This window comes from Vidua chalybeata, chromosome 1, assembly GCF_026979565.1.
Source record: "Vidua chalybeata isolate OUT-0048 chromosome 1, bVidCha1 merged haplotype, whole genome shotgun sequence".
NCBI classification, from domain to species: domain Eukaryota; kingdom Metazoa; phylum Chordata; class Aves; order Passeriformes; family Viduidae; genus Vidua; species Vidua chalybeata.
This window is the reverse complement of record NC_071530.1, coordinates 20,294,882-20,362,234: the sequence shown is the minus strand read 5'-3', so window position 1 is coordinate 20,362,234 and position 67,353 is coordinate 20,294,882. Positions and strand designations below refer to the sequence as shown.

The window sequence follows — 67,353 nt, the reverse complement described above, 5'->3', positions numbered from 1 at the left end:
TCAAGTATGCTGCATGTCCTCTATCTTTTGGTAAATATAGTATGGGTATTTTAAAGGGATTTTAAAGAACAAATGAAAACAACTGTGTCTGTACTGCCTAATGTATCTATTTGGTTACAGATGAATAAGCAGATTCTATGGTAGCTTGACAGTTCGTTCCATTTGTGATGACAGCAACACAAAGTAGTGTAGAACCTGGTGTGTTGATTGATGTGAAATGTCTTGAAGATCAGGCTAAAACGTGGTTTATGAATCTTAAAATGCTGTCAGAATTGAAGCTTAATAGACTTGACAGCTGTATGCTGTGTTCTTAAAACAATGTTAAGCATAAATTTCTTGCTTAAACCGGTGTAGACAGCATGGGACTTTGGGAGCCACGGGCAGCACTATCAGTTTGGCCTCTTCCCAAAAGAAGTAGGGTCTCTTCCCAAAAATGTGAGCCAAACCCCTTAGGACAAGAGGTTATGTGGATTGTGGGTTAGTTCAGTAGGATAATTTGTGTCTTTCAAGAGAATGTGTATTCAGCTGACAGAATTAAAAGTTCTTCAGATTGCGTAGAAATGAAACTTGTTCTGTTTTGGAACAGGGAGGGACAATTTAGGTTGAGTTTGCTTTAGTGCCTTTTAGATAGAAAGCATTTATGTTGAGATGCCTATGATAAAAATAGATTTTGAGAGTTTGTTTCATAGTATTTAAAGTTTATTGTAAAATCTGTTGCCATGAACCTGGGCAAGAGGTAAATGAGTCTGTATTTAAGGCGCTGGAACCAGCTCTTGAACTTTTGAAGAACTGGTTCATATGTAATCTCTCTTCATAGCACTCCCTTCATATCACATTTATGAAGCTGGAGACCTTAATGAATTGTCTTATTACTCTAACTAGTTTTTGAAATCTTATTCTACTCTGTTGAAGGATAAAATTTTTCTCTCTCACAATATTTTTAAATTTAAATTTCTAGATTATTTTAAGTCCAGTCTGTTTTTGTTGATACTGATTGTGACCTATGTTTTAAGTAAGAAATGAGAATTAAGCTATTATGAAAGAAACTGTGAGAGAACTTCCGCTGATTAAGGCTGATTTGTACTTTTTAAAATTCACATCAACTCTGGGTGTGTACATGGGCAACACACACTAATGTATATAATCATATAGGGCTAAAAAAGACAAATGTATTTGGAGTTAAAGGTTTAGAGCATTTTTAGCATACATTCTTCTGATATAATATATATGGAATGTGGTGATTGTGATACCTAATATTTTGCTTTAAGTCCCCCTATCCAGCATGGGGTTTGAGTCCTGCATAGCACCTTTGATTGCTAGCAAACAGTGCAGCTTGGTGCCTGCACCCCACGTTCCCTTGTTGGTGACATCTCCACTGCCTTAGCAGCTGTGCTTCGGAGCCTCGCAGAGGAGCAGAGCCCAGCAGGAAGGTGAAGGGTGCTTGGCAGAGCCCATCATCATTGGGACACTGCTCAGTAGCACAAACTGGCTGGTCAGTGTCTCTGTTTATCACTTTCTGACTACAGGAAGCATACATATCAGGGAATGGAAGCCTTCAATACATACGTACCTGGACCACTCATGGTTTTGAAGCTTGATTTAATAATGATACTCTGCTACTGAAATCACACTGGAATCTATTTCTGGCCTGTTGTGATGGCTCACCCCTGTTGACTCATGCATCCTCAGGTATGTGTGGATTATGCAGATGTGTTTTATTTTGCAGTCTGTGTCAGACTGTGTCAGACTGTCCCAAGTTACTGTGCTTCTTAAAGGAGTGTGAACATTTAGTTCTCTTGGTTTTAATGGCTTTTAGACTTGTGAAAATTTCCTGAAATTAGTCTTTTTCTTTGCCTTGTGAAACGCTGTTATAGCTGATGCTGAAGAATGGTTAGGCAAATCCTTCAGCAAAAATCATATGGCCTGATGATTTATAGGTAATGCAATGATTTTTCATAAAAATATGTTGGTTTACGTAAGAACAAATGGAAGTCTCCAGAGAGTGGCAGAGAAGTCACAGTTCTCTGAACCTGAGTTTGAATGCAGGGTCAGGAGCAAACACCTCACTGAAATGTGCTATTGAAACTTTCAAATAAATTGGATGTTTTTGTTTTTTTTTTTAAGAGAAATCATGGGTGGTGTCTACAAAGCTCTTATTATAGGTGTGTTTGTTCAGAGAACTCTCTTTCCTCCTGGTGGGGTGAGGCAAAACAATTAGTGAGGAATGTTTTGCTTTATTCAAGTCCACAATCTCACTTTTTAGTTTGTTTTTTGCAGTTTCTCTGGAGTCATGATTTATATTATCTGATTGTGTGGCTAATGACACTCCATTATATCCACTAGGATATAGCAGTAGTAGTTTTTAAAGCTCTTCCTGCTCACTTAAGTATAAAGTAGGTGATTTTAATTTAGTTGTTTATTTTAGTAAGCTTGGTCTCTCAAAACAGACATGATTTCTACTCTTGAGCACTTCTTATCTTCTGGATAATCAAGGCCTTCTGTAAATGTTAGCTGTTCCTCCCAAGGTTTCAGAGTCCCACTGATCACTTCAGGGGGCAGCTATGTGTCCTACTTACTCAGACCAGTTCCTAATTTCCTCTTACAAGAACTAGACTCCTTGAATTTGTCCATCCATGAGGCTCAATTTGACACCAAATTTGTTCCTAGGCTTTCTTTATTCAAGACAGACAGTAGGCAGTATGAAACAATTTTGTATATCTGTGAACAGCACTGAGATGAGCAGCATTCAGTGGGATCCTGTACTGCAGCAGCAATGCAGAAAGTCCAAATCCTAGCTCTCCTCTATATATATTCAATCAGTTTCATGTAGTATATGTATTTCCTAATGGTTATCTCCTTTCATATGCTTTCTCATACTTGATCCTTACAGCAAGCATGCCCAGAAATACTAATGATTAATCATAAATCGAATTAATTTCTAATTATACACATACATGCAACCTTTCTCTCTTTCTCTCTCTCTGGATATTTCCAGTCTGCAGATTGTCCTTCCACTTAATGCAGGTGTCTTATGGAGCCTTTTACCTTGTTTTCTGAAATGCAGACAGTCCTGATCTTTAACCTCTGAAGTACTGTGTCCCTCATCACTGGTTCAATCATACAATTGTAACTGGGCTTTGTATTTTTCATGTTTCTGCAATATCCCTTTGGCCTGTTGGATATCCTTTACGCAGCACCTTGCCATTAATTTGGGATCACTGATTTCTTACTATATTTTCTCTTCATCAGTGGTGCAGTTTCACCAAGGGAATTGGCCAGATTTCGACCCAGGAAAGAAGCACCTCTATTCTAAGGGATCAAAGTTTGGTTCCAAGTTGTTTAATGCTGATAGCTCCATCCTACTTGCTAATTTTATTCATTGCAGGATTCAGAAACACAAATACTGTATTATGAGTGCCAAGTCCATCATAACATTTTATGAGTAGTTTGCCATACACTGTGTGCTCCTTTCAAGATTCACAAAATCATAGAATGGTCTGTGTTGGAAGGGACCTTAAAGATTATCTAGTTCCAAACCTCCTGTTATGGACAGAGACGCCTTCCACTTTCTCAGAACCACATTCTGCCTGACCTTGAACACTTTCAGTCATGGGGCATCCACAACTTCCCTGGACAACCTGTTCTTAACTGTTAAGAACTGTTGTTATTACATTGCAATACAGTTTTACATGTAGGCAGCAGCCAGGTAAAAACAGTGTTGACCTCCTACATGTTCAGTTTTATTTTTATAATGTTCTACTGCTGTATTAAGGAATATGATCTCCTGGCTCATCACTCCCAGTTTTTATCAGCAACCCTACTGCATGTTCCACAACAGTAAATCCTGTAGGCTTAAAAATCTTTCCTATCAACAAAGTCAGAAAAAAGCCTCCCTTTCATGATTCCCTCTTAAAATCTGGGATCCTTCAGGACAGCTGTAGCATTGTCTACACATTCACAGAATATTTAAGCCTGCCTTGTACATGGAGTTTACTAGAATATAAAAAATTGTCTCTATTTTTTTTTTCCACTGATGTTACAAAGTCCTTTGGAAAATAAAGGACTCGCCCCCTGAGGTACAGTAGTCTTGGGTTAATTTCTATTAAGAATAATAATCAGTTCTGCATAAGATCAGTATCTGCAGTACAAGATTAAAGAGATTGTATTTAATTTGAGAAAATTGATAAGAAAGGAGCTTTGTCCTCTTTGATAGGAGAATGCTGTATTCATGTATTGATACAGATGTCACCTTTTGGCATATGCTTTGCATGGATAGTAATCTTTTCCTCACTGATTTTTCAATCTTTCAGTGATTGTGACTCCCAATGCAAAACTGTAAGGGATGTTGTGCTGTTAAGTGGATCTTGACTACAGATTCAGTCTGTCATGATTACCCAGAAATACTTTGTCTGAATTTCTCAGCTAAACTTGACTTGACAGGCTAGCCATAGCTTGTTACAGGTTTTCAGCCAGTTTTTTTTTTAATATTTGTCTTGCAGAATGGAACAGAAGAGGCAGCTGTTGAAGGTATCTCTGGCAAAACATGGAATGTAGCAGTCAATATTTTTGGGTAATGTTCTACTTTGGAATAGCAATGACAAGCAAGAGATCATAATGAAATGTTGTTAGTCCCTATTCTTAGTGCTTTACTGCCAAATGTGGCTTCACTTTGATTGAGCATGACATGTGGGGCAGGGTCTCAAGGAACCGATAAAGGTGAAGAGATTGAAAGAAAAAAAAGCACGAGAGAACTTGAGGTGAATGATACAATTAGGAGAGACAAAGAAGGAGGAAACTTCGTGCAAATAAATGAATCTTTAATAATAAAGCTTGGTTTCTAGGAGGACACATGTGCTTTGTATAGAGAGGATTCATCCATAGAAACCTTCAATTTCTGTAAACCAAGCAGTATTTTAAGTCTGTGTCAAAAGTATATCAAGCCTCTGAGTGAAATCAGAGTTCTGAATGGCATATTCTGTAATTTCAAGAGCTTTACAGAAGTTTTCTGCTTTGGGTGCATTAGTTAAACATCTCACCCAGAAGAATTATTAAAACAAACAAAATTTAAGGATGTTTAAGGCAAGCCTTTTTGGACCATGTTTTGACTCCAATGGCATGCAATATCTTGAGCACTTAATGTTCACCTTCAGTTGTTTACATTTACACTGAGTAGTTTGTAGGGAGAATCAGATTTTAAGATTTATGAAGCTCTTCAGCTTTCTTTCCCCCTATACCTATGTTTGCTGTTTGCCACTTGGGTCTCAGCTATAAAAGTGTGAAGAAAGCTCAGGATGTATATGTGGAGCATGGTTTACTATATCCTGCTTTGCTGCCCGTGCAACATTTGCTGATTTGGTTTCCTGTGAAAACTGATGGATCAGCTCACTTCTGGTCATAGATAACAGGCAGGAAGAGCTGCCAGGACTCCTAAGAAGAATAGTCCATTAAAATCCTGCATGCAGAACAGAGTTGAAGTGAGTATTTTTATTTTAGGAAGAAAAAGCAAATATCATGTTTTGATACTGCAGAAGGAAGCTGTTCTCAGAAAATATAGATATTTTGAGTGGTTCATGATTTCAAACCCATTACTCTACAGAAAGCTTAGATAAGGTGACAATGTCAGAATGAAACCCAGAGAGATTGAAGCTGTTGTCTCGTTGCTGTCTGGGTTGCTTGGCAGGCTGCCACAGTGGGGTTGCCTGAGCAGCTACACACTGTACTGGGGGAAATAACAAATGGCACGATTGCTGCTGTACCTTCAGAAACAGACTCTGAGATTCTCTTGTACTGAACTGAATGTTGCAGATATCTAATTTCTGGTGGAGGCAACCTAGCTTGGGCTTACATGCAGATAGCACAGCTGTCTACTAGTCAGTGAAAAATCGGTTTGTTTTATCTAGGGGCTCTTGCAGTGCTTGAAATAACAGAAGTAACTTGAAATATTTAAAAGTTTCTTATATTATATAGTGGAGATGGAAAATTGTAGAAAAGATATTGAAAAAATAAGTCTCGAAAAATTAACCTACCCTATCAGGAAACTATTCTTAACCTATCAGAGTAATTATTTCCATTTGATTTTTTTTAACTGCCATTTAATCAGTCTTGCAACTTCACATTCAGGATTAAACTGACATCTAGGTTTCCTATTTTCAAAGTTATTATGCCTAGTTCCCACTGAAATGAGGCATCAAAATAAATTTGCCACAACTGTGTCTGATCTCTTGCTATTAGCCAAGGCACCAGAAAAGGCAGATACCAAATCCAAACTCTGTCTGGTTTAGGATTCTTTCTATGGAAATATCAACAGAAATTGGAGTCTAGCCCACCCATAGACAACCTGTATCTGTATGAAAACAGGAGATGAAGCTCTCCTGGTAACAGAACTGCTGCTTTTGGTCAAGGAGGTGGTACAGGGCTATTTTGTAGGAGAGATGGGGAGATTGTATGGGGTTCCTCATCCCTGTAGTGCTGTCAATATCCACATGCGTGAGGACTGTTCTTCACTGCTGGTGAAAAAAGGGATATAATAATCACAGAAAATACTGTGAAAGTACTGTATCCTGAATAGTTTTATTGGACAGGACATTTTCCAAGCAGGACTCAGGTGCTGCTGCCTTCTGTTTTGTCTTTGATCTGGTTTTCAGACCCACCTGGCTTCCTGCTCTTCTGAGGGAAGCTTTCATGATTGTACTTAATTGCTCCATGTGCAAACAAGTTTTATCATGATGTAACCATCTCACCCAGGAGTCGCCATCATCCTGCAAGTATTGCTAGACCTACACAGGACGCTACATCAGCATGTCTTAAACTGGAGAAATGAGGCATGTGGTGACTGCCACGTACCATGAACATGCAGAAAAATGGAATCTGGCTCCCTTACTCAGGTGCTTCTGGCCTGAGTCATTTCAGTACTGGTTCACCTAGCACTTTTCAGGTGGCAGGTTTTTCAAAGTGGTGTAGTGCTTACGTGTATTTAACATATTGCTACATTTTTTATTAACTTTGGAGCTAAAAAAAAATTCAAGGCAAGACTGATGAATTTCACAGAAATTATCTCCAGACTTAAACTCACCCCTTCTATGATATCAAAACTTTGTAAGAAGAATAGACCAACTTAAACTTCTGTTTTCTCTTTATCTTGTCCCACTAAGCCTTGTACAGGAGACACTACATCAAGAAGAAGTGCTAAACTCTGTATCTCTTGGAGACACACTGCCCTGAAGTTCAGTTACAGAGGAGTAGATGGAGGAAAAGTGAAAAGGCTCATTATTGCAACTTCAGTAGGCTCCTGAGACCCAGGGGAGGAGTAAGCCCCAAAATATGCTTTTGCACCTGTCCCAGCTTCGTGTTTCAGCGTGTGCCTTCTCACAGCAGCACCACAGATCCTCCTCACCTCCAGCAGCTCTGCTCCTTCTACCAGAGCTTTTCTCACACACCAGGTGGTACCAGCCTCCTTCCCTCTAGCCCTGTCTCACAGGTCACCCTCCTTCACACATAGCTCTTTAGGCTACAATCTACAGGTTTTTTACATGGCCTTTATTTCACTGGAAGTAGGCTGGGGGAGAACAGTTTTGAGATTATCTCACCTACTTATGTAGTTTCATTATATTGAGTAGTCAATATACATTTCACCCCATATGCTTCTCTAGTAAGTGGAGGGAGGTAGTAACTGTGCCATTTGAAGGATGAGTTAAACATGGGATCACGAGGCTGGGTACCTGGAATGGGCTTTATGCTCAGCTGTGGGTGTTCATTGGGGCTGGTGATGTTCCTGGGTGACGCTGCAGTGACAGGACTCATGCTGCAGGTCTGAAATGCGTTCTGGGAGGCACCCCTGGCTCTGCACAGACCTACTGCAGCCTGCCCTGGTCTAGGGTTGTTGCATTATGTTTTTATCTCTTTGTAACAGTCCTGTAATGGTTTGCCCCTTCACCCCCCATTGTCTCCCAATGGTTACACCCCGAGCTTTCCCGCCCTTCCCCCAGCGCCAATCTCCCTGAAAATGCTCAGTCACACCCCTGTCCCCTCCCTGGTACCTTGTCCATCACTCAGCTCTCCCAAAATCTTCCACCTTGGGTATCGAGTGAATGGACGAGGGCCATTGGTTTGTGTGTCTGTCTGTCCTTTTGTCTTCCACCCACCCTGAATTCCCCCATTGGGTGGTGGGCGTCCCTTCCCCCTTGTCACCGCCCCAGTACTTAAGATGGTTGTGAGAACCTCGGGGCCACTTTTGGCTGCTGGGACGATGGCGTTCAGAGTTCCCCGGAGCTTGCATTAAACCTCAGACTTTTTCCCCGGCCTTGAGTCGACTCCCTCATTACCTCCTCGGGCGCTGCCTCTCCTCCTAACAAAGCAAACAGCGAAGCGCTTTGTCTTAGCTGCTCCCCGAATCTCCTCGAGAATCAGGGGAGTGTCCCCCGCTGCTGACCGTGCCTCGGCCGGGCAGGCAAAGCCGGGGAGCTTCAGGGCAGGCACGGCGGCATAGGGTGTCAGCCCTGCTTGTGAAGCCGGTATGACAACCACTCTTCAAACAAATTCAATGAGCTGCTTCTGAATGCATAAACAATTTTGGACTAAACAAAGTGACATTATTTGGTGACTAAACAATGTCAAATAAAAACATCATTGTCAGTCTTGGTCATTGGAGAGACAAACCCAGCACGTTTATGAGTAAAGCAGAAGGTGAACTGTAGTGGGACAGGGGCCATCTCATGGTGCTGGAGCTGGCCTAAAGGGAAGTCACTGAGTGGGATGCTCAGTCTGTTCTGACACAGGCAGCACTGAGGCGTGGAAATTCTATTCTGTTCTGCAGGCGATATTGCCAAAATAAAAAATGCTGTTGTTGAAATTAGAATGAAGTATAAACATGATCTGTGAAATAAAATTTAATTTCCCCTCCTACTATGCTGAAGCTTCAATAATGTATACTCAAGTGACTGTTCAGTTTACATAATAATTCATAATATTTCAGTCTTTGCTAAATTTCTGGAAAAAAAATAATTCTGCAAAAAATTATAACATGCAGACAGCATAAGCAAAAAGAATTCTTGAATCAGACAGGTTTGAACATTAAATCATGTATGAAACTGCAGCTCTCAGTGCATTTACTGAAATTAGGTATATTTCCATTTAAAAATGTGATATTCTGCCTATGGGTAAATCTTATACGATGGGTAGCATTTCATAAATTTGGGGCTAGCAGCAATTTGTAAAAATTATCTGACTGACATTAGGGATAGTATAATCTATTTTAAAAATACATGCTTTTAAAAATTCATATTATTGTTTAATTCCATAGTTCTTTGGGAAATTGCACTGAAACCTATTTCCTTTCTTCTAAGTCAGGTGTGTGGTATTTTGCTACTGTAACCATCCTGAATGAGGATGGCATAGACTTACTGGCATACGGATCATGGTTGTAGACTATTATTGATAGTACAGGGCAAAACATTGCTCAACAACAGATCAATAGAAGATTTGTCAAAATAATGATTTAAAGATTTCTTGGTATCCTCTTAATACTTACAGGGATGACAGAGTATTCCTATTCTAGTGAGACAGGATCAAATCCATGGTTAAGGAATGTGGCATATGATTTAATCCAAAATTTGGTTATTTGAAGTGAAAAAGCCCAAGTAAACAAACCCCTAAATAACCCTTTTCTCTGCAAAGAAGGCCCAGACTCTCTACCTGTTGATCCCTTAACCTCCCTCTTGGAAGTTTCTTCTCTAAATGCTTCTCCTACTGCTTTATTTCTCTCCCAAAGGTTCTTGAAGGACCTCTGTACTCATGTCATGGCTCTATTTTGAGTTGATAATAGCAGTAGATATGAAGACTTTTTCTGAATTAAACTGTGTTTTCTTTGGCATAGGTATTGTGAGATGGTAAATAGAAAATACAAATCAGCTCTGGATCTTTTCCTATCATCTGATACTTTTTCCTATCATATATCATCTTTTGCCATTCATTTCTAAAAATAACTATTCATTTTCATGCTTTAGAAAACACTGTTTCATATATTTACTGCAACACCTCTCCTACATCTCCTTTTAACCATGATAAATAACTGGAAATGAACATACAACTCAAGGCAGTAGCTGTTATAAGTAGGTTATGGCATTATTCTAATTTCAAGTGTGTCCTGCTATACTCCCACTGAGTTCCAAATTTTAGATATTAGATTTTTTTTTCCCCTGGAAGAGTGGTTAGACATTGGTATAATTGGCCAAGGATGTGGTGAACTCTTCCACTGTCTCTGGAAGAATTCAAGAGATATCTGGATTTGGAGATTTGGTTTAGGGGAAATTGTAGTGGTGTTACTTTGATGGTTGGACATGATAATCTTTAAGGTCTCTTCCAAACTTAATGATTCTCTGTGATTATGATGCTTGGAGAAATCTTATAGACCACTGGTGGACTCCCAAAGTTATGACCAGGATTAAAGATGTCTTTTCATTTTGTTTAGAGAAGTGGTCTTATCAGAAGGCTTATTGTACCTGACGAAAAAGAAATGGCAGTCCAGTATTTGTCTCTTGTGTGGATAGGTCCCACTGCTCTGAGTGTGTACTGCTCTCCAACATGTAGAACACTGTAATTAAAGAAAAATTCCCACAGTGATAGTTAGGAGTGACTTATTACTACAGAATGAGAAAGAAAGTGGAATAGGCTGTGAAGATCAACAAATGCTTCTACAGTAGAATTCCCTTTCTGCCTTCTGGCTGCAGGGGATTTGTAGTATGGATTTCATGTAATTAAAAAAAAGGTATTTTTAAAAAAGGAAGACACGTAGGATTTCACAATAAAGGCTTGAGGTGTTGTCTTGAGGAAAAAAAAGTAATTCTGATTTAATATTTATTCTTTTGTACTACTTAGCCCAATGATGCATCTATCCTGTTCAGGGATATAGGCTCAGGCTCAAGTTAGGTAAGACCAAGCATAACAGTAAGACATCTAAATTGGTCCTTTATTTATTGCTCCTCCTTTGCTCCATGCACTGACAGCAAAGGGAGTTTAGGATGACTGTACTGCAGTTTTAGGACGTACAGGAGCTGAATATATTTGTGTATTTTCTTTTTTTTTTTTTTTTTTTTTTTTTGGTTTTTCTTTTGGTGGGATTTAAAAAGATTACAATGAATATTGTAGATAGCAATGAATTTGATTTCTTGGCAGGGTATTACTGCATTATTTTTCTTTTTTTTTTTTTTCTCACCAGCAGTCACAATTTGTTGTTAAGACAATGGTATTGTAAAACCAGTGCTGTACTGGATCCTACTTATGTGTTGTTTTGTTCATTGTTCCTATTAGCTGTGTTGTGTGCTTGCAGAAGTCAACAAGATGAGCTTAAGCCTTGCAAAGCAAGAAATTAGATGGAAAATTTCTCAAAGTGTTCATAAGTCTTCCTTCTACTAGCTCCTGTATGGAGGAAATGTGTCTGATTCAGCTTTAGCTACACTTGAAATCAACTGTGGTGACTGTTGATCCACACCCAGCACTCACAGGTTTGTGTCCTGGCTCTGTTAGTTTATACACAACACTGTATGACCTAAGCAATTTTACCTCAGCTTGATAGATACATTTAGTTTGACTGTCACTGAAAATTCTTTGAGACAATTCAAGATTTCTGTCCATTTTCTGTGATTTTCTGCCGGAGTCTTCCCCGGATTTGGGTGACTCCGGATGGTGGTAAAGTCTCTCCTCCAACCCGTGCCTTCAAAGAAAGACTCAGTAGTCTTCAGTCGTCCGGTCTCAAGGCAGTTTATTGCATATTATCTCAATGCACACAGACTCCCTGACATTGTCCCCGTCTCTGTCTGTCCCCGTCTCTGTCTGTCCCCGTCTCTGGCTGTCCCCGTCTCTGGCTGTCCCCGTCTCTCCTCCCCGAGGGGCTGGTGCCATCTTTTATATCACACATTACGTATTAGGTGTTTATAGTTTTTTCCCAATGCCTACTACCTATGTTGAACAGTGACTTTCTACTCTAAACCAATCTGTGAGTGCCAACACCACCAAGAACATGGAGAATAGGAAGAAGAAAGAAGGAGGACAGGGCACGCCCAAATCCCTCCATCTTAGAACCTCTGACCCCCGTGTACAAAACTCAGACCCCCCTGTACAAGGTCTAAAACCCCCCTGTACAGCACTCAAAAATCCTACCTTTCACTTTGTGACTACTTCTATTATAATATCTAAACTTTTGTGATTTCTTGTTCTTCCTGCAAGGTTGGTAAATTGTTCCATGGGTCAAGCTCAAGACCACAGGGGTCCCTGGCCGCCTGCCAGGGTCTCAGAGGCTTCTGCCCTGGGCCCAGAACATCCAAGAGTGTCTGAGGGACACCTTGGGTTCTGACAATTTTCCTCTTAGCTTTTAACTCCTTTTAATCTTGAAATATTCTGGTTTAAATGAAAAACAAAAAATCTCTCACTCCTAAATACTAATTAGAATGTATAGAATAGTAAAGTTATTGAAACCATCTTAATAAATAATGTTTTAATCTGTGTCTGTTGTAGTTTTATCCCAGCTGGCAGCTGAACCCCACACAGCTGCTTGCTCACTCTCCTGCAGCAGGATGGGAGAGAGAACAGAAGGGTGAAAGTGAGAAAACTCGTAGGTTGAGATAAAGATATTTTAATAGGGAAAGCAAAAAGCTACATGAACAAAACCAAAAAAAAAAAAAAAAAAAAAAAAAAGGATTTTTTTCCACTACATTCCAGTGGCAGACAGGTGTCCAGCTACTTCCCAAGGAAATCAGGGCCTTGGGAAGACAGACACCACAATTCTGAATGTCCCTGCTTCCTTCTTATTCCCTCAGCTTTTATGGCTGAGCGTGACATCATATAGTGTGGAATATCTCTTTGGTCCACCGGGATCAACTGTCCTGGCTGTGTCCTCTCCCAGCTTCTGCCCACCCTAGCCTGCTCTCTGGTGGGGTAGCATGAGAAGCAAAAAAGGCATTCAGGCTGTTCAAAACTGTTCAGTAATAACTAAAACATCTCTGTGTTATCAGCACTGTTTTGGTCATAAACCCAAAACATATCACCATCTGAGCTGCTACAAAGAAAATTAACTCCATCCCAGTCAAAACCAGTATAGCATCTAATTTTAATTATCTTCTTACAACAGTACAATCTTCTAGAAAACTCTCTCTCCCAAATAATTCAGTAGTGTGAGAATGTTGTTTAAATACTCTAAGATGACTAATTAAATACAAAAATGGTTTTAGGCTTCCATTGCAAGTAACCCACTGCAGCACCCATGCAAATATTAATAATGTGTAGGTAACTATTGAATACTGTCTGATAGATACAAGTTGCCACAGGAAACATCAAAAAACATCTTGGATGCAAATGTAAAAGCATGGATGATAATCCCCTTGTTTTTCTTCCACACATACAATTATTCCACACATATTATGTTTCAAGTCTGGATATGATTTCATTTAGGACTGAACTTTCCATTTTTCAGTCTGCTATAAAAGCCAAGGGCCACTGTGGCTTCAGGATTTCAACGTATTTTGCCAGGAAGAATGACCAGTTGCAAGAACTGGATGTGCCACAAGAAGAGAGGGTCTGACCTCTCTCAGAGGAATGCAAGCCTTTCTAGTCTGTGTAATTGTCAGCTGGCTTCCTACCCACGGGAAAGATGAAAACATATGTCTATCTAGGACATGTACCCTGTCATTAGTTATTTAGCAGATTGAGCTTTTGGTAACTTTTTGCCTTCAAATTACTACAGCCTGAGACTTTGCTGAATACTTTTGTCTTAGAAGAGAGAAAATCTTTCTTGTTGACTATATCAGATCAGAATATATGATTCATAATGAAAGAGGGAGCCAGATACAGATATAAGTACTGATGAATGTGCTGCAGATGAGACAAAAAGGCTACGTGGATAAGCTCATCAAGACCTGTGCTGCTCTAGACAGGGGGAATGTGTAGACATATATATACACACATAAACATGTAAGTGTGTATCAAATATGTCTGTGTGAAAATGGCTTTGAACTGGTAATACCTCCAGTATATATATCCAGTGAGTGTAAGGGACAATGAGAAAAAGGCAGTTTTCAGATCAGGAAGGGAGGCTGCAATACTTCATTTGGAAGTAGCTCTTCTGAAGTCTCATTTTGGTTGGAAGAGACCTTGGGAGGTCATCTAGCATGACCTCCTCTCTAATGAATGGCTGACTTGGATCAGGTTCCTCATCATCTTGTTCAGTTCAGTTTTGAGAAACTCCAAGAATAACCTGAAACAGTTTCTTCTCTCACTTCAGAGAATAGCTCTATCTTCATACAGCCACTGACAACCAAAGAAGTATCACTATTCCTCTACTTAATTCCCTTTTTCTGCCTATTTGTGCAACACATATATTCACTTAAGTTACGTGCACCCTTTGTTGCACATAACCATGTAAAGACTTTGGTGGCAGTCTAATTTTTTTTGCATTGGGACTGAATTTCACATAGCATCTCCCTTCTCTGTTTATCTTGAGCCAAAAGAATACCACAAATACCCAAGCTTTCAGTGATAGTCTTAGAAATAGCAGTGTTCTATTAGGGCAGCAGCATTTTTCTGAGTCTTCTGACTTGTTCCTTTTATCACTAGATTTTTTTTGGGCTTTTGGGTTTTGCAAATAATTAGGGAAAAATAAATATCTCCCATACACTACAGCAAGAGATTAAGCTTCCCACATGACAATTCATCAAGACAACAATACAGAACATTGCTGATTGTGGCTGAAATACTTCCCACCTCCTGTCCCTGGGCCAGGCTGTTCCTGACCTTTTTGTGGTTCTACAGATGTTAAGAGAAATTATGAACCACTTCCTCTTTACTCCCCTCACGTAGCCCACAAGAGGACCCAGCACAGCTGAAATGCCTGGCTGGAATCCTTTCCAATGTTAACAGGAGTTTCATTGACTTCAAATAAGCTTGTTTTTTATCTCCACTGTTTCTTCTCCTCTTATAATAATGTCAAAATACCTTACTCTGCTCTGCCTCTTTCCACACTAATCTCATATTGGTGTTTCCCTGGATGTACTTACTTTCCCACCCAGAACTTCCATCAAGGAGGATTTGGCTATTTTAATACTTATCAGAGTTTTCCAAGTGCATGACACCACAGGGGTACAGCCTGCTGCACAGCAGGCTTTATACATATGGTAGGTTTGATGCCTTACAGGTTCACAGAATCATAGAATTTTTAAGGTTGGAAATGACCTCTAAGATCATCGAGTCCAAACATTAATCCAGCTCTTCCAAGCCCACCAATAGATCATGCCTCTAAGCAGCACATCTCCACGGTTTAAACACTTCCAGGGATGGTTATTCACCATTTTCCTGGACAGCCTGTTGCAGTGTTTGACCACTCTCTCAGTAAACAATATTTTCCTAATATCCAGTCAAAACCTCCCCTGGTTCATCTTCAGGTCATTTCCTCTTGTCCTGTCACTTGTCACCTGGGAGAAGAGACCAACCTCCACCGCACTAAGCCCTTCTTTCCAGGAGTTGTAGAGAGCAGTAAGGTGCTCCCTGAGCCTCATCTATGCCCCATCAAAACACCCAGTAAGCCCCATATGTTACAAAAGCCTCTCTATGTAAAACAACAGTAAGACTGATGTTTTCAATCCATTTGGGACTCTTCAGACTGCATATTGGTGGTGATCTCGAAGAAATAGCATGCTGCTCTGTATCCAGCACAGCAAGAAACTGTAAAATCACCAAGGCGGACTGTGCTCTAAAGGCACCTTTTCAGAAAGATAATTTAATTCCAGGCAGGTGCTTCAGCTTGCGAAACCCAGCTAGCAGGTAAGATTTTGTCTTTCCCACATTGATTCACGAGCAAGATTTGAGTCCTGCTAACAGCAGATAGTGCCATCACTGTCGGTAGAATAAATAAACAAACAAACAAATCGGCTGAAGTTCATTTATTGGACTTCAGAAAATGCCTCTTCCGGTCCTTAAGCCTCCTCGTCCCCTTCGTCCCCCCCTTGGCAGCCCAGAGCCCCGGCCGCGCCCCGCTCCCGGCGGAGCGACCTGCTGGCGCCCGGGGGAGGAGTGATGGGGACGGGGGCGCAGCCCAGATCCCGGGCTCCCAAAAGTAGGTCTCTGCTCCTCCTGCAGTCCTCCATCTGAGGAGCAACCCAGGCGTTCCAGCAGGGGTTTTCTTTGAGACTTGAGCTTCTTACCCCTTATCCTTCTCCTTTCCTTACCCCAGAAGAAAAGGAGAGGGATATCCTTCTCCCTCCGAGCGGGGCTGGCTAATTGTCTTGGAAGACAAACCACTGACCCAGATGCAACGCTGTCAGAGTGGCAAAGGGGATAAAAGAAAAAAAAAAAAAAAAAAAAAACAAACCAACAAATGCCACACACGACGGCAACAACAAAAAAAGCAGCGGTCCTCTCAGCTATCACCGCTTTATCACCTGCACATGCCTGGAAGGAGGCTCTTTCCTCCGCTAAGGGAAAAAAATCAGCTTAGGAAAGCAAAGTTTGAACAGCGAATTCCTGTTATTTCAAAACGCCCCATGTGACAGGATATTTCCTTATCATTTGGAGCCCAGAGTTTTCCCCTGATCCACCAGCCCTTCACAAGTGCGGCGGACCTGCCCGGCGGGACGCCCTCTCCTCTCAGCCGCGGGGCGCCACGGGCGGAGCCGCGGCGATGGCTCCCTCCCTGCTCCTGCTGCTCCTCGGACTTCTCCCGCGGGCTTCTCCGCTGCTGGGTAAGTGCCCGCAGGGGCTGTGCGGGCCAGGCGAGCCGAAAAATGAGGGGCCACCGCGGGCACAGAGCCGAACCTGACCTGGGGTTTGCGGCGGGCTTAGGGATGGAGCGTCCGCGCAGGTGAAGCCCACGATCATTTTAAGCCTCTCTGCGGCGGGCGGGCGGCTGATGGAGGCGGCCTCCCCTGGGGACCCCTTCCTCGCCCGCATCCAGAGGTGCCCGGCGGGGCGGACTTTTGGATGCCCATGGCGCTGTGGACACCGAACAGGGCTGTCACCGGCGCTGCCTCAGTTTCCCCCACCGTTCCGATCAGTCCCTGATAGATTTAACAGCATCACCCAGCTTTCCCTCACAGACCTGCTCACCGCAGAGGTTTGCAGAACTGCCCGGTACTGGGGCTCTGCCTGTCCTCCAGCCCTCTTGGATGGGCCCTGCTTTTGACAAATGGCTTTCATAGGGGAATATTAGGGTAGCTGAGGTGCTGGGATAGATAGAGGTGAGAGAACAGGGGGAAATTGTGTTGCTTGGTGATAGCTGGAGTTTGTACCCGTTTACTCTGAGATTTGCCATGATTTCCAGTTCACAGCTACTTTTCAGTGAAAGTTTTGCACCTGCCCTTTCTGAAAACCTTTCAGTGTCCTCTACTTTCCAGACTGAGATCTAGCGATGCAAATCTTTGTAGCTCTGCCTTGTAACCTTTCTTCCTTTGTGTAACTAGCAGCAATCAGTTTAGGCCATCTGGTAGGCAAGAGCCTGTGTAGAGAAGACAATCGTCCTACCTGCATCTGCCTCCTTGCTCTCTCCTCTTTTGCTTCTGGCTTTGGGTCTGTCTGTTCTTCTGGTGCTCTCCATTAGTGTTTAACACTGATAGTACTTCACTGGCTTCACAAATTACTTCCTTTTTTACTCTCACGTAGTCTGTGATGGTTTGGAAATGCTGCAGAGTGTGAAGTCAGTTTGGCATTCTGGAAATCTCTACTGTGGAAATGAGTGAGATTCTGCAGTGCTTGCCACAATTCTTAAGATACAACTTGGGGCCAGAGACAGATAGACAAATTGTCGCAGTGTGGTGAGTAAAGAAAAATGAAAGCCTGTCAGAAAAATTCTTTTGGGATCTGGTTGGGACATTTGAGGGAAAAGATGCTAGATCTCCTTGAATGGTTGGTTGTGCACTGGTAATGGTGAAGTTGTTTCCTAAGCCTGGCATGTTCTTATGCATTTTAAAGACCTTCCTTCCAGGAGTATGTTTCAAAATATGAATTACTGTTAGAAATAGGTTTAATTCAAAGTACTAACATTGTGGTATTCATGAGCACACCGTGGTGGACCTTAAAGTGTTCCACCCACGGTTCATCTGTAGTGAAGAGCTGCACCTGTTACAGAGCTCTATAACAAATGTTGCTGCAAAACAGTGAAACACAGCTAATGGTGCTATGTGTGATTCTGCTCAGTCCATCTGTACAGTATCTGTACAGATACAGCTTGTCATGTTGGCAAGAGTGGTATCAAGTGTTTACAGAGAGGACTTGGCAGGGCAGAGGAAGTGCTGCACAAATACCTGGCTTGTTTCTTCTAGACTATCTAATTACGCACACAGATACTGTTATATGGGAATCCCCTTCAGTGAGCAAGATGGCAAAATAAACAGAAATAAAGCTGTAAACTTGAGCAATACAGCACTAAGTTACAAGTCTGCTGGATGGCCATGGACTAGAGAGGAGCACCACTGAGGGAAAGGAAATCCTGCAATTACAGCCTCAGTCACAGTTGCTCCAGCATCCTGCTACCTCTTGTTCCATTCTCCTGTTTTGGTGTCAGCTTATTTTTGATGCCTCCTTGGCTGTGTTGGCCTTTTAGGTGCTTGCATATGTACTACTCCCTGCATTGGGAATATGCCCTTGTATAAGCAGGTGTGTTGGGTTTACACCCTTCTAATGCTTTGTAAAGGCACTGTTGGAATTGTAGAGGGCCTAAGTTTTGTCTCCCTCTCCATCCCCACTGGCCAGACTGCTTTGTTCAGCTCTTTAACTTCATTTCTGAAGCCAAAACTCTGCACCCTCTCACACTTAGATGCAGCAATCCAGGCTTTTTACTTAGGGATAATTTTTTCATGTGAATAGCATCTTCTCTTTAAGAACAAGAACAAGAAAATAAGGACTGTTATTTTAGGCCACAGATACAATTTTAGCAGTTTGAAAAATCAGGTAGTGTTTTATACACATGTGAAGTTGTTTGACATCTCTTTTATCCAGAAACTTTAAACATGATTTCAGGAAAAGGAGAGTTGCAAGCACTGCATATATTAGTTTACAATAACATTGTGCTAAATGCTAGTAGAAAAGCAGAATAAAAAAAAGTTGTCACCAGCAGTGATAATTATACATTTCCTTGTATTGTCTGTGAGCAAAACAGATTGGCAAAAGACAACAATTTCTGCCTCCAGTGCTCATCAGTTTTACATTACTTCCCAGTGAGCTGGAAGCCAAAGGACAAGAGAAGGAAGCTGAACTATAGATGAGATACGTCTAGGTCAGCTCTTTCTCTGAGAGAGAGGTTATTTGTTCCCAGATTGTTCTTCTGCAGAAAAATGTGATAATTTCCACATTAAAACCTCAGCAGAGAAGGGAAGTCTTTCTGTGATTAACCTGTTTTCCCCTTAACTATTTCTCCATTATAGAATTTGTTTAGTTTGGTAATCATACACTAAAATAAATAGTATTTTAAATAGCTTCAATCCCCAGAGTCACATAAATTAATATTTCTCCTTCCTATCTCATACCCCAGTTAAAATACAGCTTTAAAATGTTGTGCATCCTGTTACCTTATGTGAAAGAGCGTGATAAAGATACTGTGCTAAAATGTATCTCAGGTGGATCAGAGAGGAGAAATGTTCAGTCTTTCAGCAGGACTGGCTCAGAAATGTTACACTCCTAGCACATCCAAGTGCAAAAGATGTTAAAGCTTTTCAAGCAGTTACAATTTTGAAATCACCCTTGAATATGTGAAAATGCATGCTATGAAGCACTGTTTAGTAAGAGGGAGAAATAACCTGGGAAGCTATGAAGAGTTTGTATATTTTCATAAGTCATGAAGACGCATAACTGGTGATGGCAAATCCCACTGCTGTTGGTATTTCATTCATAATGGAGAGATACAAGAAAGAAGTCACTGATGACTGAATTGAAAAATAAATATGTTCTACAAGAAGCTTGAGTATAAAGCTTAAAAACATATCCTTCTCCTCAGTTAATACTTTAAAGATTTTAGCTGGGCTTTTGAGAACAGAGCTCCCTGCTGTGAGGAAATGGAGCCTGAAGAACTTAGTGACTGTTGTCATCTCCCCACGCCTAGGAGCCAGTGCTGCTGGAGAGCTCAGTGTCAGGATCTGCTCTCTACAGTGTCCATGCTCCCTCATTGCAGTAATTCCCATGGGTGCAGCTTGGATTAACACCATGAGTGTGTTTTCTCTCTTCAGTTTAACCCATGCTTTAAACCTACAGGAGACACTAGGTCTACACCTCTGCTGCCTTGTACTTTTGTGTGTAGATGCTTTCACTGACACAAAACAGTTGAAATGTCCTCACATCTGAACTAGTTGCATCCTACAGCCACTTCAACAGGTGAAGTCCACACCTTCTTTTGCTAAACAGATGATGAGATTTTCACACCAAGAGGAGTGTCCAGATTCATGTTTCATTTAGATAGCAAGTAAGGTTACTTCAAACCAAATAATTCCAGTGTTTTTTTTCCTTACAGATACTAGCATCTTCTTAATATATAATGAAGATCACAAGCGCTGTGTACTGGCTCTAAGTTCTAATTCAGTGACTACTGCTCCTTGTGTTCAAGAAAATGAGTCACAAAAATTCAGGTGGGTCTCAGATCACCAGCTTATGAGCATAGCATTCAAATTGTGCTTGGGAGTGCCTTCGAAGAAAGACTGGGTTCCGATCACTCTGTATCCTTGTGACAAGGCTAGTGAACTTCAGCGATGGGAATGCAGAAATGAGACTCTCTTTGCAATCCAAGGGGAAGATTTGTTTTTCAACTATGGAAACAAACAGGAAAGGAATATTATGCTGTACAAGGGATCTGGTTTATGGAGTAGGTGGAAAGTCTATGGAACCACAGACGATCTGTGTTCTCGAGGCTATGAAGGTAAAGTTCTATAAATTAATTTCTGTATTTTCAAACTCATGTTTAGGTGTAGATAATTAAAATATTTTATATGTGTAGAAGAATTTCCTTAATCTTATTAATGATCGGTGAGTGTGAATTCAGGTGAAATTAACAATACTTGAGTGGATGCGCTTTTTGTTTTTAGAGTAGTTCAGTTTGTTTTTTGTCAAACTTGTCAAAATGCTGATAGATGATTAACCATGCATGGTAGCGATTCATTTAGAGAGAATAAAAAATTCTGTGGTTATTCAAAACATGTGTATAACTATTACACAGCAGTTGATGATAGCTTTTACTATTTACTACATGTGTACAGAAAGATGTAGTGCAAGTGTCCAGTCTGTTGATTATATTTTTTTCCCTTGGAGTGCAAATATTGACTGGCATTAAGATATTAGTTCACTCTTGATATCTTTATTTCCACTGTATTGCAGATATCTTCCTAGGTGTTTGAAGGGAGTCTCAGAGTTGGTGCTAAAATGTTCGACAAAGAAATAAGATAGTTTAAATAGTTAAATTTGAATAAGATCTTTTAAATAGTTAAATTTGAAAAAGTTATGCATAATACATCTTTATAAATATTCATTCATCTCTATATATATTCCTGATAAGTATCTGGAAAAGCATTTGACTTCCCATTTAGTATTCTTTGATAAACAGAAATGGTCACAGAGGGAGGTATGGATGCAGTTTCTGTGGTTTACACTATGGCTGATTGCAGTACTAGTCCTCGTCCAGAAGCCAGAATAGAAGAACCCTAGCAAAGCAAATGATGTGAAAGAAGGCAGGGGAGAGATGTAATAAAGTCCTGCTATTCCTTCCTCCTCTGTTTTCTAGCAGCTCTGTGAGACAATGACCCTGGTATGCCACCTCACCAAAAATCCTTGTTAAGTCCAGTTCCCCTGTATGTCCTTCCATCACTGAATGTACATTACATGTGCACACACAGAAAGCTGCTTTAGTTACTTTCATAAGTTCCCTTGAGTCAGGTTTCTGATAAAACAAAAAGTATCTTTAGATGCAAATATAAAATTTATTTGGGCATAATGTATTGGAGTCACTTTATGGCATATATCTTTCAAGTTTACATGGACATGCTCTTCTATGTCCAAAATGATCAGCAGTTGACTGGGTTATTGACAGAACACTCAACAGTCTTTTTTGCTTTAACAAATGGCATAACTGTGTGTGTTTTATACTTTTGATTGTTATGCATGGGAAATTTAGCATGGGTATGTACTTGTATTAGCTCAGTCAGTTGTGGTCTGTTGTCATCTCCCCTAGCAACAAAAATTTGTCTCACTGTGAATGTGGGTATCAGCTTAGACCTAGAGTAAAATGATCAATGTTCTAATTCTAGTACAGTTGTATTCTAAGCTGGCAAGCTTTCCTTGCTATAATATTTTTAATAGGATCATAAAGATGAACTCCTATATATCCCATGCTTATTAATTTTTATACATTTTTGCATTGTTGTGTCTCCTTAGATACCTACACAGTGAAAGGAAATGACAATGGAGCCCCTTGTGTATTTCCTTTTAAGTTTGGTGGTAAATGGTATGCTGACTGCACAGATGCTGGCAGATCAGATGGCTGGTTCTGGTGTGGAACCACTTCGGACTATGATGTTGACAGGAAGTATGGATTTTGCCCAATGAAATGTAAGCTTTTTACATTCACAAAATGTGCTGTTACTCAGTTGCCTGGAAATATGTTCATAACATGTGCTTTACAGTTTGAAATGTCTCTGTTTAGCCTGCTTTCCTTTTAAGAGCAACATAAATATCCAAATATAAGACCCAGCATAAAAAAACATTGCCCAATTATTTTTGGATGAAAGTATGTTAATTGTATTCTGTAATCTCTACGTACACAGTTTACTTAAATAGAAAGTAAATTAGACGCTTACATTTGCATAAGTAGTATATATAAAAGGTCAAAAAGTAGAAATCTGTGAAGTGGAACTGAAAGCTAGAATACAGTTTAATTGAAAATTAAAATTACGTTGGAGAATGAGTTGCCTTTAGACATGAAGGAGCTTTCATGAACTCTTTAGTACATCCCAGTGTTTCCCAAATCTGTGTACTGTATTTCAGTTCTGTCTTTTAACTCAATTAGAAGTATTTGTATTCTAAGGTCCCTGGTTTGAGTATACTCGGTGTTTAAAATGCAGTATTATCAAAATGCAGAACTTTATTTAGAAATGTTGATTTTCCTTTAAGTAAATGGGAGTAATTTATGCCTGCATGTATTTGAATTCTTTTAAATTTTAATGAATTTTCTCTGGACCTCTGTAAAATATGTACTAAACATTTTGTCCACAAGCTGCTTCTTCTATCATGATGAGAAGGGTAGCACTTTTCCCTCCTTTCTTCTTTATTATTGTGTTTTGCTATAAAGCTCAAGCTGATTGCAAGAAGAGCTAAGGTGAAAAATACACCTTTTTTTCTGATGTGAAGAAAACCGTTTGGGTTGATCTTAACTGGTTTGATGACAAAATACTGGTGTCCTTGCCTGATTTCCATGAATGTTGCATTCAGTATTTCAGCAAATAAAAAACTGCACTTTTTTTTTTCTCCTATGCCAGTATAATTTTCAAGACAATAAAAACATGCTGGGAATATCAATCCCATTAATAAAGCACATGCAAAGTTGACTTAAGAATACTCCCTGCTTAGTATTATTTGAGTACAACAAATAGGAGGCATCATTAAAATTTTGTTTAATTCTTTGGCATAATTCAAGGAAATCCATTCAGATGGCAGTGACTGTTTGTGGAAAAAGCTGCTTTATGCTGACTGCCTGCATGTTTCCTTCCTGATTCTTCAGTACTAGCTATAAAATATTCAAGTTTGGGTCATATATTTTAGTGAGAGACAGGCCATGGTAGCAGAAGTTTTAGTCATCCCTATGAAAGAGAAATGAATGAGATATGAGGGTGTGATAAGTTAATAAACTTCAACAACACCTTTAAAATAGAATGTTTAAGTCTGTGTGTGTTAAAGTTTATTTACTAAGAATAAAGTGTTGTTTCCTAAACTGTCTTCTTAAATGGACCAAGGGTGCAAGCATGAAAACATGTGATGCAAACTCTTGCAGCTGCTCATACTGGGGCCAGGACCTTCAGTGAAATGTCTGTGGCTGACCCAGTCACTTCTCATTGTGACCAAAACCACCTCAGATGTTCTCCAAAATGAAGAGGGCATGAGACTGTACTTGTGGCAGTTATTGTAATCAATGGAGGTAGAGAAATTTTATCAGTGGAGGTGACATAATTGTGATTATGACCCTTTATTTGGTGATTTAGAAAGAGATGCCGAGACAGTAACAGCAGAAGCTTAAACCCCAAGGAAAGGAACCGAGCAGTGTTGCTACAGCAAACAATTTTTAGTAGCCTAGGAGGTGCTGCTTCTTTATAGGTTACAGCAAGTCTTTTTGAACTCTATGCTGCACTTCAAAGAAAGGGTTGGGGAAGAAAACAAGTTGCACAGTGTAAGACCATCAGGAGAGTGACTTAACGTGTACCTATGGCTCTGTTCCAGTGGGAAAAAGTCATTCGAGGCCTCTCTTGATGGATGAAAGAGCAGTATATTTAGTGAAAGATTCAGAAACCCTTCTAAGCAATGCATAAAAATACAGGTGACTAGGACAGAAACAAAACCTGTAGAAAATAAATGCATGCTGAATTCATCTGTGTAGGGGTAGAGTTCAGATTTTTATTAATTTTCTACATATGTACTGAGGACAGGTGTGATTTAACATTAATTTAGTTTAGGTGCTAAAATATATTATTCTGGGAAAGTGTTTCATCTTTTTGTTTCTCTGGGCAACTAAGCTTTAAACAATAGCATATAGCTTTTCCAAAATCCTGCTCTGCAAAGACATTTGAACTCTTAAATGTCTTAAAAGCAAATTTTCCAAGATTTAGAAATGAGTTTGATTTTTATGAAAGGCCAAAATTCTACAAGAGGGCACCATATGGAACTCAGCTATAAATTATGAGACTGGGGAACTGAGGTGGAAGGTTGGATGAATGCCCAAGACTTGTTTACCTCTTCTCTGTAATAATTGCACAAGATTTATAAACCCCTGACTATCAAGTCAGAGCCAGTTTTCTTTACTGAATTATAGATTTTACTATTTTTTCAATATTAATTTTATCCCAAGCTTGTGCACAGGGATTTATGGTCTTTTAGAACATAATGTAGCAAAGAAGTTTTGATTCTGATAGTTATAAAATATTTTTGACAGAAGCTGATTTGTGGATAATGATAATTAGATAAAAGTTCTCATTTTTACGGAAATGTCATTATTACAGTAGGTTATATTTGATTTCTTTTTAAAATAAAGATAATGTGAAAAGAGGCACTTTTTGTTACCTATAGATAATCAGATTTAATACAGGAAAACGTGGAACTGGTACATGACCTCCTGGTATTTAACATGTATCATGCTTTGTTTTGAGTTTTGTTTATTGTACTGTTTCCCTCTATTTGCAGACTGAAGTATTCTGAGCACTCTGAATTTAGATAAGACCTCTTTCTCTCAATTTTTTCAGATTGCAACTTGAGAAGCTGATAAAGGCTTCAGGAATTCAGTTGTTTTCTCCTTGTTGGCAGACATGCAGTGATCTCTGCTGTGTTCTGCTTTAGTCATGCAACTTTATTCCCTTTATGTGATATTTAGCTCAGTACTGGGAACTCACGTAGGTTCCATTTTTGGCAGATCAAGATCACACTGTTTTCTGTTGCTTGTTTGTGGAGAAACAATTGAGATGAGGCAGGAGAGACTGCAGCAGTGTAAAGAGTGTGGTACCTTCTGGGGCAACTTCTGATGTTGGGTTCTTTTGGATGATGCTTTCACTGGCATTGCCTTAAAATGCCAAGTTCAGGTACTCAAGGTTCAGGTTCACTGGCATTGCCTTAAAGTGCCAAGTTCAGGTAATCAGGCTATGTGGCAGAGGAGAAAGTCATGCTATGTCAGACACATGCTTAAGAAATCAGGAATTTCAGGGAAATGTGAGATGGATGCTGACCATATCAGCTTTGCATTCAGCACTTGGATCTGATTACCATAATCACAGTAAGAAAATCCATAGTCACTCTACATAGTGAACCAAATTAATAAAAAAATTGGGGTTTAAAATTTTGGGGTTTAAAGGTCAGCTTTATATACACCTTAGCTAGCATCAGCCTGGAAGTTTTTAGCCTTTTTCTCCACATTCACAAATCAACTCTTTTAGCACATTTTTAGCCACTTATTGATTACCTTAAACAGCAGATTCTTTTGCACCAGAGAAAACGGTGACCTTGTTTAATTCCCTGTCTACTGTCCTGGATCTACTATTACATTAGAGAACCTCAGGTTTCCTTTCAAACCATTTGTCTATAGCAGTGCTCAGACATTTTGTGACTTTTGCTATACAATTTTTTGGTATATTTTATCTGGCTATGTCTTCGTGATGAGTTACAGCATTTTCATTTCTCTCTATAGTTACTAGTAATGATTTGTGGAACACAGACCCTTTAACAAATGTCCAGTACCAGATAAACTCTGAGACAGCTCTGAAATGGCATCAGGCAAGAAAAAGTTGTCAGCAGCAGAAGGCAGAGCTATTAAGCATCACAGAGTTACACGAACAAACATACCTGACAGGTAGGTTAATATTATCCATCATTGCCTTAAAAAAGTGTATTATTGCAACAGTGACACTAATATGGGATGTTCCATCGTGAAGATTATATTTGTTCAATTCTCGTAATTAGTAAATTGAAATCGTTATATTGAATGATTCATCTGAAAATATAGGACAAATAATATTTATTTTATAATGATTAAATATTGCCATAAACTAATAGTGACATAAAAATACAACAATTAAGTAATGCAGGCAATAAAGAATGAATGTTGGAATGCATAAAAATGCAAAGTAGTTTGTAAACTAAAGATATAGATACCAAGATTGCATCCTTTTTGCACTCTTCTTGTAGTGTGTATTAGTCATCAGTTTTGCTTACTTCACTAAAGCCATTGTATCTTCAGTATATCCTAAAATATGAAAAGAAAAAGAACTAATAAACAAAAGGACTCATAAATATTCTCTTTTAGTTTCAATCTCCTTCAATGTTTTTGGAAAGATTTTCCTCACTTCTCCTATGAGAAAATTCTTAAATTTTACTTGAATATATTTACATTCTACATTGAGAAAGTCCTCTTTATTACCTTCTCAGCCTGTGTACAAACATGAAATAGTTCACTGATCCATCTATTAAATAGATTAGAGAATATTTTGAATATGGTACATCAGTTGAAAGATAAAATATTCTATACCATGAGCTATATGTTGTACTCTCTAAATTTGTAGAATAAGAGGATTAGAGAATGGTTTGGGTAGAAAGGAACATTTAAAAATCATTTATTCCAGCTTCTCTGCCATGTTATGTGACATCATGGATTTGACTAGGTTGCTCAAAGTACCATCTAACCTTACCTTGAACACTTTCAATGATGAGGATCAACAATTTCTCAGGGCAACCTGTTCCATCAACATTGTAAAAAATGCCTTCATTATATCCAATCTAAATCTATCCTCTTCCATTTTTAAACTATTATCCCTTGTCGTGTCACTACAAGCCCTGGTAAAAAGTCTTCCTCCAAATTTCTTAGAAGTCCTTTTAATTTATTGAAAAGCCATGATAAGGTCTCTTCTCCTCTCCAGGCTAAACAAACCCAGCTCTGTCAGCCATTCTTCACAGGAGGGATGTTTCAGGCCTCTGATGAATTTTCTTGCCTCCTCTGGACTTGCTCCATGCTTTTCTTGTGCTGGGGACCCCACAGCTGAATGCAGCACTCTGAGCATTCTCCCCAGAGAAGGACTGAGGGTCAGAATCCCTTCCCTCGTCCTGAAGGCCACACTGCTTTGGAGGCAGCCCAGGACACATTTGGCTTTCTGGGCTGTGAGTGCACATGGCCAGGTCATGTCCAGTTTGTCACCCATGAAGTCCTTCTCTGCCGTGCTGCTCTCAATCCATTCATCCCCTAGTCCATATTGATATTGTGAATTTCCATGACTCAGGGATAGGACCTTTGCTTGGCCTTGTTGAACTTCATGTAAGCTGGCGTGGGCCCACTCCTCAAGCCAGTCAGATGCCCTCTGGTTGCCATTGCTTCCCTCAAGTGAGCCAAACGCACCTCTCAGCTGGGTGTCATCTGCAAACTTGCTGAGGGTGCACCCAATCCCCCTATGTGACTGATGTAGATATTGATAATATTGGTCCCAATACAGACCCTAGAGGGACACCACTTGTTACTGGTTTCCATTTGGAGTCTAAGCCATTGACTGTAGCTTTTTAGATGCAGACATCCAGCCAATTTCTTATCCATCTAGTAGTCCATCAATCAAATCCATATTTCTCCACTTTAGAGGAGTGAGAAATGTATTTTTAATGCTATGATCAATTTGTTCTGTCTAATTTTCTGTTTTCAATTTAAAGATTTGATCAAAACATGGGTTTGTTTTTTAAATGACTGAGAAAATTATTGTTGAAATTAGTGCTCAAGGGAGCAAACTGGTGCTGACACAGAAGGTAGTTATTGCAATAATGTTTTAATTGCAAACTGATAGATATGGCTGCTAAATGTAGGTGAAGATCGTTTCTTCATTACACAGCTACCCCGGCACTACTAGGATTTCCTGTCATGCTTGGCTCTCAGTTCTCCTGACCATAAATTGTTTGTCCAGGAGAAGTAATAGGGCATGTTAATGTGTTGGTGAAAAACCAGGTCTGAGATTCCAATTCTTTCCAGTCAACTACCTCTCCTTTTAAGTTTGCCATGCTTCAAGTGCTGCCCCTCGTTGTGGTGTCAAAGGCAGCTAAACTGCAACATCTTGGCATGATGCCATCAGTAGAAACAGAAACAAATTATGCATATTGCACAATGATTTTCTGTGAACTATGCAGAAACACACTTAAATTAAAAAAATCAGCAGGCATCCAGCTGCGCTTCTAAGTGTTATACTAAGGGCAGAGATAGACAATTGATTAGTACTGACTATGAATAATGTTCAGCAGGGCCATATATAAGCATGATATTTCTAAGTGCTTTTCAGAGCTAGAGGAATAAATTTGAACTGGTTTTTTTTTGAAGTCTGACTTAACATTGGCTAAAGATCTGAAATCAGATCAGTCTGAAAAATGCACAAGATATTCTGTTAAAAAGATGGTGTTTGCAATGATTGCATTTTAATGTATTTTGATAAATGAGAACAGGTTTTTTACACTGTAAAATTCACACTTGTTAATTTTATGGAAGAGAAAATACACACTGGGAAACCGTATCTTTCATTTTAGAAAGCTGATTTTTGGTTTTGTGACTTTTTCTGCAACTTTATCCATTTAATATTTTATAATTCTGAAAAACCAAGTTTCATGTTTGCTTTCAATGGTAGCAGAGTCTTTTTGTTTTCTGTTGTAATAAAATTCTCCAAACCTAAATATGTCAAAACTCTAAAACTAAACTGACCAATGTAAGATCTGTTTATCAGGTTTAGCATAACCACCTTAACTAGAATGCTAAAAATTGTTAAAACTTATACTAGGAAAAAGGAGAAAGCTTAACAAGAATTCAGCTCTCAAGTTTTGAGGAGTGTTTTCTCTTGCTGTGAACTTCCAATGTCTCTCTCTGTCTCCGTTACCTAGGTCTGACTCGCACACTGAGTTCAGCTCTCTGGTTTGGTCTCAACAGTTTGAATTTCAACAGTGGATGGCAATGGGTTGGTGGTGCTCCTTTTCGGTACTTAAACTGGGTTCCAGGTAAGGTTAAATGCATTGCTACTCAGGTCAAGAAGCAAAAATTTGGTCATTGTGTAACAAATATATTTTCTAGCACTCTATTCTCCTGCAATTATTGAGCTTGTTTTGACACTGAAAGATTCTGATTGTGGTTATGAACACTGAGAGTAATGGCCCTTATGCTAAAGATATGCCCCAGGCCTAATTTATTATTCATAATGGAAATGGTAGGCTCAAAATCCATAGGAAAGTTTTAAGTCATCTGTTGACACTTCATTTGCATATCTTCCTAATTTATTTTATTTCTGAATACAGAAGAAGTGTTGTAAAAGTTTTCATCTGTGAGATTAGAGTGATCAGTGGTGGGGTGTTTTTGTTTTTGGTTTTTTTTTTGCTTTTTCCTTTTCTTCAAATTCCTTTCCAATTTGTTTTTGTTCTATTTTTTATTTGCTTCAAGAATACCTTTTCATTTTCATTTGGGATTAACCTACCCTCAACAGTAACACATATCAAACCAAACATCTGAGGCTAGACTACTTTGACAAAAGCCCAGCTACTCCACAGCTCTGGCTGCAGTGTTGAACTCTGGTGCCGTCATTAAAAAGTTTCTGTGCCATTTGTGCACATGGTGAAGGGCTGCATCTCTAGTTGACTATTCAGAGTGCCTGTGTAATAGTGTTTTTTGCAGGACCCTTGCCTTGTTCCTACTGGCTATTCAGGGAGCTTTTGGAGCCTAATTTAAAGCAGGTGTCTGAAGTTCTGCAGTGTAAATGCTCTTTATCTTCACTGAGCATTTAATCATCAGTAACTATAAGTGCATGCTGCAGTATATAATCCAGGGCCTTCCTTGTGTAGATAAGGCCAAAAGCACATTTTAGGTGGACAAACTTCTTGAGCAGGCAAGCTCTGAAGAATGAATTGAACTACTTTATAAATAGCTCTCCAGTGGAGTGAGCACACAGGCAAACAGATGAACTGCAAGTTGCTGTGGAGATATTTATAGGTCTGTTGTCTGAGTGCACTGATGAGAATCTGCATGCAAGGAGGAATGGGGGAAACACAGTTGTGAGATGGAGCCAAAGCAGCAAGAGGAGCTGTTTATGGTTGTTAGAACTGCAGACAGCTCTCAGTTGTACTGTAAAGAATTAAATAGTTAAGATGGGTTTTGATGTAACAAAATGGACTCCATTCATCCTTAACTCCTTACATTCCTTAATTTCATTCAAAGATAATACTCTACTCTTATGTCCACATAACATACTTTATACTTGTGCTATCTCCTTCTTGACTTTATATTGGCTCAGCCTCCTCTGGCTCATCCCCATTACAGTGAATGTTTAAGAACTCTCTGTTTTCCCATTAACACATTTTAAGGGAATTTGTGAAAACTTCATGTTCTTCCATCTCACTAGCCCTAAATAAATAAAAAAAAAAAAATTGAACTGTTATCAATGTTTAATCTAAACGGATTTTGCTTAGACATTTTTGTGATCTAGCTGCCAATAGCTGAACTTTGTGCAATGAAACAATTTAAAATTGTATTTTTGAAGTAAGCATATCTATTTCTCCTATGGGAAGAAGTTAGAACATGACTGCAAATATAAGACTATATTTAATCTAAAGTAATGAAATCATAATAATATAAGAAAATTTCAGTGAACAATCTTGGACTCTAAAAATATTGTTCTGTTGTGTTTGTTATGTGTAGTACCAATGATCATTATGTAGTATAGTGGTGTATGGCCAGAAATTAAAGAAAAAACATGATAAGTTTAATAATGCTACATAGGTCTTGAAAAGTTCACCTGGTTCATTGCTGAAATTTCTTCTGTTCTACAGGTTCTACTTTTCTTCTAGGTGTTTTTGTTACTGTTAATGCTAACCAACTGTAACAAAAAATATACAAATATTCTGATGTTGTCATGTTGTTTAGACAAATGAGCAGGAAGTCCACATCAGCAAAATAATTACTTATTATTTTTCTTATACTGAGTACAGAATTTGACTAGCTTACAGAACAGGTTTTTTTACCTAAAGACTGTCCTCTGGAGCTTAGACATTCTTCATTTAGAAAAGGAAAAATCCCAAAGAAAATAAACACATACACTGCAATACCTTCTACCAGGACTTGGGACATGTAAAGAGGCTGTTAAATTATGAATTTGCAACTTGTGGATGCTGTGGAAAAATTATCTCTTAAGGGAATGAACTTCCCCCTTCAGGCTAAAGGACTGTCGAGTACCACAGTTGTCTGTGTGTTGATGCATTTTAAGGTTGAAGCATGAACCAGAAGGGAATGTAAGAGTTGGGAGGGTAACCATGTTGTGCTTATAGTCTGTTGTTGATGAGATTTGTGGTGGAAGTTTTTTGTTTTGTTGGTTTTTTTGTTTTTTAAGGCCATCCTTCTCCAGAACCTGGAAAAATCTGTGGTGCATTGAATCCTGGCAAAGGTGCTAAGTGGGAGAACTGGGAATGTGATAAGAAACTTGGCTATATTTGTAAACGAGGAAATGCTACTTTAGAATCTTTCATTATTCCTAAAGGTAGGTGTGGTAATAAACCCTCGACAAATTCTTAATGACCAATGTTTTTTATCTGTAACTGGAATAGGTGTTATTGCATGTGGTAAAACCAAGCAAAGGACTCTGTAGACTGTGCTTTGACCAAGATTCCCTCTAAAAGTAAACAGTGTGTACTTCCTTTTTGCTCTGGCCTCCTTACTTCCTGTGTAATAATCTTCAGTCTTCTTGAGAACACCACAATTTTGCAATTTAACTCTTTTCAAAACCAAGCAGAACTGTAAGATTCTGATTATAAAATAATAAAAAAGGAACTTAATGCTTTTAAAATGATGTAATTGTCTGAAGCCCCATGTTCACAATGAAACTAATCCACTTCTTCCTGTAATTTTTACTAGTTATGAGTTGGTGCAAGTCAATAGTGGAATAGAAGAATGTTTTAAAATTCTTTTGAATTCGATATTTTTAATGTATCTATGCATCTTATAAATATAGAAATATAAAAATATGTATTTGTATACATATTAAAGCATATACAATTCTTTATGAAGTTATTTAAATTATATATGTACATACACTTTTAGAAGAAACGTAACTCTGGAACTTGCCTCATGTACTTAAAAAAGACAGAAGAGGGATAAGATTTATTTTGACCTCTTTCCTAATTATCTCTCTGTGTACTATAAACATCTTGTAACTTACTGCTTTGTTTCATCACTCCTTCTTCCTGTTCTTTCTGGGTTCCTTTCTTTTTCTATGTCATAACTGTATGTCTTAAATCCACTGATATTATTTTGTATAGGCTTTAGAAGCAAAAGGCTAAACTGGAACTAGATTTCCAGTTCATTTAGTAATATGTATCACTACTTGCAAAGCAGGTGTTTTGGAAAATCAGTGTTTGATATTTGGCTTAAAAACAGTTGATGCTTTTTAATATTTTTCTGCTTTTGCCAATATAGAATCAGTCCTGTTAAAAACATGTAGGACAGAGAGTTCTGCCTCATTTTTTTTGCTTTGTTGCTAAGAGAAAAAAACACAAGAATGAGCTAGTGTCCTGATAATTAGATATTGAAATACATATTAATTAATTTAATTGGTGATTTGGTATTGAAATCAAGTACATTCATTGCCTTAGCTGAGAAAGATTTCAATGCATGTTAAAATTATTTCTTAATTTAAGGTGTAAAATTTTGTTAATATTTGTATACAGGTGATACCCATATAGTTTAATTTACATAGGTTGTTTTAGGTTGTTTTGCTGGCTACTGCTCAGCTTTTCAGATTTCATACATCAGCTCTGAAACACTGATGCCTATAAATATACTATCAGTTTAAGACTGGCTGCTATATTATTTATATTTAAATTCAGGGGTTTTGTTTGGAGGGAGGTGTGTGTCTAATGGTCATTAGTCTCTTTTGCATTTGGCTTTTGTTCCTAACCCCCACCTCCACCCTCCAGTTTACCAGCAATTTGAAGGAAGAGAAAAAAGTTTTCAATTAAACAGAAATTGCTGAGTAAACACTGTGACAGATAAACCAGAGATTGGCAGCAGTTCACTTAATATTTTCCAAAATGTCCCACAGGGGTAAGTAATAAAAGTCATGCAAGGTTTTAGGTGCCCTCAGCTTCTAAAGGTGTAAAGGAAAACTCATGGCAGATTATGTGTTCCTGAGTTAAGAAATAAATTAATTGCAGCTTCATACATGCACTTAGTTGTTCACCTGACATGAAACACAAAGAAAAGCCTTTGAAATTTTAACCCTAGAAGTTATAATTGTGTCTAACAGAGCAGTATGTGAGACAGAGGAACATTTTACAACAGAATGTAATCATGCTTGTGTTCAAAACAACGTGGGGAAAAATCTTTACAGACTATTTGTTTTTATTACAGATGGATTTTCACAAAGCAACCATCTGCAGGATTGTTTTGGGTTTTTGTTTTATGCTTCTTGTAACAAAATATTTTTTTCCAGCAGGGGGCCACATCATGTTGTACATAAAAGTATCTGGACTACAGAACATTTGTTCTGTAACCCAACAAAGTATATTAATATAAATGTATTAATTTCAAATTCAAAATACTGAAAGGAAAGGCTGTTTATCTACCTTCACAAAGTGACTGCCAAAGTAGATTTCATCCCAAGCCAACAAAGTGTGGTGATCCTAAAGTACTGTTTACAAATGTTTCTTTAAATATTCAGTTAGGAAAAATAAATGCTCTTACTGTTATTGCTGTGTATCTCTGTCTTATCAGGCCATATAGGATAGGTCTAAGAGAGGAATTTGAATGTCTAAATCATGAGACTGACTTCAGCTAGTGCTTTCACCCCTTTAGGCACACAAGTCAAGCAGTGTGAGATTTTTCAGACTTCAGAAATTCAAGCTTACAAGAAAGTCGGCTTCACAAGAGTACTTGCTCTCTGAGGAATAACTATTCTACAATTACAGGCCAATAAATTTATCAGCTTGACATTTGGAATAATATTGTTTGAATGTTAATGTAATATTATCTTTTACCTTTTTTTTGTGACAATTTGCATTGCTTTTTTTGTTTAAGTGAAATGACGTCCAGGGAGTAGTACTTGTTTCCATTAGGAGGAAAAAGTAAACTGGATGGCTTTGAGTTGTCTAGTAGTCTCTTTAAAAGTAGAATGGGGAAGCACAAAGTTAATTTTTGCTGAGTAGCTGAAATGAAGAACTGAAGAGTTTCTTGTACTAAGAAATCCCCAGCAATGTAACTCAATAAGACTTACACCAAAGAAACTAGACCATTGAGAGATTTTTTTTTTCTTTTTTTGTGGCCTGCAACAAGTTCCCTCTTGTTACTGGGCCTACAAGCAAAAGTTTTTCTGTTCTGCCATAGCTGCTTTAGTGTTTAGTGAGTAATATTGTCACAGTCTGCATCCACTTGAAAAAGAGATGCTCATGGACTCACTGAGACAAATACCTTTGTGACTCTCTGTGGCTATGTCTTAACTGCTGATTTCTGTTCTATGCAGTGTTTGTAGTTTAGAGAAGGGTATGGTGAGTGTTCTCTGATTTATGGCAGAGCACTGTAAAATGCATATGCTCAGATCTGAGACCAGGTATAAGGTGGATTAGGCGGCTGTCTGAAGCATCAGACTAATTTCTACAACAGTGTTTGTCACCTCTGTGTTCACTTGTTTCTCCCAACATCACCAGTACATTCAATTTGTTTTCCTGGGGTTCCCCCACTCTCTATTTCACCTTTTCCTCTCCTTTGGCAGACTTGATATGTCTCTGACCAAACATTGAGCCCCTTGTCCTGGGGAAAAAAGTTTTGTTTTACTAGAACTTTGTGAGAACATGCTAGCACTTTTTAGACACAAGTCTGAAAGAGTAGATACTGTTTATAATAGGAATGTGTGTTGTGACACTAAGTATCTATTGATCATCAGTATCATCCAGTTGAAACAGCTATGTGCCTGCAGTAAGGGCCTGACTGGTCATGAGTTTGGGTGCCTATTTAAACATTTCTACAGGATACATCACACTGTTAAACAAGCACATTGCTCCTTCTTTTGATATATACAAGTTTTTTTTGCCAGCAAAATTTCTGGAAACCTGCTCTCCTTGTACTACTCTATATATTGGTGTTTGCTAAACCCATCTGCTTATTATAAATAAAGAGCTGCAAGAATCACAATTTGTTTCTAAAACAGCAATACTCTGTTTATTTTATGTTCAGGTGGTACTCCTCCCAAGGTTGAATTGTTTGCTGAACAGTAATGTGTTTGTTGGCAATACCCTGGTGCTCGTCTACTGAGCTTCTGAAAGAAAGTTTTAAGCGTAAATCATTTCTTTTGACAACATAATTTTCTCAGTTAAGCTTCTGAAAAGGATTCCTAAATGTTGTAGTCTTATTTGGGTTCTCTTAGGATTATGTCTAATCAGTTATTTCTTTCAGTAGTCTAGCAGATGGGCTAATCCATAAAGTGCCTAAGTTTTTTTGAAAAATAATTATTCTCATAAATATGTATTGTAAAGTCAGGTTCTTAACATATGGCACGGCGGGGGTTAAAGAGAGGTGTTGACATCAGTGTAGAAAAATTATAAAGCACCACTCTGCAGACCTTACATTTTAGTATGCACATAGACATGTGTACAAAAGACAAAACTGTCTTTAATTATCTTTCCTCAAATTGCAAGCACTTGTTTGCAACTGTAGTATTCTTTAAGTGTGGAAGTTTCAACTTTCGGTTATTGACACAGATTTTTATCACTGCACATATTTTTCATCTCTGCTGTTCTCTGTGAATATATAACTAATTTTTTTTTATTAAATATTTTCTGTTGTGTTGTTTAGTCTTTAGTTAAGAACAGAATTCTGAAACTCTTCATGGCAATTTTTCTTTTCAGAGACTAATGTGCCTATTAGGTGTCCTGACCAATGGATGTCATATGCTGGTCACTGTTACATAATTCATAGGGATCCCAAAATATGGAAAGATGCCTTAACATCTTGCAGGAAAGAGGATGGAGATCTGGCAAGCATTCATAATGTTGAAGAATACAGCTTTGTTATTTCTCAACTTGGATACCGTGAGTATTTTTTCACAATAACATATCTATATATACTAAGTAGAGAAGGTGTTTTGACTGTGTCTTACCTGTTAATAAAATGAGGAGACTGTCCTGATCATAGGGTGCAGAAGGAGTTAAATTTTAAATTTAAAAAAAAATCAGAAGAAATAAAAACACAGACTAGGATATAATAATATCCTATAATTGTCCTGACCACAGAGCACAAAAGGACTTAAGTTCTAAATTAAAAAATCAGAGAAAACAAAACACAGAATAGGAGCACAAAACCCAAACAGGCTATACTGCCACAAAAAAGCTGTGGTCAATGATGCAAATTGCATTATCTCCAAACTCCTATTTCTTAGGGTCTGTTTCTCCTTCCTTTCTTGTTTTACATAGGTTAAAGCAATTTAAAACTTTTTCATAAGTATATTGTAAAAGTATTTTACAATGCATCTTCAAAAATAAATGGGGTTAAGCAAAGTCTGCTGATCCAAGACAGTTTGGGAAGATCTGTGTCCTATTATTAACACTGCCATGTCCTTATGTTTCAAGTCATGCTGGTTGTGTTCCTCCTGAAAAAAGAATCCATCTGTCCCAGTACATGGATACAGATGTGCCCAATATCAAATACAGTATTTATGTGCTTGGTTTGTGAGCACATATTTGAGCTATTGCAAGGCAAGTTAGTCTGCAGGTGCAAGATGTGTTCATTAGGAGAATGTAGCCATGCTGACTCTGAGGCAATTTCATGGCTGCTATTGCTTTACATGAACCTGCTCTTGCATGGAGGAGCAGTTAACTGCTTTTTGATGGAAGGAGCAGGTTCACACCTGCATGTGCTTCTTTGAAGCGACTGATCTTATGTGTGCTTTCAGTGCCAGGTAAAGATGAGTTAGTTTATCCTTCACTTAAAGTGTAGCTATGTGCTTTGAGCTGCAGCATAGCAGGAGTCCTGGAGTGGAAATCATAAAACAGCTGATATGCTTTATTTTTGTATCCTAACTACCTCCACAGCAACTTGTGCTTATATTCACATTCCTGAAAAAGTGACTTGTTTTTTTCATGAAACTTTTACTCTTTCAAAAGATATTCTAAGAAAGGTGGGACCTCTTGATGAGACATTAGGACATTTGATAGAAGTTAGGTTCTAACGGAAACGAGTTGTATTTTCATACATATGCATATGCAAAGTAGGTTAGTTCATAGTTTGATACCTCCTCCAAAGACCTTTCCTGAACTGACTGCTGTTCTGTTTTCATAAAATTGAGTGTTTTTGAAAGGTAAATAATCCTGAAGGAAACGAGGCTTCTCACAAATGACGCACTAGCGGCAACAGACTATTTTGAAAGCATTCTTCTCAGAGGAGTAAAACTGGAACAACTAAAGAAGCCTTTTATGACAATTTATGACTGTGTCGGATTACCCTTGTTCACCACTGAGAGGAGAACACCATGTATTGCAGTGCCTAGAAAAATCTTGTCGGCATCAGACCATTGTTGTACAGAAAGAACAAAAGTCTATCTTTGTGCCAAACAATTCACAGTCCCATGATAAACAAAGGAAGAAGGGGTACAATGAGATGAATATTGTCATGGTAGCTGAGCTTTTGTTGGCATCACCCACAAAGGAGAACTTTAGAGAGGAACATGAAGAATAAAGAAGTGTATTCTGGATGTTTACACGGAAGTCCAGCATGTGATATGGCACAAATGTGGTCCAGTGCATGACTGAGAATGGGAAGCAGCTTTACAAATTGCTGGAAAAAACTCTCCTGGTATTTAGTCATACAGCTCTAGAGACGATTGCAAAAAAAGCAGCAGTTCTTCTAGTGAGGAAAAAATGTTATGTAGGAAGAGACTTCATAGATTTACATGGCTTTGATGCAGTTATTTTATAAAGAATGTTGTTTATTGTTCATAGTATTGTGGTGTGAGCCCACTACTGTAGGAGCTCTGAGCATGGGCAATGCCTTTGCTGTGCTAAGTGCTCAGTAAACACAGACAAAGATTTTAAGAGGTACCTGAACAAAAAATAAATTTAAGAGCATGGTGGCAGTGGGCAAGCGATGGAATGAGAGCATGATGGGCAGTAGAATTGGAACAGCTTTCAATGTGTTAGCAGAAGAGAGTTTAAACAAGGGTACTGAAATGTAATTTTGGGGGTCTTCTGAGCATAAAACGCAGTCTGCAAGAAAGGGTAAAGGTGTGTGTTTGAAAATGGAGTCTGTGGATTTGAGGGCTTAGGGGTGGAGAGATGGTAAGAAATTATGGATGAGCTATGAGGGCTGATCACACTTAGGTGTAATGAAGGCAGGAGAGTCAAGAGAGGGAAGGAGAAAGGACAGAGAATTGACTCTGTCATTCAAGTGACCAGCTGGAAAGGCGATATTTGCAGTATCTTGGTTGGCCAGAATGGGAAACCTTTCAGAAACAGATAGTATGAAGTAAATTCCTTGAGCAGTCCTCCAGTTTATTTCAAGTCAAAAGCCAACAGCCAACTCCTTTAATTGTAAAGTGAAAAAAAATCCAACAACCACATTAATGTCACTTTACTCTGAAATGAAATAAAATATAGGAACACATATAATGGAAAAACTTGCAAGTACTCTGGTTTTCAGCTCTAAAAGACATCACCGGTTGTCTTAGTGTTAGAAAATAGGACATTTTTTCACTATACTAAAAGTAGGAGGAAAAGGGGATGTAATATTTTATTTAGGTGTTTATTCATATCTTGTTAAAAGTTTTGAAAAGGAAAAGAACTTAAACCTAGTTGTGTTGTGATATAATTCAGCAAAGGGAGTATTTTTGTTGTTTTCTATGAAGTTGAACACCCTTATTTTATTGCCACTTTAGTGAGTGGCCTCTCCTGATGACTGGAGTGGGTATATGAGAATCAGTCTGACCTCTATGAGGCTGAGAACTCCAGTTTCCTGGCTGCCTTTTCAACTTCCTGAGAAGAAATATTTTTCTTTTCCACAAAGAAAAAATTTCACATTATGTGACAGAATTGTTAATTATATGTTTTAGAGCCATCTGATGAGCTGTGGATTGGGTTGAATGACCTCAAGGTTCAGATGTATTTTGAATGGAGCGATGGAACACCTGTCACCTACACTAAGTGGCTTCGTGGAGAACCCACTCATGCAAACAACAGGCAAGAGGACTGTGTTGTTATGAAGGGAAAGGTAAAGTCACGTAGCTATTGACTAAACTGGCTTGTAATTCCATTTATCATTTGGGCTTTTTCTATGCAAGAGCAAATAATAAAAATTATTTTTTTTAATGGGGTTTTTACTGCTTGAAGCAGCCTATTTTAGAGTCAGGAATTAATTTTGATTATTTTACATTTTTGGGGGGGGAGGGCAGTTTGAAAGAATAAAACAAATGAAAAAAAAAAAACCATTGCCATCAACTGCTACGAAATTACAGTTGTAAAGGTGTAGTCTTCAAGGCACAGGTGAATGGTGCACAAGTTTCCCTTTGTCTCCTAATATCTTAGTTGATCTGTTCAGCCAAAATTTATGTAAAATATTTTGGGAACATGGAGTGATGTTCCTTACTTTCAGTACAATTCCCACTGAATGTCATTGTTTCTTCTGAGAACTTGCAGTATGGGGAATAAGAATATTAATTCTAACTTTGACAAAGAACTTTTCGCATTTTTAAAGTTTTGTGTAAGTATTAACTAAGGAATGCAGTCTTCTGGTGTTGTTATTTTGCTGTTAGAGCTGTATTTCTGTGGGGATAGCTGATATCTTCCTTTCCTCCAATATGATTATTAAATCAGCAATCTTTGTAAAGATGCTATATTGCGGTCACTCTCAAGAGATTGCTTTTCAGAAGGGTAGATAATCAAATAAAGTGTAAGTCAATGGTAAATCATCTCCAGAAGATGTGAGATAGGAATAAGATGTTGGAATTAAGTATTGAACTAAGATGAAATATTTTCTCCATTGAAAGCTAGCAAAAAAATATTCAATACTTAGAAGCATAAACCAGCTTTTTTTTTTTTTTTTTGAGATTAAAGCCCAGTTCACTGAGGTTCTGTTTGTATGTTCAGGATGGATTTTGGGCAGACCATTCTTGTGAAAAGAAAATTGGCTACATCTGTAAAAGGAAACCTATGTCAGATGCTCCTACAGAAGAGGAAACTATTGACATGGGCTGCCAGAGAGTAAGTGAAGAAAAAGCTGTCTGATCTGAATAGGCTGCTAAGAATGATAAAAAAGAGAAACTGTCACCTAGGTGGCAGAAAAAACATGGAAAATAGGTTCTGTTCCATTGTAATCAGAAGAATTTGCCTTCTCATTTATATGGCAGAATGACTAAATATGACTAAATCTAATCTGTCATTTGGCTCTTAATACTCACTTTTTCCAGAACTTAAACCAAATCTCAAACCTATTATCCCTGCAGCAGACCATTTATCCTTGATTGGCATTCAAGCTTCCCTAAAGAGTTTGCCTGTACCATCAGCTGCACTTCAGCTCTGGCTACAGTTTTCTACAAAATTGTTCATAGCGTGAAGGGTGTCCCTGTCTAAACACTGTTTTCAGGGCTTTGCTGTTGTCTTTGGCAGTGCTCTCTGCTTTGAATAACTATTGCCAAAGGCCAAATAAAATTAATCTATTGTGCTTCTTGTGAATTGTCAGAAGATCTATTTTTACTTGCTTGCTTTCTAATGACATAACACCTAGTAATTACAATATTGCTGAAATTTATTATGTCAGAGGAAATCTTATTGAGTATTTGTTTTCCTTGAAGAAATTGCCTTTTCTTCCAAGTCTGCTTTACATAGCTTCAGAGAAAGTCTTTGATGATTATTCCCAGTATTTGTAAAGAGTACTTGGACTCGTTACAAGTGTTGGAGGAAATAAAGGGTTCCTCATACTTATGGATGTTACCATTGCCTACAGAACTAAGTGCATGCTTGTAGAAAAAAAAAGTCTCTCTAAAGTGAGAAATGAAAAAGCAACCTTCTCTTGACTGTTTGTTCCTGAGTAAATGATATTTGAATGATAAAACTTTGGGAGTGAGTTTTAATGTTAGCTAAGAATAAACAAATTTGTTTAAGGTGTCATTCCCTTTCTGAAAATTTAAGCTGAAGTTTGCTTTTCAAGACTGTGATTGATTCAAGACTCGTGATTTCATGATGCCTATGTGCTGGTTATAATCCTGTTCTGGGCACAAAAGTTGCACTGCAAAGCCTCTCATCCCTTTGTGAGTGGAATACATTGATTGAAAATTCATTAGATATGAAAAATTGTTTTATGAAACAAAATTCTAAAAAGCTTTGATCCTGCCTGCTTCCACTCTGACTTTTTCAGTTACATTGTTCCTTTGTCTAGTGGTTAGGTACTGGTGGATAAATCAGTTTTCTGTTTTGTTGGTTCCCTTTCCCTTTCCTACCTGTGATCACTTCACATTTATTTTGACAGGGCTGGAAAAGACATGGTTTTTATTGTTACTTCATTGGAAATACATTTGTAACATTTTCTCAAGCAAATCAAACCTGTGGAGGGCATCAGGCTTTTTTAGCAACAGTTGAAGACAGGTATGTAAATGTCTATTTTTCTGAGGGGATCAGATGAAGATTCAACTTCTAGCATCACCTGCATGTCAGAATACAGACTGATTGGACAAATATCTAGCATCAGAGGACAGCTACCTGTCAATACAGAACTTCTCAAAGTTTTTACATGTAAATTCAAATCCAGGAATCTGGTTTAGACTGAAAGTAGGTCATGGTTGTGAAATTGGTATCGATATAGATGGTTTTGTCAAATAAAAAGTAGAACTATATCTTCTACTTCTTAATTGTGGTGACTAACTTGAGTAAGGAATATGGAATCCAATTTTGATTATTAAATGGAGAGATATGGCTCTGAATTCCTTCCAAAGGGTAGTAAAAATGAGCAAGAGGATATAATTTTCAACTATCTGGTTTTTGAATTGAGGTACTTTTAAAAAATTAAGTGAGAAATCAAATTATGTAAAGCACTTGGTACCTGAAAATCTGTCACAATGCAGCCAGGGTTCAATGTGTGTAAAATTTCTGGAGAAGAGATGCACATTGCTCTATGTGAAATATAGAAAAAATAAAAAAGTTTAAGAAACAAAATATTTTTCTTGCAGATGACTTGATGCTTTACACAATCTCTTATTTGTTTCTATAAAATCAAAATTGATATGTTCTACTGTGAAAACTCCAGCTGTCATGAATGGTAGCTCTATAAGCATAGCACTGCAGCTGCCATAAAAATGTTTTAACATTAATGTGGCCTTCTGACTACACCTTGTTAGGAGGAGACTTTTTTTATTTGCTCTGATTTCTTAAGAGCTGTTTGTTTTAACATCCGTGAACTATGACAGGTTTTATCTCTACATAGGTTTCTTTGCTAAATATAACTAGTCTTGCCCAATCATTGGATCTAATTTACAGTGTTCCTTAGTTTTAAAATTTAGTATCATACTACTTTAGCCTCTACTTTTTGTAACTTCAGTAATGTTGAGATTCCTTTTTCAGTTTTGGATTTGTCTGAAGCAAGAAGTAATAAAATACAAGAGTATTAGAAACTCACAAAATAAGTGGTATAAAACATAAGGCATGTCAAGTTTCTTCTTTACCACCAATTTCCTGTCAGTCCATGATTAGGCCATCTCATTCACTGGGCATCTGATACTCTGATATCGAAGCTTACAAAGTATCTATTATTTAATGGTTTTGTTATATTCTTTGCTGAATAAAATCCATTCAAGCTATGCTTTCAAGAAGGTGCAGCTGTAATTCTGAGAAAATAACAAACCATTGGCAACTTTAAAAAATAAATTTAACAGTATTCATTTATTGACTGATTTCTTTTTAACAGATATGAACAAGCCTATTTGACCAGCCTGGTTGGGCTGAAAAGGGAAAGATACTTTTGGATTGGACTTTCAGATGTAGAAGAAAAGGGAACATTCAAGTGGTCTAATGGTGAATCTGTCTTATTTACACACTGGAATTCTGAAATGCCTGGTAGGTATGACTCTGTGCTGTTTAATGGGTCTAAGGCCTGGAATAAGTCACTCACTACTTGAAGATTTTTCCTTAGTGCTCTCTTGATGACATAATGGCCAATGGCTTTCAGATACATCGGGCTGCTCTCCCAAGAATCCAGCGTGGCTGCTAAGTTCCTGCCTAGTGCTGAAATGAGTTTTTAGTATGAGTTTGGGAAGAAACTTTTCATTGAGATCAAGTTTCTGATTTGCAACTGTTCTGGGGAAGTCTGTGCCTCTGCTGCTCTGGAGGAGCAATTTCGGCAGGTGTAGTGACCCTCCTTGCAAGTCCTGCCTGTTCAGCCATATCTCATGGCACACTCATTCACTGCACATTCTGAGTGTGTGGGATATCAGCATGCATGAAGCCTCTCTGAGTCCTAGAGAAAATGAGATTGTAAGGTAGGACAAGAGGGCCGAAATATAACAATGGGAGGCCATTTAATCTGACATGATCACGTCAGAAAGGAGGTAGTTATTGGTGCTCAAAGTTCTGGTACATCGCATATAGCTTTCAGGAGGTCCTCTGATTCTGTTTAATTTCAATACTTAATTGCTGATTTGAATGATGTGTATGAATTGAATGTAAGGCTATTTAGGCTTATATATCCCTAGTTAGTTCTTGAAAATTTTAAGTCAAATTAAAAAAAATTGAGAAACTAGCTCTAACTACATTCAGTTTTAGGGGAGAATTTCTTGGATCTAAGGTTATGATCTAGCTAGAGTCAGTCACTGCAGGTGATTTGCTGTGAGGCATAATTTAGTATTTCAGAGTGGATGAACAACAGATTTTTTGCCTTTTTTCTCTTCATGAATTAGAATCATAGAATCACAGAATGGTTTGTGTTGAAGGAACATTTCAAGATCACCAAATCCCTACCCGCTGCCATGGACACCTTTCACTAGACCAGGTTGCTCAAATTCAAGTCCAACATGATCTTGATATCTTTCATGAATGGGGCTTCTACAGCTTCTCTGGGCAACCTGTTCCACTTACTCACTACATTCATAATAAAAAAAAATCATTCCTTATGCCCAATCTGAAGCTACCTTATTTAATTTTAAAATGATTGTCTCTTGTTCTGTCACTATGAGCCCTGGTAAAAAGTCTTTCTTCACCTTATAAGCACTCTTTAAATATTGAGTAGTCATGGTAATGTTTCCCTGGAGTCTTCTGTTCTCCAGGCTGAACAACCCCACTACCTAAGCCTCTCTTTGTAGGAGAGGTGTTCCAGCCTTCTGATCATTTCTGTGGTACTCCCGGGGACCTGTTCTAACATTAGAAATGTTTTTGACTCTGTACAACAACTTTATTTCTGCCAGGATAGAATATGAAATTTTCTAACTTCTTGTAACACGCTAAATGGCATTTGTGTACATTCCTGTTTACAATCAGGAAGAAAGCCAGGCTGTGTTGCCATGAGGACTGGAATAGCAGGTGGATTATGGGATGTAATAAAATGTGAAGAAAAGGCAAAGTTCATATGCAAAGTGTGGGCAGAAGGAGTGACACTTCCACCTGTTCCCACAACAACTCCTATGCCCCAGTGTCCAGAAGGCTGGGACTCAAACAATCGTATTAGCTTCTGTTTCAAAGTAAGTATGTTGGTTATTTCTGCATTAAGGTAGTTTCTGTTTGCTTCACATACATGTGATTACCTCAGTTTGCCAGAGCATAGTGCTTATAATGCCAAGGTTGCAGGTTTGATCCCTTTATGGGCCATTTGCTTAAGAGTTGGACTTGATGATCCTTACAACTCAGAATATTCTGTGATCCCAATAAAAATTGGGACACATATGTGTGTCCTATTGTTTCATAATCTTTTTTCCAGGTTATATGTAGAAGTTGTCTTCCTTTCTACTGAAATGCTCATGGTTTTGTTTATTCTATTAAAGACTAATCTTCAGGTTTGACCTTTTGTTCTTAAATTCCAGTTCAGATAATTTTGTGGTCTGTGGTTGTCTTGTAGTAGACACTCCTATCAGCAATGCAGTGTGCTAACTTGACTTACAGAGTTGATTCCAAGCCTGTGTTTTACAGAGAAGAACACTCCTAAGCCCTGTACTCAGAGTTTCTGTAATCCCCACAGAGTATAATTGTAAATCAGTTCCTTCTGTGTAACTGATATTTCTTGATCTTGTGCTCTATATGGTCTGTTTTGTCTGATGCCAAAATGGTTTCTTAAGCCTTTCTCCAGAGCAGAGCACAAGAAGACGTGGCTGGAATCGCAGGAGTTCTGCCGATCCATAGGAGGAGATCTGGCCTCCATTAACGGCAGAGAGGAGCAGTTCGTGATATGGCGCTCCATCGCGTGAGTATCCGCGGGGCCAGCAGGTCACTTCCATCAGCCTCTGGAGCTTTCTGAAATATTTCTTCTTAGGTGTTTATGCGTTTACTTCTGTATAAGCTAGTTTACATTCCCTGCCTGTGTCAAACAAACAGCAAAAGCGTAGAGCTGATGAAGTAGTTGTATGACTAGCAGCAACAACCGCAAAAGCTGGTGCCGAAATTGCATGGGCAAGATATCTAGTTAAGGCAACACCTATCATCTGAAGTAAAACTATTTACTGTGGAGTTGTTGATATTATAAAATTTCTACAGATGCCAGTTTTCATGTAAGTGTACAAAAATGGTAATAGTTTATTAAATCTGGATAATGTGTTGATTTTTTTGGGTCAATTTTATGAACTAATAAAAAAGCAGAGGCAACTTCAGATTAATTTTTTTCTTACATAAGCAAGGTAAATAAGATTAGTAAGTCCCTGAACTACAAAAACGGGTGTGAGATTTCTAAATAAGATGAAAAGCTAACTTGCAATATGACCAGAACAAACGAGGCTCAAGGATCTTGTACATCCCTGGCTAACCAAGAAGTAAGAATGAAACATCATGGCCCTGCAAAATAGTATGACCATACTAGAATCCCAGCTGTGTATTTACAGTAAGGAAGAAGTCTCAGATGCTTCATTGCCACAAATTGACTGAATATATTCAGATTAATCAGTAAAATGTGCCTGCTTGCAGACAAGGATTAGTTGAAGGTGATATTTTTAAAATGTGGTTCAACTGCAGAAAGTAACTCTCTGTTTGAAAGCTGTAAGTGCCTTTACAGGGAAAATGAGGAGTTGAGAAATGGAGCAACAGTAGCCAGTGAACCATTATACAAAGGTATTAAGCCACTTCATGTACAGGAGTTGTATCTGGTAATTTTCTTGATCTGTATTTCAATCTGAGTTAACGCATAATGATAACAGCTAGAAGCAGCTGTATTTTAATTTATTTCCACCTTGGTTCTTATTGTTTTTAACAGCATTAAGTTATCTTTAGAGAACTCTTAACTGTAGTAAATGATAGATTGTTAAAAATATCGTAATGCCCTTATTAGTATTGGTATTTTTTTTTTTTAGAAACAATGGCTATTACCACCAGAATTTCTGGATAGGTTTATATTACTTGAATCCTGATGATGGCTTTGCTTGGAGTGATGGATCTCCAGTGAGTTCTTTATTTTTCCACAGCTGTTATTTTGCATTCCCTGTGTTTCTTATTTATGTGTAGTGTATGTGTTTCTGTGTATTTTATGCTTAATCATAACCCTCTGAATTGTGCACTCTTTAAGAAAGTTAATGAATATCAATTTCATGGCTTGATATTTTGTATAAAACATGCTGATTTTTGATAAGAAGACACACACATGGAATCAACAAGGAAACTAAACACATGCAGACTAAAAGGATATTCTTATGAATGCGAGGATTTTTTGTATAAAATAGTCCTTCTTTAGTTGTTCTTTTCTTTGCTCATATCTGCAACAAGTTGTTTCCTAAACTGCAATCCATTTGCAATCTGAAAAAGTTTGAAATTTCAGCATTTACACAGGAGGATTCTCATTTCCTCCTAAGTTTTTAACCTGACAATAGGAACAATTTGTAGGTCTGTGCTTTGATGCTGTCTCCTCCCTCTCTCCCTTACTTTATTTTCATATAACAATCTTCACAAAACTTCTTCTGTCATAGGTGAGGTATGAAAACTGGGGCTTTGGAGAACCAAATAATTATCAAGGAGTTGAACTTTGTACAGAGATCAGTGGTGATTCCAGCATGCTTTGGAATGACAGGCACTGTGATTATATGTATGGATGGATTTGCCAAATAAGAAAAGGTATTGCTTACTCCTGTATATTAGTGTAATAAGAAGATATTCTCAGTTGATTTTTACTTTAATTTTAAGAAATAAAAAATTTCAAAACCTCTTTATAAGAATAGTTCTCTCCTTCACTTGCCTCAGGGGCTTTTTTTTCTGCTAAGAATGTGCAATTTGAGGATGGAGCCTGGTTTCAAGATACTTTATTTCTATATTCACATGTTGATTACTTGCTAAATTCTCATGAGATATGTGTTCGGATGCTTTTTATTTACTGAAGATATCAAGACAATGTTTATAATTTAGGGAACACTTGAGTTTCACTAGCAGTGCATCTATCTACCTTTGAGCTTTTAGAAAGTGCAGCACATTTAAGTGCTTTACTGCGTTCTTACAGTGGGATGGAGAGGAGAAAAATAAAGATGTTGCATTAGATTATTGACAATAAATATCAGGTCTGCCTGTTATTGGTAAGAAAATTTCTTAGGCATAGATTTTCTTAATAAATGTCATTACTAGTGAGATTACATTTTAGTACAAAACTAATTGGTAAGCCTAAACTGACAGAGCTTTTCTGTATAATAAATTGTTTTCCTGAGATACTAATGATGACATCCAAGATCCCATCTCCATGATGCCATAGCAAAAACAAATGGGAATTCTTTAGTCTAAAGTTTTTCTTTTCATTAAGGACCAATTAATTTCTTGAGATCTTTTCCAGTGAGATTTTATCTACGGAAATTTGTAAGATCAAGGTAGAAGTTACCCTCAACCAGAGAAAGATGGAAGAACCTCACCCTGTAGTAGTTAGGGCACCCCATTCGGTGATAACCCAGCCTGCATTCCTGCTGCCTCTGGTTTAAGTCAGAATTCAAGTATTTGTGGCCAGGGGAAAATAGAGAGATGCAGATCCAGGACAACTGTCTTTACAGAGTTAATGCTTTGGGACATAAGGTTTACTGCTTTCAGTGAGTAAAATAATTACTTGATTCAGGTAAAGTTCAAGGTATTTATAATACTTTGAATGTAAGGACTAGCCTCAGGGAACAAGACTACATATTTAAAATTGAATATTGTACCAAAAATAAGATATTTAAGTTATTTAGTTCCTTTTACATTTTGGTGTTAAATCCATTGCTAACCGTGAAAATCAATGTCAGTATTAAAACATGCGTGTCAGTCACAGTAAATATCTTCTCTTCAGACAGAAAGTATGCAATCATAATAAATATTTTTTTCTCACAGGGGCAAGTGTGAAGCCTGAACCAACAGAATCTCCTGCACCTGGTAGGTGTTACTGCTATTGCTCTTTGTGTGTTCAAATCATTGTTAAAATTTTATTAAGGAGGAATCTTGTATCTCAGGAGCAGAATAGTTAGCTTGGCAATTATCTTACAGAATACAGGACTACTGAGGATGGATGGATTATACACGATGACAAACAGTACTATTTCAGCACGGAGACTGTTCCTATGGAAGAAGGTCGTGAGTTCTGCAAAAAGAACTTTGGAGACCTTTCTGTCATTGAGAGTGAAAGTGAAAGAAAGTTCCTCTGGCGATATGTAAGAAAAATCATTAATACTATGGAATAAACCATCCAAAACAAGTGAGCATGGACACAGATCCTTTTCACTATGGTGTTCTCCCTACAAGTTTTGATAGTGAAGTGCAGTTACACTAAGCCAGACTAGTACGAAGATCAAACTCATGCTAACTTTTAAGGCATCTGTGGCTTCATTTTAGCAAAAAGTATTGCACTGATGAGTTATAATTGTGTAGGATAGCTTAAGCAGTGGATCAAAGCAGCAGTTGACTTACATGCAACACTCAGAACATTGGATTTAGATCTTATCTGTTTATCTGGGCTATAGTCTACCTAGCAGTCCTCAAGTTGGTCCTCAAGTTTTGGTCCTCAAGTTTGCTCCTTTGCCTCCTTATTGTGAGAATATAATTATGGAGAGAGAAGAAACTGGGGCATGGATTCTGCCATGAGAAAGAGGTTTGAAATCCTGTTTCCTGTATCATTGGAATTGTTTGCTTCTTATGCTGGCTGAGGCCAACTTATTTTTAATCAGGAATGTGCTTAAAAGTTACATTTGAACTACATAGAACATTTCCTGAGCTGGCTGAAGAATGACAGTGAGAGGACACAAGGACATGCATCAATTTACATCCAAAATGTAGGAAGGGGCTTGTCTTTGCGAGGAATTAATCAGATAAAGTCCACTGCAGAGACTGTGCAATAGGTGCAGATTTCAGTGGCTTTCAAGTAATATGTGAGAAGTGTTACAGTGGCCGCACCTTTTGGCCAGTTGTGAAATTTTACTGTGGACTTGTCAGCTGTGAGCTGCTTTACCTTAAATGTTGTAGCTACAGAATGTATCCAGTTAATATCCTCTGTCAGTTAGAGGTATATTACTCATCAGTAGCATAATAGGTTTATATGACAATAGAAGGCATTTGTACAATTTTAATTTTTGCATTCTAGATATTGAAAAATGGCAAAGAGGATGCATATTTCATTGGTTTACAACTGAGTATTGACCAACGTACGAGGTAGGTCATACCCAGTTTTGAGACATAATTTAAAAATTATTATATTCCCAAGTGGTTTAATTGCATCTTAATTTAGCTCTAGATTATCCAGAAGAAATGCTGCATGTTTCCTAAATAGAATTTGCTCAAAACTAGACAAAAAATTACACTGCAGCTAATATATTTTGAATTTTTATTCAGGAATCCTAGTTTCCTTTATTATGTGATTCATACTGAAAATATAAGTAGATGTTCTAACTGTAAATATATAAGACTTTTTGTAGGTAAAAATGTTCTTTTACCCCATACTTAACAGTTGAGAACAGACTCTAATAAAGGAACAAATGAAACCTATTTTTTTTTCTAGAATAATGATACATGTTGCACTGTGAGGTCAAGCAGGTTTTCTGAAAGCCTTTCTGAATGTCAGTATGCAGCACCATATTGATTTTCACATGTGATGTTTATTTAGGCCTGGATTCAGTTCAGTCTGTGTTTGAAGTGCCTGGATAGATGCCTAGTAGTTCTCAGTTCTCCTTATAGTTCACAGTAACAATGAGGGACCTCCAGTGGATAATTAGGATGTTAGGTGAGCCTCTGAAAAGGAGGTGTTTCTGTCTTGCTGGTTTTGTAGGGATTCTAAGATGAAAATACTTTTAAGTACCTTGTGAATGTGTCTGAAGGATGAACCTGGGCACCTCTGTCACTTGCAGACCACTAGAAAGATGTGTCCTAATAATTTTCCTGGTTACAATTTTCTTCTTCATTGCTTAATCTACATGGGTGTTCAGTTTTTCCAGTGTTTGTATTTTACATTGTATGTCTTTGAGCAGACAGTAATTTAGTGCAACTAGTAAAGAGGCAATTTGGTCAAAAAACCTTGTACATTTTACTATAAGCAGCTATATTAAGCATATTAAAAAGTTGCTTTTTTAACATGGAAGAAGTTCTATTTTATGCTAAAGAAGCATTTTGTTGGATTGTTTTTCTTAAGCTGGATGGATGGCACTCCAGTGAATTATTTGGCATGGGCACCACATGAACCTAACTTTGCAAATAATGATGAAAACTGTGTCGTTATGTATAAGAATTTAGGTGAGTTTTGTATGTTCTTTCATGAATTTCATTATTTGTGTGTTTGCATCACAACATGTTTTTTTCTTCTGAGAAGCACCCCTTCCTCCTGGTTTTTTTTTTGGGTTTTTTTTTTCATTTATGAAAAATAATTGTAGTAGACCATAGTATTACTTACAGGACTAAATAGTTTCATACTCTTGTGCTTACCTGAAGCCTAGCATGGGGAAGATCTGATAGAGGTCTGTGGCCAGAGGTCTGTGATTGTGATTGCTGGTTTATATTTTTTATTAAAATTGACCTAATTGTCACTATGAAATTTCTATTGCCTTGTTCTACAAAGCTTTTAACATTCTGTAATTACAGCGTGCATAAAGTGACATATTTTTTCAAGACACTGATATTGAATGATAATAACCTGAGAGACAGCTTTGATCTTATCTTTCAATTAAAAGCACTGTATGTGAGAATGAGTGAAATTGATTTCCATTAACTGACTTGAGACGTGGTGTCATCCAGTTCCCCATTTATCTTACACTCAGGATTTTGGAATGATATAAACTGTGGCTATCCAAATCCCTACATATGTGAAAGGCACAACAGTTCCATTAATTCAACTGTTCCTCCAACAACATTTTCAAGTCCAAGAGGATGTCGTCCAGCTTGGCTTTCTTTTCGTAACAAGGTACCATAACAAATACGATCTATGCTGGATGTCTGGCAAAGCATTAAATAGAAAACAAGGGAATTTTTAAATCATACTGTTTCTTATTTATACAATATGTAGTTATTTTTATGCAGAGAGCTATGACACATGCACGCTTTTCTTTGTTTGCCTAACCATTGTTTTGCAGGAAAAGTGCTTTTCTGATGCTTCTAATGAAGCAAATTCAGTTGCAGTTGATGAAAGACAATTCTCTAGTCAGCTCTTCAAATGTTTTTATACACATTTAGTCAGAATTCCTAAAGTATTGATGCCTTGATCTTGGTGTTTTTTGACCAAACCATAATGTTTTTTACTGACTACATTTTGTCTTCCTTAGCTTTACTAACATGGTATGTGTTGTAAAATAAATTAATGATTAGGCAGACTAAGATCAGTCATGCATAACTTAGCACTGTTAGCTGTCTATAAAAAAGTCAGGATTTGCTCATTTTCTAGGGATTTCAGATCAAATCTAGCTGTTGAGCAAAACACTTTAGTGAGACTTTAATTTTCTATAGAACCAGGACTAACACAAGAGCTCATTGAAAGTTGAATGTATTTTTTCAGATAAATGCATTATTTTACTGCCTTTTCTCCATCCTGCTCTGTTTAAAACTGTGATTATCAATAGAGAGATATTGGAGTGAAGATAACATATATAGAGAATTTGTTCATATTTTAGTGTTACAAAATATTTGGATCTACAGAAGAGGAACGTGTTACTTGGCATGCTGCACGAACAGCTTGCATGAATTTAGGAGGAAACCTGGCCTCGATCCCTAATGAACAAGTGCAAGGTACTGTGCACAGTTTTGTAGCAACTAGATGAGATGACATTTAATCCTTACAGGCTGGCTGGGGTTTTTGTCTGAATACAAACAGATTTGAATAATGACTGCATATTGGATTTTTGTTCCAAAACATAAAATTTTTAGAAATCTACAATGATGTCTTCCCTTGAATCTACCAAATTTTAGTGTTGGCTCAGATATATATATAAAAATATATATATATGCGTATGTGTGTGTGTGTGTGTGTGTGTGTGTGTGTGTGTTTATTGTCCTGGCAGCCAAAGTAGTGGTTTTTTCTGGTTGCACATGATGCCAGTTGGACCCTGCAATTTCCATTCCAAACAATGTGGTTTCACTAGGTGGCATTAACTTGCTGCATGGCTTTCTTGTTAAATCAAGTAGAACATCTTTAGCATGAGAACCTGCCTGTGGGCAGCTTGAAAGAGGCTTGAGTGCTCACACACATACCCAGAGCTCACCACACAGAAGTGCCACTCTTTTCACTAGAGGAGCTTATTGCAATGAACCCAAGAGCTGCATCCATGCCTCAGGGAGATGAGGGGGGGGAAAGCTACCCCATGCTTGAATAAACAAAGCACCCATCCAAACTAAAAACAGGGGAAGACCTTGATAGATGTTTGATTGACTTTGATAAATAGACCATTTTTTAGGCATATTGCTTTATCCTACATGTGAATCTGATGAAAAACAAATGCTGCAAAACACATATTGTCTGTGAACTCAAGAGAGCACACTAAAACCTCAACCATTGTAAAACAATGTATTGAAGTCTGAGCAATTAGTTTTAATTTAAACTGCTGCTAAGAACTTAATACTAATTATGTTTTCCACTTGTGAAGAGCTGAAGAATCAAACTTTCATTTTTCAAACAGTTATATTCTTATTCTACATAATTTTTGCAATGATTAATTCATGCACAGGACTTGAATTTTGGGTAAAAGAGAAATGCACAATGGAGCTATTAGCATAAAACTATTATCATTGCAGGAAGTGCAGGCATAAAGGCCCGAGTTCTGTCAGTTTCTGGCAGAACAGCAATTCTAATGTTTGGCAAAAAACCTACAGGTTTCATTCCTGGAGGAGTAAACTGCATACATTTAAAAATGTTGAAGGAAGGTGAATGATTAACAGAGCAGGCAGAAATTAGTCTATTTTTTTCAGAGGAAAAAGCATTCATAACCATGGCTGCAATGTTTGGCAAAAGCCATAGTATATTCATTTTATCACCACATTCGATGTATCATGGGTTAGTAGATTGAATATAATTCATAATGTTCATAATGGATGAATATCAGCTGACCTAGCCTCCTCTATTTGTGAGCTAGCCACCTTAGCTAAGACACATCAGCACCCACCTGGACTGTGCAAAACTGTGCAAAACTGTGATTTGCTTGTGTTTAATAGTTCTGGTAAGTCTTGTTTGAAGCATGTTTCTTGTGCATTTTGCTCCCTGCCATGACAGTGCAGGCTGTTGCCCAGCTGTCCAGGGAGGGAAGAAACACTCTGTGGTTCTGGAGCAGCGCTGCTTATGCAGATACACAAATAACAGGAGCTCGGTGGTGCTGTTGTATCACTGGGGGGTAATCACTCTTGTGGGATATCAAAAATGAGTGTGATTGCTACAGCTGTTAATGTCTTGAACTAGGATTCAAAAGTGTCTTGAGACATTATAAAAACAATTTCTGTCATGTTTTTGGGGTTCATTCCAGTACCAGCTTAGATACTTAGATGAAGTATTTTGCCCAAAGCCACAGTTATATATCTACTTCCCCATTTGTCAAACTCAGTGTTCATTTCCTTTTCATCTCACCTGTTTGTGTTATCAGTGGTGGAGTGTTCTGTATTTCAGGAAAAGTATTTAATATCACCAGTTTCAGTGAGGCCAAATATTTCAACTGTCCTATATTAAAATTATTCCTATTTTCTTTGAATTTTTTTTTATTCTAGCTTTCCTTACCTTCCATTTAAAAGATTTTGCCGCTGAGACATGGATTGGATTAAATGATATAAATCATGAAATGAGGTTCCTCTGGACAGATGGAACGGGGGTTTACTTTACAAACTGGGCCACAGGCTTCCCATCGGGACATTCAGGTTTATATGCGTATCGTGGCCAGGTAAATAGCAATCACAAATTGTTCACTGAAATTTGTTTTTATAGAATCATAGAATCCTTTAGGTTGGAAAAGGCTTCTAAGATTGTTTTGTTCAATCGTTAATACAGCACTGACAAGGCTACCACTAAATCATGTCCCTAACTGCTGCATCTACATATCTTTTAAATACCTCCAGGCATGCTGACTTAAGCACTTTTCCCTGGGCAGCCTGTTCCAATGCCTGCAAACTCTTTTGGTGATTAAATTTTTCCTAATATCCAATCTTGTTGTGCCAACTTGGGCGATTTCGTCTTGTCCTATCAGTTGTTATACTAGGGGAAAGAGACCAATACCCACCTTGCCTAAGATTGAATTCATGCATTTGTGGTGATTTTAGGTATGTCACTGCTTGACTTACTACTTTGATACTTGTATGCATGTTGGATATAAATCCAGGTAGAGTGAATGCTTTCGAGCCCTTGTGCAGTTGCTGTATCAGCTGGTGACAGGATCCATGGAGTGCTCATACAAAGACGTTTCAGTTTTCAGTTCTCTGTGTTTGTGAAGGCTACACAGCTTTTGTGTTCAGACTGTGTTCTCTCATGGGCTGTGTAAAGAGGGCAGTGGTTCTCCTGCCCCATGGCATTTTCCCAAAAGCACAACAATGAGAACATCCTCCTAGTGCTCTGGTCACAGTTGTGCCAGAACTTGGCAGGCTTCCCAGTTGGCATGTAGTTTGCAAGGGGGCGTTTACAAACATTCCCCTGAAGTAGGTGTCTTACATATAAGCAAATAAGCAAATTCTGCCAGTCACAGTTGCAGAAAGGACATGAGTCTATAAAAAGACAGCCATTCAATTTTTACAAGGGAAAAAACCCCAAACCACCAGAAAATCACTTTCTCTATTTCTGTCAAACAAACTGATCTGATAGGTCACAGAGTTCCTTTCTCTCTGATCATGTGTGTGTATGCTGGAACTACAGCACTTTATAGTGCTAACTCTATTTCTCTTGAATGACATTTTTAATGTAGAAATTTGATTTTTATGTATAATACCCTTTTCTGTGTCTTTGAAAGGAGCACATTTGAGCTTCTTGTCTCTAAAGGAGGAAAAAAATTAGGTAGAATTTGGAGTTCTAAAGGAAAATATTTAAAAAATGCTACTTCTCAAAAAAAAAGTTTTTCTCTTTTTATGTGAAGTAATAAGATTTTATGAAGTCTTATGTGACAACTTATAAAGTCCCTTTTTCATAAATTTTATATTTGTTTTTAAGCTTACTTGGTCTTAGCAAAAAATATTATCATAATTAGTAAAAATGAGTATGCAACGGTTCAGTTTGAAAGACTTAAATCCAAATGGTTTTCACCCAAAAATGAAGTAATTATCTGAACATCTTCTCGTGAACAGAAAAAACCCAAACAAGTAAACACTAAAATAAATATGGATGTTTCATTGCACAAAGCCACTTGTAACTCTTCAGGCTTTTGCACTAATCACTGTTTATTTAATATGTGCTAATCTAATTTCTAGCTATTATGTCCATGTTAGAGAAGTTGAAATGTCATAGTAAAGCTGGTACTGACAGAGCAGTGGCTGCCTTTGGGCAGAAGTTGTTCTAACTTTGCTGTGTGTACTATTACAGCTTGAAACAATAAATTGTTGCACTGCACTTTAAAAGTGTTTTATTTCTGGGGCAAAGTTATCCAGTCTTTTCTACAATGATTTATCTAATTTCTCTTCAAATTGTCTGTGACTCCTCTCCATGCTGTATGCCTGGGGATTGAGAATACTAGAATTTCTCTGGTCCTCTTACTCACCCCAACATAGTGCAATAGAAAGTAACAAAGAAACTTGTGAAGCGTAAGAGGAGTAAAACTTCCACATCACTTGTGTAACTTAAAACTTGTGCTCTTAAATGCTACAAAGATCTGAGACTAAAATTACAGCATTACTTGTGTCTGAAAATACAAATGGGGGTCAAAAGTTTCACATTTGCTTATTCTAGCTATTTTTAACTGATGTTGTATCCCTTTGCCTCGAGGCTGATTGTGTTGCCATGAAAAACAAACCTGTTAAGGAAGCAGGGAAGTGGGCTGATCAGAGTTGTGATAACAGCAGAGGATATATATGCCAAATTAATGCAGGTACTCCTCTTTTTAGTTAAAGCCAAAAGTTTCTCTCTCTCTTTTTTTTTTTTTTTCTTCCCAGGAAATTGCTTAAATATGTGTATTTAAACATGATTTTGCTTCCAATAAAGATACATGCACAAGTTGTTCTTCAGGCAGGAAGCAAAGGGTCAAATAATCAAATGTGTCAGAAGACCGGTTAGTCACTGCTCTCATCTGACACTTCCCAGCAAATGCTGTGTTGCTATTTTCCTGAGCTGGAATTTGTGTCTGCATCTTTGTGTCTAGTATGACCCTTGATATGACATTTGTTCCATAGTTTTTAATTTTCTGAGTACACTGGCTTTCAAAACATGTTATGGAAGATACTGGTTCGTACATGTAGCATAAACTATCTGGAATGAGACTACAACCCATCTGCAGTGAACTTGAGCAAAATTGCCTCCAAAAAATATTAAAAATATTTAAATCTAGCATCTGTTTAAGTATCTGAGCAATTTTTAAGGACTGGTCTGTTGTGACCATTTTATTTATTGGAAAAAAAGTCTTTGGAAAACCAAACAGTTTCTGCAAACCATTTCATTTGATGAAAAAAGATTTTATGAAAAAAATTATGGCCTAATTCCAAGCAATTTCAGTAATACTATTCTTGATGAATATACAGAATGCTCCTTTACTCTTTATCCTAAGTTGTTTTAAGCAGCATTTTTCCTTTCTACAGCTTTGTAATTGAATTTTACTACTGTTGCTAGCTTAAAGCATAGTGCATCTTATCCATGCTGATTATAAACCAGGGAATATGAAATAAAGAAGGAGGACTTTTGTTTAGTTATATTTACAACCACAGTGAAATCATGCTCCCCATTTGAATAAGTATATGGGTCTTTTTTTGTCCTTTACTTTACAGATGCTGAATTTCTGCCTTCTACAACTTCAACCCCATCCAGCATTATCCGTTATGGGAATAGTAGTTACTTGTTCATCCACAGCAAAATGACATGGGAGGATGCACGGAAAAACTGCAAACAAAATCAATTTGACCTTTCCAGTGTCTTAGACGCCTACAGTCATTCGTTCCTGTGGCTGAAAATATTAAAGTATGGGGTGCCTGTGTGGATTGGTCTTAACAGTAATGTGGTAAGAACATTAAACTAATTGAACATGATGCTGCTTTTCTCATGGACAAGTCAGGAACTGAAAAGTCTTATCTCTCTTTACTTTAGCTTATTTGCTTACATCTTGGCCCTAAATACTTCTTTGTGCTGTCAGAGGAATCCATCCTCTTCTGTTAATCTGATTAAATTGTGTATATTACACATGCTTTTCACACTTTTTCTATGATATTCCACTCTGTGCACTTCCAAATAAGGCATTTTAGTCTAGCATCTTGGAATATCTCTTTATATATTTCAGGTATAAGTGTGATATATATGTGATATAAAATCCTAATATTTTAGAATTTACAGAAGAAAACATCTATTTTAGTATCAACACCTAATTTTGAGAAGTATAAGAAGGTGCTATTACTATGAATATTTTAACATTTTTGAGGATAGTTAGCAAAGTAGTTAATTAGTTTACCTAGTTTAATTTTATTTGTCTCCCCTTTCTCAATTGTTTGGTATTTTAATACTTTCTGTGTATTTAAATGCAGTATCTTTTTCTTCTTGGCACAGACACTTGTTCTACACGCTTCATTTGGCTGAGCAAATGAAAAAACTCAAAATATATGAACATAACACATCATTTCCCAAAAATCAAAAGATGCCTTTAATATTAATCATCAGGATAAATCACTGAGTTAACCAGCTTTGGTGGGAAATGATTATGGACTTAAATGTATTCCAAGTTAAAATAATCTACATGTCTTGAAATTTCTGGGGAAAGAGCTAGTGCAAAAATTAGTCATCAGAATTTCACTCCCACAATTTATTTTTAATGAATTGTTATTAGTCTCAAATTAAAGGTATTGTTAAGGTCAACATTAACTCAATGTCACTTTGCACTTCCTTTTGCTGAAAAGTACTTGTTGCACTGCTGTATTTCTCAATAAATATCTGTTTGTCACAACAAAAATGTCAAAGTTTGAGCCATTTGTATTTGTTATCGGTTTCTAAGAAAAGCCCCAATCCTTTTAGCACAAAGTACTATGTAGACAGAGTAGATTGATAGAGTTTAATCATTCCAGTTGATGTTGTTTTCCTTAGACCAATGGACATTATGAATGGATTGATAACTGGAGAATGAAGTACACGAAATGGGCTGAAGGGGAGCCAAAGCAAAAACTAGGCTGTGTCTATCTTGACATTACTGGAGTCTGGAAGACAGGATTCTGCAATGAAAGTTACTTCTCTATCTGCAAAAAGTCTGATGGTAAGAACTTGAAATCTGACCATTGCAATTTGATCAACATCTCATTAGAGATGCTGGGGTTTGTTTCCAGAGCTAAAGAGATGAAATCATTAGAATTTACTCAGGTTGAATTGGGCTACTTTAAAGTTAAGGCAAACACATAGTGAGAAAGAGCCAGTGTGACTGTGAGTAGCTATCACTTTATATCAATAGTGTTAGATAAATTTTGCAAAGCTAAGACTTACACTACTCTGCTGTTCATTCTCCTATTGAATAAAACTGCAATATCAAAACCCACAAAAATCAAAAGGCAGTGAATGTAAGGAAGTAATCACATGTTTTTTTTTTTAAACTATTTTTAATTAGTTCAAGCTCCCACTGAGCCCCCTCAGCTTCCAGGAAAGTGTCCTGAATCAGAAGGACACAGATCTTGGATCCCTTTTCGAGGTCATTGCTACTACATTGAATCTTCATCTTCAAGAAACTGGGCCCAGGCATCTTTAGAATGCCTTCGACTAGGTGAGTATCCTACTTTTCCTAAAACAAGTATAAAAAGCATCAAGTAACAAAGCCTACTTTTTTTCCTAACTGTGGAAAGCTGAACATGTGTTATGTGTTTTTGTGATTCTGGGTGTGGTCCAAGTGTGGGACAAGACAGTTGTGTCCAATTATTGCCTTAATGTGGGAGGTAGTGGAAAACCTCTGTCTACCATACTGTCTCATGCATGTGGGACCAGGCATGAGAGGAGCTGTGTGGCCTACACTGAAGATAATGAAAATGGAAATCCTGTACTTTGACCCTGATGGGAGATAAACAGCTTCATCCACAGTGGTCACTAAAGCTTAATGGAATTTGTATCTTTGGTATTCTTGTTCTAATTTCTCCCTTGATTATTGCAGTTTCATGCCACTGGAGTGAAAGCTGTTCAGTCTGGATGACAGATGAGTAAACTAGGGCTGTGGTGCAGTTTCATTCTCTCAACTTCCTTCTTTGGGAAAGGGATGAAGATTGATTATGCTGGACTTCATACGTCTGTAGCACTGTTCCTTATGGCATTGGTGGCAATGTGACTTAGGTGTCTGGTCTCCCACTAGATTATGTAGAGGTCTCAATCACTCTCCAGAAGAACTGGTTTAGATGGCTTTATCTTCACTGGAAGTATATATTGTCATGTGGTCAATAAGAACCTACCAGTGAAACCCATGGCAAATGGAGACACCAGGTACTGGGCCTACAGGATTCCCCCTCTCTTTTCTGATACTCAGGTTTGTTCCTGGGTTTTCATGAAGCAGTTTGTTAACAGGACAATGAGAATGCTTTCCACTGTGAAACATCTCTGAGAGATTTTTCTTTCCCTGTGTCTTCCAGGTGCGTCTCTGGTGTCGGTCGAAGACTCAGCTGAAGCCAACTTTTTGACCTACAACCTTGAACCACTTGAAGGGAAAACATCAACATTTTGGACAGGAATGTACAGAAATGTGGATGGTACTTTCTCTACCTTTAATGTCTTTTTTTTAGTGAATAATTACTGCAAGCTTTTTGACATGAGTGCTTAAAAATTTCACATTAAAGTTCTGTAATAAGGAAGATAAAGCAGGACAGAATAGGCAAGAGGCTGCTTTAATTAAATCCTATATTTGATTATTATTGCTTTCACATTAATGCAATTAATGTTCAATTAGATAGATATTTCTATCCTTATGATAAACTTTAAAGTACAGTCTTGTACTGTTCAGGTAAAAAATACCAGTATAACTATCAGTGGCAGGGTTGCAAAATAGTTCAGGTGACTTGAGGTGGGGTTTTCTTGAGTTTTGGAAGATTATTTTTACAACTGCCTACCCAAGCACTTAAATGACAAATTTCTTAGGAATAAGACAACTTTTCAATTACAGTGCTTGAATCTTAACCAGGAATAGTGAAAATTTTTGGTAAAGGAAAGAATTTGAGGGTGGTCATTTACATGCATGACACATAGAGGAAGGCTGAGGTTTACTCATGTTGCCAATTGACACAAAAGTGTTTCTTAAAGTGGTTCTAGAGCAGTGTAGAACAAACAGCACACTTCCCACAGTGATCATAAAAACAAGAGTTCTTCAGCTCTTCATTATAGCTCTACATAGTAATTATAGCAATTTCAGCATAAGTGCATAGCTAAATTTCATACCTTTGTGTGTGTATCCAGATTGTATTCAGTTGCCATGTCCTCACACAAAGGGTGTCAGGAATTATAAAACAAAGAACCCAAAACAAAAGCAAAATATGTAGAATCTTATAAAAATCAAAATACAATTTTCATGCTGAGTCTAAGAATTTGCTTGAGTACAACTTACAGTCACAAGGAGTACATTTATTCTAAATAAATAGCACTATTAAAAGAAAGAAAGAAAAAAGGAACCGGAAGGAAGAAGCAGAAAGTCCCAAGCATAGCTGAGCAACAGTGATCACAAGATTTTGGAAGGAGATCTATAAGAAGAAAAATCGTCTGTGTAAATCTTGTGGAAATGAGTAGAAACTGGAAAACAACTGCCTAGAAAGACTTCAGTGTGGGCTTTGAAAAGAGTAACACAAAACCTTCTCACAAATTACTGGAATAAAGAGTGTTTTGGTGAAGTTATATTTTAAAATTACTTATTTCTATAAATGGAATAAATAATTGACACTGCACCATTGCTATCACTTGAGGGAGATTCTTCTTGAAACTGTCTTGCCTTTGCAACACCATAAGCCAGATTTGTCTGCCATTTCCCAAAAACTGATATTATATAATTTGCATAAAAACTTAGGGGCAACATATTGTGTCAGAAGTAAATAGTTTAGTGGTCTGTCTCCAAAAGTGGTGACAATTTCTCAGGAAGGCAATAAATATGGAGCATGTGAAAGTGTCAGTATGGAAATTAAGACTATCTTTTTTTTTTCTTATTCAATGTTTTTTCAATTAGGACTATGGCTGTGGCTAGATGGCAGTGCAGTGAATTTTGTCAACTGGAATGTAGGAGAGCCTTCTTCTCAGCAAAATGAGCACTGCGTTGAAATGTATGCAGACTCTGGGTATTGGAATAATTTCTATTGCTCTTCCTACAAAGGATATATCTGTAAAAAGCCAAAAAGTAAGTGCTGCATTTATGAATTAGTTTTATGTATGGATTGTGCTCTCTGTAAGCTAGTGTTAGTAGATGGCCGTTACACACAATGCATTTCAGCTGGATGTTCTGAGTTTTTATAAGTGCCGAAGGATACACATTTCCATGCCAACAAAAACATAGAATGACTCTTTTTAGAAAGTAGTTCTGGACAGTAGTCAAGTCCCTTAAGAATTGCTTTTAAAAGACTGTGTTCATATCTTAGTTGTACCTAGTGTATACACTTGACAAGTTATTGTGTTTTCTATTGACAGCTGTTGAGAAATCACAATGTAAGGACCATGCCTTGCATACACAAATCTGTCAAACATATTCCTCAGGGTATCCCCTCTGCTCTGCCTGTGGAGTAGCCATTGTTTATTTCCCTCTGCCAGTCTCATGTGAACATGTTTTCTGAGTATGACGTAGTGTTTCTATGAATTGAGTGTTTATAAAGTGTGACTTATTTAGCAGCTTGGGATCTTTTGTCTCTGTGTTCTCCTGTTGTGAAAAGATGAATGAAAAGCAAAGCAAATAGCATAGTTTGAATGTGCTAAACTGAAGGTGTTCTGAAATAACTGAATGTGCAAATTTGACAGTAGGGACATCTAGCTCATATGTATTCCTAAAAGTCATCATAAAAATGTCTTTCAGCATATATTGCAATATCAAAACCTCTTACTTATGCTTCCTAAGAAGGTTGAAATGTGTAGCTGCAATATACTGACTTCCTCTAAAATACTGGAAACGAGAGAAATTCTGCTATCCTTTTTGTAAATTTGTTCTCATGCAAAACTATTCTTACTTACTCAAATGCTTGTAATGATGACTGTATCTTTTACAGGAAATACTGCAACATCTTAGTATATCCACCCTTTCAGAGTCCATTTATCAATCTCTTTGTATTGTCATTGACAAAAACTCATAGATGTGGGTACCAAGTGTTAAAATAAATTGCCGCTGCTCCTTTTTGACCATTCAGTTCAATTATTTGTGCTGCTACTGACATTCACCTATTTTGATGCTGACCAAAGAGCTGAAGCTAGTTACTTTTTTCTATTAGCTTTAGCCAGTCTAGTCTACTAATCTGGAATGCCACAGATTCAACCTAATTCCAGAGTCAATGCAAGGATTATATAGTCACTCACCCCAAAACAGGACACAATCTAGTCCTACATTTTCATAGAAACGCAGCTGTTCTTGGCATAGTTTTTCAGAACTGTGACAATGCTCCATGTGCAGAATTTCAACAAATTATTATAGCTACAGACCAATAAATGGAGCATTAGAAGCACGGTTTTACCAAGTTGCACTGGCTATTGCTGGCTATGTTTGCTGTTTTTTGAAGAGACTGAAACACAAAAACATGATGGAAGTCTTCCCATAGAATAGATGTTGTTTTCTGTTTCATTTGTTGAGCTAATTTTTACCATAGTAATTTGAGAGTTGTTTGATTTGTAGCAGGTCTATTCCACAAAGTATCTAACTTTATTTCATAAGTGAGGAGATGCTCACTTTGGTGAAGACAAGGTATAAGGTCTCTAGGGAGACCTTAGAGCACCTAAAGGGGGCTCATGAGACAGGAGAGGGACTTCTTATAAGGGCTAGTGACAATCCAAGAATGGAAATTCACGACCTCCCTGGGCAGCCTGAGCCAGTGCTCAGTCACCCTCACAGTGAAAAAGTGTTTGCTGATATTCAGAGGGAACATCTTTGTGTTGCACAGTGGTGCCCACACCCTCTCTTCTGTCACTGGGCAGCACTATGGAAAAGATGTAAGTGGGGACTGGTAAAAATAATTTAAATTCCTGAGCTCACCTTTTTCAGAATGAAACCTGATGCATTGATTCAAGTTTGAATAATAAACTGATTTTATATCCACCTGGCAAAATAAAGACCTTCATCTTAAATGATGGCCCATTTGCCCAGCAAGCCAGATTTCATGGCCCTGATGTTAAAATTTAAATGAACTACAAACCTTTTAGTTCAGATGTGATACCTGCTAGGGCACTGTGAAGTTCATGAGTGATTTCAAGTGTATATGCAGGCAAGCCATCAATGTCTATTGGAAAACCAAATTTATTACACTTTCTATGTTTATATAACAAGTATTGGAAGAATTTTTAATTACATTGAGAATTATGTTTGACCATGTCTATCCTCAAGATGCTGTATAGATTTTGTTTTGGTTTCACTCTGATGTCTGGATCAGTCTTCATGGAGCTTTTTGATATTCCTTTTTTGCTAGTTTATGTAAATAGCTACATATGAGACCAGAATACACTAGATCATTGTGCTATGCCTTAGGTGTATATAATTTTGTTTGAACTAAACCCAAGTGTTTTCACTATTTAGTGGTTTGTATTACCATATATTTATCTGAGCATGATTTTCAGTATGTTCCAAAATATAAAAATAAATAATGTAGAAATAAATAATATTACAAAAATATAATTATTTTTTTAATGTTTGCAAGTTCCAGCAACTGAAATGCCACCAGCATCTGAAATGCCACCAGCTGAAATACCTACAATGGGTAAGAATATTGTCTTTCAAGTAGAAAAATCTAGTCCCACATAAGATCATAAACCAAAAATATTCTATTCTGTATTATGTCTCTTAGATTTTCTTTTATACCTAAGTACTGTACCTGTTTCCTGGGATGACACTGTTTCCAAGTACTACACAATATAGTCTATTTTGGTGCAGCTCCAAATGTAGATTTTAAAAAAATAATGATTTGTGATATGGCATGCAATATTACTGATTTAAAGTCAAGTTATTTTATGTTGCTACCTCTTCTTCTCATTACATCAAAACAAATGAACCCCTTTTTCTTAAAAGATCATGCATTCTAAAGAACTTGCTTCCAGTAATCAGATAAAGACTTCTGTAGCATTCTTTTGATTTCTTCCTATTTGTTTTCAGCAATGACAAAAGATGAGAAGGCTTCTACCCTGAACCACAGCAAAACGGGAGTTATAGTTATTGTTGGTATCATCATCCTAGTTGGAAGTGGCCTTGCAGGATATCTCTTCTACAAAAGAAGAAAGAATTGCTTGCCAACAAATGACAGCTTTGAGAATAATTTGTATTTTAATGGTGATGCTGTTCCTGGAATTAGTGACACAAAGGATCTTGTGACCAACATAGAGCAGAATGAACATGCAACACTGTAATGTAACAAAAGGAAATGTAATGTAATATGTAATATAAAATGTAATGTAATAAAATAAAATGTGCCTTGTTTTATTAAAAATATGCAATTAGAATGAAGCCAAAGGTATTTTCTCATGTGCAATTACTGTACTAGTCTGTTTCTGTGTGTGTGTAATGTCATACACTGCAGTTATTTTATTTTGTAGCCATTATATAAAGTGAAAGATTTCAGTCTCAGAATTTGATGATCACACTGGTGAATGTGGGTCTTAAGAAAAGTGATAATGTTGGCTAATTATTAAATGGAACAGTAGAAATGGATAAAATAAAGACAATAAAATCCAAGAACCCCTTGAAGAACATACACAAGATTTGATGTTTCTGCATCAGATTTGTTTCAAACCATGCTATTGAAATCAAAGCTATTCAGTAAACATCTTCTAATTTTACCATCTTTCAAGTATTCCCATGGACTTAAGTACAGCTATAGTCACTAGAGGATAAGTCTGTATTTGGGCACATTTCCCCTTTGAACTACATGGGCAAAATGACCTTTATGATATTTCAGTTCCCACAACTTCATACAACACAGAAAACCAAGAATGTAGTACTTGCAATTTATGTATTCTAGGATTTAATCAGGTAAAATCTGGAGATAGACCTCTGGAGTGGAAAAGTGTGGTTCACATTAGCTGCCAGTTTTGGCTGGCCACAAGTGGGTTTGTTGGTGAGAGGTGATGAAGGTCATGGCAAAACTTCCTTCTTACCAGGCAGCAGTTACCGAGGAGAGGGAGGAAGATTGCCTGTGCATGTTCTGAAGGTTCCTAGGAGCAGAAGGTCTGCACAGCTGTTATGGTGATCACATGTTGGTACTGCTCTCTATAGCTTCTCAATAAGTAGCATAGGTTTGTGGGATGTGTGAAGCAAGTAAAGAACAATTTAGTTTTACCAATATAATAGTTACTACAGATTTTATTTACTTTCTAAAATGGTTAAATTGGCTACTATTTATGGACATCTTATATTCCTCAAGGAGTTTATATTCCTAATTTTTGTAGATCCTGTAAAATGTAAATCATGAGTGATTCCTCACTTGCTTACAAAGGTTTGCAAGAATTGATTTTGTGGTTTCAGATTTTGCTCTGTGAAATAAAAAATAACTATCTTTGATTTTTAAAATAGATTTGCATTTTATAGTCTCATCTATATAAAACGCTGTAACATGATAAAGTGAAAAAGGAGATCTTACCACAGGGGAGACATTCCAGCAAAAATTGTGATCAAGTATTATATTAACCATATTTTCTGTCCCAGCATTAAATTATCTGTCCCAGGATTAAATCTGCTTAAAGACAAAACAAAAATGTGAGTTGAGTGATTTAGTAAAAGTCTTAAATTACATAAATATGCAGGTAAGATGGGAAAATTT

General features: G+C 37.6%; 1 protein-coding gene across 1 annotated transcript; it reads left to right on the top strand.

The window, feature by feature from the left end:
- Positions 1-16,586: 16,586 nt before the first annotated feature.
- On the top strand, positions 16,587-67,105 carry LOC128792722 (macrophage mannose receptor 1-like). The gene is made up of 30 exons (XM_053951371.1): positions 16,587-16,721; positions 20,477-20,878; positions 22,387-22,560; positions 26,393-26,554; positions 29,599-29,712; positions 32,088-32,234; positions 36,592-36,774; positions 39,786-39,943; positions 40,819-40,932; positions 42,197-42,312; positions 43,628-43,776; positions 45,193-45,392; positions 45,984-46,108; positions 47,205-47,292; positions 47,814-47,958; positions 49,186-49,227; positions 49,339-49,502; positions 50,429-50,496; positions 51,470-51,570; positions 52,092-52,234; positions 52,938-53,052; positions 55,015-55,184; positions 57,206-57,308; positions 58,198-58,427; positions 59,498-59,663; positions 60,009-60,161; positions 61,012-61,128; positions 62,586-62,753; positions 65,242-65,301; positions 65,694-67,105. The coding sequence occupies exons 1-30, from the start codon at positions 16,661-16,663 to the stop codon at positions 65,942-65,944; spliced, it is 4,389 nt and encodes a 1,462-aa protein (XP_053807346.1). The 5' UTR covers positions 16,587-16,660; the 3' UTR covers positions 65,945-67,105.
- The last annotated feature ends 248 nt before the right edge of the window (positions 67,106-67,353 follow it).

Coding starts and splice junctions, on each gene's coding strand:
- LOC128792722 (XM_053951371.1), top strand. CDS start 16,661: ATGGCTCCCTCCCTGCTCCTGCTGCTCCTCGGACTTCTCCCGCGGGCT. Junction 52,235..52,937: donor GGCTTTCTTTTCGTAACAAG/GTACCATAACAA, acceptor TTCATATTTTAG/TGTTACAAAATATTTGGATC. Junction 60,162..61,011: donor TTTAGAATGCCTTCGACTAG/GTGAGTATCCTA, acceptor TGTGTCTTCCAG/GTGCGTCTCTGGTGTCGGTC.